Raw genomic sequence first — 58731 nt, 5'->3', positions numbered from 1 at the left:
ACCACAGTAGCACCACCCAGTTTTCCTATAATCTGTAAACATTTATACAACCCATAGTGTCCGAGCCTCAGTCTGATGAATTTAACGTGATTACATCCCTTTGAGTCTGAGCAAAACAATAGCTTTGGAGTTTCACCTTTTTCTTCTTTGTCTTTGTCAGTTTTTTTTTTATTCTAAGTTAAAATGAGTAATGCTGTTATGCCTGCACTTCAAATACAAGGGGTACAAAAAGTGGTCAAATAGAAGCAATAGAGGCCAAGATATCCTGACTTTTAGTCTCTAGTATGGGTCAAATTTAAAAAAAACACTAGATCCTACATTTCACATGTTTCATTAGACCCCCGCCTCCTCATACTCCTTATGACAAATAATCAGAACTTGAGTGTTCCTTTAACATCCATGGTTCAACTTTTTTGTGTTACAGCAAATAAATACAATATAGAACATCTGGTGCCTAAACTGAGGTGCAGGGACCATCGGCGGTCCCCAGAGAGCTTTCAGAGGGTCCACAGCAGCAGCAAAACAGAGTGACAATCACAGCTCCAACATTGTAAATGACTTTTTCACACGAGGTTTCCCTCACCCCATAATACCATACAGGTATCTGATGTTTCACAATGGTGTTTGTTGAGCAGGATTCTCTTTAGGTGGCACTGCTGGTCAACAAATGGAATAGACTCCATCAGAACTGACCTGACTTGCTGTTGGCAAGAAAAAACAAAAAAAAACAAGAGGCAAGAGCAGGATGTAAACACTCCAATGACTTTCTGAAAGAAGGGAGAGCAGAAAGCCGGAGGGGTCTGCAGCTAACCCCATCCAGACTGCATTTAATAATTCATATTGTGTATGTATGTTTTGTATTTCTTGTGTCTATGTGTCTGTTAAAGTGTGGCAGTAAAATGAAGGGATTGTGTTACATATTTGCATTACTGTTACTGTACTTCATTCTGTTTCATGTCAAACTCAAATGCCCGCCCCCCCCCCCCCCCTCCTTAATGACCACCTGGTTTAATTAAGAATTCAATTACACGCCTTTACCTGCGCGTCACGTGACAAGAACACCTACGCGCCCGCTTCCGCAGCTGCAGCCTCCCGCTCTGAATGCCACGCGTTGTTTTTAACGTGCTATTTATTGTTGTTTTAAGCGGTTGACGTGTCGGACCGGTCCGGCGGGTTTGTGCGGTCAGGGCAGGTGAGGCAGCGGGGGAAGAGAAGGGCGGGGAACAGCCGCCGCCGCCGCCGCCGCCGCCGGGGCTCTCAACAAGCAGGAAGAAGAGGAAAAAAAACATGGTGCGGTGACAAAACGTCCGGGACACCGACCGAGAGCAGGATTCACCCTTTTCATATCACTCCGCGAAGGCTAACGAAGTAAGTCCAGTTAAATACATAAATGTCTGCGTGGTGTTTTGCTGTGAAATGTTTCTTTTTTTTATAGGTTCAATAGTGTTAAAAGCACACCGAGAGCAGACGGGTGTTAACACCTGGGCGGCTGCTGCTCCGCTCACCTTTCCTCTCGAAAGAGACTTCACTGTTTCTTCGGGGCGCTAAAACTATGCGCTCGAAACGTTCACTCTACACATAGTCTTGTAGTTGTAGTTGGTATTTTTACCCTCCTTTGTGTCCGGCCTCTGGTTCTGTTTTGGACTTTTGAACTATTTGACTGTTCCCTGTTGTCAAAAATGTCCTGACGGATTTTCAGGTGTTCAAATTCAACCCTATCGGATCCCTTAAAACGTCAAAAATTCCTATGAGCTTCTGTGACACCTATTAAAAGGTTGCTATAAAGTAACCGTTGAGGGTTATATACACCCTAGGAGGAGTATTGGAAGCATGTCAGGGAAGATAATCACGTACAATGAAACCACTGTACAAACCGTGTGCTTTATTGGCTTTGTGTTTGGATTGGAAAAGCGCTGTTTTTTGTAATAGTTCCTTGTGTTTTGTCCATCCCCAGTGAGGGTAGGGTAAATGTTCGAAACACCTCTCAGTCAACGCAGTTCAACAGCAGCAAAAACTACTGTGATCATACAGTTGGATCAACACCTCTCTACCTCCCACCTCTCTTCAGTTTCAACAAAAAAAGAAAAAGGATATTATAACCTTCATAAAGGGAGGATTTATTGCAGGGCTTATGTATGAGACCGCTGTAGTTTTAGCGAGGTGCACCCAATCAACTGTAAACAGTGGGCGTGCGTACGCAAAGGAATGCATTGAAGATAGTAGTGATGTACAGTAATGAAGCAACTTGTGACTCATGATTTTCTCCTCACTATTTCTCAACGTGGCTGGCCCAAATCCTCATGAAAGTTGCCTTCCCAGAATACTTACATTTAAAAACCTAAACAAAAAAACGATGGGGAAACATATCCTCATGTTCAATAATTATGAAGGCATGTAGGAGTGTCGCCCAGTTTTTTCCTGTCAGTCAGAATCTCCACGATGGGCCAGATTATAGAACAGTTACTGGATAATTTAAGCTCTTCAGGAGATTATCCAGATTTAATAAGGCAAAACGAATATCTTTGGTTAAACTGGTAACAACTACTAGACATTTACACTGTGCATCTGGTTTGCGAGTAGACATTGCTTTGTTTTGAGGGGTCACAAAGCCGAAACCATTTGGAACCACTGCCATGAGCTACAGTGGCGACATTTTTTTTTTCTTCTCCCATCTGAAATGCATTTTCCCCCATGTCCCTTCGGGGGCTCCACATGTACATGATATGTACTATGTACTGTGTACTGTGAAAACAGAAGCCTGTAAGACGTCCAGGTAGGTAGTGAAACACACCTCAGTTGCAGCTGGTGTTGAGTCTGAACACAGCGACGGCTCCTGGATGCGCTTGTCCAACCAGCCTGGATGTTTTTCCATAAACAAGCAACGAAGCTCTTCTGCAGACTAAGCAAGTTTGAGTCCTTTTTGGTTAGGGAAATGTTTGTCTCCTTATGGAAATGGTTGGTCTTGAAACCAGTGACTGAGAATTTGAATTGTGACTTGAAAGGCAAATGGATTGAAGGTTTAGCTGAGGTGAAGACGTCATGGCAGCTGTTTTTAAATTGTCTGTATATTTTCCATACAGACGGCCTGACGGGTTCAAGTCTCAAAGTTTCTTTACATGCTGTTAAAGGATCTCGGTTTCTGTTGATGATCTGTTCTTCAATCGGTCCTGAAGAGCAGATCTGTGCCAACATCCAGATCAAGACTTATGTGCCAAGTGTTAACCAAAAACGGTTTACCCCGTGGAGCCGTGGTTCTTGGCACATCACCACCACCAACTATGGAATGGCTCGTCTACCCAATATTTGACGTCCCCGCTCACGGAGGCACGAAAACGAGCAATTACCGACAGCATTGCAGATGTCTTTGCTGTGAACTGCAGAAGTTAATGGTTAATGGTTAAGGACCCCGCCTCTTTTTATTGTGTTCGCACTGCAAGAACTGGGGGCCACCGTAGTTCTTAGAACACAGAAACTCCGAAAACGCCTAATGAGAGAGGTGGTTATAGAGCAAATTTTGTTTTAAGGGGGTTTGGTTTTCACCTTTTCTAATCAATTGACAAATTAAGGAATCTCTGGCTAGATTAAGGTGTTTGGTATAGTTTCAGGGAAAAAGTAAGGGTTGATTATGATATTTGAAGAAGTTTGTGTTTCTCTGCGAGTAGAGCGCGAGATACAAAAAGAAACCCAATTATCAAAACACTGATCCGTGGTGAAACCAGTGGTTTAAAAATAAAACAAAAACATAACCCACAGGCACCTTTTTTTTAATCCAGCCAAAATCACTTTTGTCAACCGTTTGTCACCTGACGCTTGAGCTCTGCGGAAGTTTCAGTCATCAGGCCATGTACTGCAAGTACAACATATAAGTATAACAAGTGTGTGTGTGTGTATATATATATATATATATATATATATATATATATACTGTATACAAATACAATTTGACTCCATATGGAATGATGTTAGAGTGTGTGTGTGTGTGTGTGTGTGAGACTTAATGACTGTGGCTTTAGACTGACATGAGAAAAGTAGTAGTACTACTAGTAGTAGTAGTAGTAGTGACATCCTCATCATCCAAAGGGGAGTTGAACCTCTACTTCTGGCTGTATTCGTGCCTTGCTCTGGGGCTCTGGCAGACCGGGGTCACATGTTGCAGCAGCAGCCGGTGTCCCTGTGGACCGACTGACTGACTGCTTATGGATTCATTGTCTGGACTCCAGCTGTGAGTAAAATACTGAAGAATCTCAGCGAAGACTCGACTCATTAACCTTCATCAAGCTGTGAAGATGCTTTTATATGTATTAGTTCTGAAACCATTAGTGGAGTAATTGATTAGTTTCCAGTCATCTGGTGTTATTGTTAATCCAGAATCTGTTAATATTCAGAATAACTGAGTTCCATCATTGGTGTTGATTTTTGTATTTTTGTCTGCCGTCTCCCATACAGTGATTTTTAAAACTTTAAACACTTCTAATATAACTTTCATTAGTGCCAAAGGCGATGGTGATGATAAAATGTATAGTTTCAAATAATGCAGGTCCACTGTATGTGTTAAGTATTAACACAAGTATTATTCATTTGTTTAGACAGGGTGACTTTGTACTAACACAGTGACATATGAGAATTATGTCACCGTTCAGTCATATGGATACATGGCTATAAATGATGATATTTAATAGGAATAATGCTTTTAGGCCAAACTGAGACTGAAAACCATTCCTTAAAATACTCCAGGGGCCGTGTTGTTTGTTTGTTTGTTTGTGTGTGTGTGTGTGTGTGTGTGTGTGTGTGGGTGTGGGTGTTGTTTCAGTTACAGGTGAGAAGATGAAATGCAATCCAGTTTGAGTAACAGATCTAGAGTCAGTTTCAAGTAAACACCGCACAGCAGTTCAATACTACGAGACAGGATTTTGCTGGTAGTGATAAAACTACAGAGCATTGTCACCTGATTCTGCAGCTCCCCTCGGCTTTAAGGAGCTGTATAGTGAGTTTCGGCTCGTTGTTTGCATTATCACTGTTTTGGTTCACTCTCACCGCTCCCATAGAGTCGTTTTCAGCCACAGCAGGCGGCGGTTTTCAGTGAAAAAGCTCTAAAAACCCACTGTACGCTACCTGCTCTGCAGCAAACAGCAGACAGCAGACAGACACAGTTAGCGACTAGCTGGTGAACACAGCGGAGCGTTCAGCAGCTAAAGGTCCAGATGCCAGATGATACCTTTTAGGAGTCAGTTGAGGAAGTCGATGGGTTTTCTGAACGGGTTTTAGGTTAGATGCCTGAAATAAGGTCTGTGGTGAACACAAGCGGAAGAGATTTCAACGTTTTGTTCTACGGCATAAAATACGGCAGTAGATACCCCCACTCGGGAACTTTGAAGCTTTTTTTTTTTTAGCGGTTGCTAACAAGTGGTTAAATGAGACCACAGAGGATGTCGCGGACATTAAACGTCGTCATGCCGAAAATCCTAAAAGTGGTGTTCATTAGTGAAGATTATCTTGCTGAACAAAACATGTATCATAAACCTTTGTTTGCCACAGAGATTATTTTCTGCAATAATCCAAAGTCCCATGGAAGAATCCCACTGGCTTTTTGTCGAGGGGAACCAGGGCGACGCTAACTTCCGGGCTGGCCTACAAAAATACGTCGGCCCTGCAGCGCTCTATTGGACTTGCATTCATTAGGTGGACACAAACACTACTCCAAATGAATGATAATGTTGCTCCGTAACTGCTGGTTGTAAAAAAACAAGCGAACACGTTTAGCGTATCAATTTATAAGGCGATGATACGTCAACATTGTGTTGACAGCTGTTATCGCTGCCCCCAGGTAGCCAAAACAGTTTTATCTGTATTATGATAATATATTATGTTATGTATATGTGAGCCAGGTTCAACTTCTTTACCTGGACAACCTGTTTGTTTGGTCGGGAGCATGGGGCCACAGTGGTCTCATTGAAATGAATGAGAAAGCTGCCTCTTTTTTTTTTGTTTGTTTGTTTGTTTGCAAAGGTCTTTCATCAAATCGAACACTGATGCTTTTACACTTATTTACGCTTACTTAAATGTTGAAGATGATCACTTAAGTGAACTGTTCAGAGAGACTTCGGAGAAGGTGACGTAGGTAAAACGAGGAGTGTGGGGGCGATAGTTTGTTGTTTGTGCCGCTCTACATGCAAAGTCATTGTATTACTGTACGTGGCAATCCAACAGAAAACAGGCCCCCAGGTGCTGCAGAAACCCGACTCTGACTGATAGTATCTGTTCTCACCCCGGCTGGGACGCTCAGTCACAGACACAAATACTTGACATTCCCCTCATTTGTAGCCCAGACCTGTCACATCCTGAAAAATATATTTCATTTTTTTTTTTTTTTCATTTTTCTGAAACTCCCCATACATGATCACTTCCGGATGGCCAATACATTTGTTGCGGCTGCTGAGGAGTTTTGGTTTCTGTTTCATTACTCTGTTTGTTAGGAGGAGATCTCAAGAACGGTCTTCAGATTCAGATTCAATGAAATTTAACCACAGATGAAGAAACAGGCGGTTCAGTGGATCAGAGGCCAATAGGGCTACCATGTCAAAATGTTTCTGGATTAGCTGGTTCAACACAAATCTGTCCATGTAGGTTGATTATTACTTTCACTCCTCCTTCAAATGTCGTCTCATCTAGTGATGCAGCGGTGAGGAAATTTTCCCACCAGTAAATAAACTCGTGACAACACCGGTGTTACCGATTACATCACATTTTACAAGAAAAGATATTCGTCAATAGCGCAAGACGTGTCTCGGTCCTGAACGTGCCGGACTGGCACTCCTGCCCCTACTGTGACGGAGAAACAGCGGAGCTTCAGGAGGATGATGATGGCGGTGGCTGGGCTAAATGTGTGACTTTCCCTGTTGAAGAAGCCCTGGATCTCTCGGCTTGGAGGCAGGGTCCTCGGACTCTGCTTGCTCCATTGCCGGCTCCCCTCCTGGTTCTGCCCTCTTCCCAGGGGAAGATTTGAGTCTGACGGCGAGGAGGAGGCTCTGCCAACACGGTTGTGACTCTCTCCCGGTACCTTCCGGACATCATTAATAGAGTGGCCGCTCACAAGAGCATTCCCATCAGACATCTACCGCCCTGAGCAGGAAACCAGGTGTCACAGGCGCTTTTGCTTTTGACACCAAATTCTCCACCATCGTCTTGTCTGTCGACCCTCCTTACTCTCGTCATGTGGTAAGCATGGTTGGAAATTAACTTTTTTTTTCCACCTGCCACTGTGGCTGGGAGTGGGGGGGGGGGTGGATATTCTGAGACCAGCAGTATTCATTTCAGCACTTCTACATGTAAGATGTGATGGTTGGTCTTTGTCCCACCCCTCCTCCACTGTGATTGGACGGCTGAATAAAAAGTGACAGGAATCAGCGCAGCTTTTTTAAATTTTTTTAAATTTTTTTAGTCCAACATGATTCAGTTCTTGGCGACAAGAAAAACAATTGCAAGAGACGCTCAGCGAATCATCACGTGACGCCACATTGTTTTTCTGTGTCACAAGCAGACTTGCGACCACGGCTGGTTGGTTGAGCAAATTCACAAATTTCCATCCATCCAGTGATAAGTGTAATCTGACTCCTGCTACTCTGCTGCTGCTCCTGCTACTTATTTGATAAATGTGGGCACTGATATGCGAAAATGAACTAAATGGGTTTTATTTCTTTAAAAAAAAAAAAAAAAGCAAAACGACTGGTGGGCAAGTAATGTAATCGGTAACACAGACTACTGCAGCAAACCTAATCTGATAATCCTTAAGATTTCCTTCATATGACTCCAAAGTTTCAATACTTGCAATAGCCATTCATTGTTTGTTTTTTTTGTGTAATGCAATTACCGCTCTATATAGTAGTTTTCATTGTTACTGGTGGAGTCCGCCATTCCCGCATAGGATTTACCCTGCATACCCAGGCACAAGAGAGTCACAGGAAATGATGCGTGCACTCACTCCAGCTTTACTGTTACATAATCTGATTGATAGAGGGGGTGGCACAAAAATATGACTAACTTTGATACTCAGTGACCATGCGTTTTGGTCATTGAACCACCCCCTCCCCACCCCCAGATTAGTTCCATTATCAAGTAAATTTGCACATAAAAGGATGGCTGCCCTCATAGATCACAGGATATGCAGAGAGTTGGAGCTGGGAACTATGGCAGTCATTAACGGAGGAATGAATATCTACAGATCCACACTGTTGTGGTCACCAGAGGAGAAACAAGGTCTCTCCTTACGTTTTGTTGATTTTTCCTGAAGCCTCCTCCTCGCCTCAGCTGTCTGAGCGAGAGCCGAACCTCCTCCCTCCTCTCAGGTTTCACTGTCGTCGCTCAGGTATGCTCTCCTCTGTCCCACTCCGTGAATCCCTCCCCCCTACTCCCTCCCTGCTCTTTGTTGTTGCCATAGCGACGCCCTGGGACAGACACCAAAACCTGTTTTTCCGAGATGGGCGATCCTCGCAGCCCTGCTGTTGCCGCTGAACCTCCGATTGGTCGTCTCAGGGGGAAAACAGATGAAATTCTTTTTTTTTTTTAATGAGCTTCGGTAGATGACTCGGGCGGAGTTTCAAAATAACTACTTAATTTAAAATACCAAAGTAAAAGTCCCATTTATTTTCCCATAGACAATGTAATGTGACTCACAGCTGGAGCACTTCTGTGGGTCTTGGATCTGCATTACACTCTCTTGGTTGAATCATCAATAAAAAAAGATGGACAATTGTGACAGAAAGAATCTACGGCTTAAATACAGGTAAAGTTGAAGGTACAAGCCTGCGTACCTAAAAACTTCGGGATAGACATTAACTGCTACTCCCAAGTTGCTTTTCTGCAAAAACCAGCTAATCACCAAGCGTAATTCTCTGACATGCACAGATAACAGCGGGTGGAAGCTAAAGATTATGTTGCCTGGTAACTTGCGTGTCGTACAGATTAAACATGCGAGACATACACACACATTTTCATTAATGAGCTCTGGAGGTGCTGCTGGGTGGATTTTGTTGCCTTTCGGACAGAGCCAGGCTAGCTCCTTCCTCCCGTTTCCAGTGTTTGTGCTAAGCTAACTGGCTGCTGGCTGTAGCTTCATTCATCACAGACATGAGATTTGAATTTAGAAACTATGGCGGCAACTCCAACGGCCAGTGTTTTTAAATGTGCTACCCTTCTTATTCATGCCTATGACAGACTACTTCTAGCCCATCGCAACGGCAGCCGAGGCTAATGGGTATTGTACCCGTTTAGACCCGTCCGCCATGCCAAAGGCCATGTCATGTGTTTCTGTGTGAAGTAACATTGAGGATATTGCGTAACGGGAAAGCAGAATTGGGGGGGAAAAACACTTCCTGAACCAGCGGCGCCTCACACTTTGCGACTCAATCAGGAAAAACTAGAAACAAACAAGCCAAGCTTGAATTCAATAATCTTAACGATGTTTTGAATATGAACCACGACTTTTCTTTTCACACTTATTTCTCATGCTGCGTCAGTGATGGACTCCTTCATATTTTGGATTTGACTGAAAGGTTTGCTCGATAAACTTTTCAATTTCTCTTTTCTTCCTTGTCAAAAGTCTCCAACTTTACATTTCAGTGTGCTGTCTTGCAAAACTGAATCTTGACTGCCTGCCAGCGTCAGAGCACTGTTCCCACACGAATCAGATTTCACCTTCTCCCCCCTGGTCATGTACAAACCCCCCCCCCGGTTCTACGTCCTCCAGGCAGGGTGGGGTGATCCTATAGGTCCCCTATAGTTTCTGCTAGTTTACTGCTAGTGGTTGCTAGTCTCCCTTATTACATGCAAATAACACAGGACAAGAAGATAAAGAAGAAAGAATTGCTATGCTCAAATCAACGGTCTGACTTAGAATATAACCCAGAAAAAAAACACATCAGATATTTATTTCAAGCTAATCTGAACATGATAAAAAAAAAAAATTGGTCTACAACTAGATTTTTTTTTTTTATCAAACAACAAACAAATTTGAAGTTGGTGCTTAACCGTGACTTGACTTGGCACTTCCTGCCACGGCTTCACAATAAAATCCTCCCCAGTGGGTTACAGGCGGACAGCTTTCGATATGAATCGGCTGAAAGATGTGTTTTGGTGTGTGTTGTCAGTAGACGAACACGGCCATGGACTGATGGAGACTGCAGTTCTGTTGGCACAGCCCAAGAGAGCAAATATTGACATCAACTACATCTTGTGCCCATCGGATCCGTGAGTCGACTCATTACACCTCAGTGATTTTGAGATATTAACATGTGGTGTAAAAAAAAACAACGCAGTCTCTCATTTAGTCCACGTATTAAGGGATGTCTGATGTTTACACTCCAAACCACTCCACTGCAATGAAAAAGACATTTGTCTCTGTTTCGCAATCAAGAAAACCTTTTATTTTCAATAGCGTGCATGCCTTCAGTGATGCAGGTGTGTGTGCGCGGATGAATGCAAGCGTGACGCAGGGCTTTAGTTGGGGTTGTGTATTCCTTTGGCGTGGCATGTTGTTGGACTAGATGTTGACGACAGTAAAAATATACTTTGAAGTAACATTCATCTTCAGATGCAGACGTCAGATGTGGATGTGTTTCCTTTAGTCCATCTTGACTCAAACTGGGACAGACACACTGATGCTGGGGAAACCGACATCATCTTGAAGTTCCTCCTCTGGGAAGGAAGTAATTTCTTTTTTTGAGAAAACACATTTAAAATGCCTGCTGAGAGTTTAGCTGTCAACTTATTCACTCACCACTCCAGGTTTCCCTCCTCCTCTCACTCTTTCCCTCCCTTCATAGTCTTTAATAGTCTTTGTTTTCCTCCCCCTCCTCACTCAGTTTGCATGTGCAGACTTGTGTGACCAGAGCTCATTCAGTCAAACTGCAGTTTCTCTGTAGGAACAGTTTGAGAACAGTTTTTTTTGATGAAGAGTTACATTCGTTCAGTGCTCACGTTGATTTGGGCTTTAGGAAACTCTTGACTGTCGTGCTCAGTTGGAGCAGAGGTGGCTGGTTCCCGACCTCTGGTTTCTGAAATGACATTTCTGAAGTCGGGAGTCGGGAGTAAGTAAGAGTAAGTTAATTGTTAAATAGAAAGAAAAAGATTTTGTAAACAAACCTCTCTTTATTCCTCACCGTGAGGCATTGAAAATGTTGTTTTTGTGTTGGTACACAAACCTGTCGCATTGTATTGCACTGGTACCTACGGACATCTTTCCTATTGAAGGAACCGCTTCTGTTCCCACTGTTCTCCACCAAATCTCTGTGCTGGTGTGCTGCTTTTAATTAGCGGCAAAGGTGGCGACACCCACTTAAATGTAGTGTGGTGGCATTAAATCTCCATCAGCTGATGACTTTGACTTTTTTAAGAAAATCGCTTTAAAGTTTGTGTAGAGAAATTATAGCACCTCTTCCCTTTTTAAATTCCGCCACGCCAAGCCGTGTGATACATGTGTTAATTAGTCTGTATTCTTTTATGAGGATGTTGGTATACTGTACGACGTTATACAGAGAGGAGTTTCTCTTATTCAGCCTATCCTATCCTATCACCCATCGATGTAAATGGGGTGGACAAAATAATAGTACCAACTGACACCTGTGGCAACTTAATGTGCAATAAACTTTTATTATGGACCAAATGGACAGTTCTAGAGGGAAAAACGATTCTATTATTATAGACCGCAGGCATAGAAATATGTGTCTGGACTATGAACCACCTCTTCTTTACATTTTAACAGATTTGAGTCCTGCCGTAGTTCCCGTCTGGCCCTGTTGAGCGCTTTTTAGCTGTGTTTGTTCTTGGAAACCAGACTAATGAACCTTATCAGCTGGGCTAATGGACTCCTCCACATCATTAAACTTTAAGGTGACTGGAAGTGCCAACCCAAAGTTGGCACCTACTTAACGAGAAGCTGTTAGACAAACGTAACAAATCTGCCGGCTCACTGGGAATCCCTGCAACATCCGCCTGTCAGGACGGAGACGGGATCAAAAGGGTTCCCTCGCCTGGAAGTCAGTAGGTTTTCTGAACGGGTTTTAGGGTTAGATGCCTGAAATAAGGTCTGTGGTGAACACAAGCTGAAGAGATTTTCATGTTTTCTTCTACGGCATAAAATACGGCAGTAAAAACCCCCACTCGTGAATTTTAAAGGTTTTATATGTCTTGAAAAAGGCGGTTGCTAACAAGTGGCTAAATGAGACTACAGAGGTTGTCGCGGACGGCCTCGTTGTGTTTATATACTCTATATCTATCTGTCTGTATATCTGTGTGTTCATTAGTGAAGATTATCTTGCTGAACAAAACGTGTGAGTATCATGAACTTTTGTTTTCCACAGAGTTTATTTTCTGCAATAATTGGCTTGTTGTTGAGGTCACCGAGGCGACGCTAACTTGGAGGTTGGCCTAAAAAAACTACGTCATCCCTACAGCACTCTATACACACACAAGACTTGTTAAAAGGATACATTAATTGTTGGTTGTGGTCTTTTCACAGGATTTGTTGTTGTTTATGTGTCTGTCATAGGCCAGGACTTCTCCTTTTTAAATCAACTTTTAAAAAGTCAGGATCTGTACAATCTGCGCTCTGTGGCAGATTGTGTCACGAATGATGACCAGTCAAACCATCCCAGAATCAAAAAACGTTGGGAAACCTGACCAAAGGTTGTAGCAGTGTTAACTGAGTTTCTCTCAGTCCTTTTAATGTGAAACGGGACACCAGGTTTCCGGTTCACACTGACACGTCTGTCAGGTTTCTGCCAAAAATAGACGGTGAACCAGCTGAATAAAGCTCATGTACACACACTGAACTGTAATGATCCCTCAGTTGAAAGGGACTATGATCAGTAGGGCGTGGTCACATTCCTCATATGTATACATATTCATCGACTACATCACACTTTTAACACGCAAACGCACTGCAACGTCATCACACACCGCCTGTCAAATCAGATGGTAAACCTCAACCGCAGCTCTTTATTTCCGTGTCTGGTCACTGAGTTCTTTAAAAGTGCAAAGTCATGGTGCGCCATTTCTAACGCGTTGGACTGGATGTCAGTGTTGTTGCAGCCATGTCTGACCGTCTCTTATCCTTTCATCTGCATTCCTTTACTTCTTCCTCCTGTGAGCATCTGGCGCGATGTTGATTCATTTGTTTAATCATTGTCCAGACTTCCATCCAAACTGTCCATGTTTTTTTTTCTTCCCTTTTTTTTTTTTTCCCAGCATGCTACTGTAATCAATGGATGCGGGAAGTAGGGATCCTGAGGGGGCTGCAGCACATCCTAAAATCAGGCATAATAAAAACCCTCAAGTAATAAAGTTATGTTCTCCCCCTCTTTTACTAGGATATATAGGTGTAGTACACTGGTATTTGTGAGTAGCTTTTTTTTTTTTCCCTGTTAAGTATCAATATGTGTAGTCTTAATATATTTCATAAATCTAGCCTGATGTACCTCAGTTTAACAGTGTATGAACTACACTGCAGACTGGGGTCTCTGCTAACGGTGACAAAGAGAGACACGGCTGTCTCATAAGAACAGGTCCGACGCTGGCCCCGCTCCCTCATCACCCGTCAGCTTTCATGCTTGACCTCAGTGGTCTTGACTGTGTAGCTGCTGTGGCTGCTTTGAGGCACATATTGGTGGTCAAGTTGTGATGTTTGGATACTGGACAGCTCAAACTCTTCCTCTTCCCCAGAGATACCTGAGGTGCTAAGATGAGTCGGCGGCGCGTAGACTCCCAGAGTTCCCTGGGGCCCGACGATGAGGTCATGCCGTACAGTGACGATGAGACGGATGACGAATTGGGCGCCAGCTCTGAAGGGGAACCAGAAGAGCCGCGAGAAGAGCCGCCAGGAGCGCCGCACCTCCCGGTGGAAGCTAGACCCAGCGGTGAGTCACTAAAGATATACTAATAATGACTTTCTTTTAATTCTATTTTGAATTAACTTTAATTTTGGAAATCCCTTTTTTAGTTCATCATCTTTCCCAGAGTCAGATGAGATATCGGTTTCATTTTTGGGCATCAACTGCAGAGATGGGTCGAAGATATGTTTGGCCTAGCTTAGAACAAAGAGAGTGGAAGCAGGTGGAAACTAGCTTCAAGAGACAAAATATACCTTACAATGCCTCCAGAAGTTCTCTGATTTACGTGATGTATTTGACAGAACTTGTAAAGGAGTTGGAAAAGCATAATTTTTTTTTTTTTTTTCCCAGAGGTAGGATGGAAGGTGAAAGCCAATGATCGACCCTATCACCACCTGCCGGAGTTCCAGAAGAAAGTCTTCCTGTGCATCAAGAAGAGCAGATACTCTGTAAGTTCAGCTGTTTACATAAAACTGCTATTTAATGGTCTTTACGCTCCTTCCTTGTTTGTCGTGGTAGAAGCTAAGCCTGAGTATATAGAGCTGCGCATGGCTGACACACCCTGGACAAAGAGCAGGACAAGTGAGTGTTTTGCATGTTAGATGAGCTATTCAGCATGAGGACTATTTTTCAAATCCTCCGACAGTCATTACGTTGATTTTCTGCCTTCAAGGCTGCCATCGGTTTCAGTTCATTTCTATAACAATCAACCTGCCGAGAATAGAGATGACTGATCACGGTCGACATTTCCTGGTAGTTTTTGTCCATGTTGCTTTCTCATTGTGTGCAACGCTGTGGCGTTTAAGGCAACCCTGAAGTCTGATATTCAAAGACTGGAGAAGAGCACTGCATCCACAAGACATACTGCTAGGAATTCAAACCTGCAAGACAAACACTAAGTAAATACTTAAGTTTCTGTTTGACAGTCTTTCCAACAAGCACTCGAATGTGTCAATAAGGAAGCGTTTGAAAAACAGCCTGTACTTTCAACTACATTAGCACATGATGATAATGCAGCTTTGATTTTAAAGAGGTGTCCTGTCTCTGACTCTTTACGCAACAATACAGCCCAAACCTGACCCAAATTCTGATACTTTGTAGGAACCTGTACCGGACCAAGTAGGGCTGTACCAGGGCAAACCCCTTCTGTGTACTGAATCAGGCATTTATTTAATTTAACTTTTCATTTGTAAGTTACATAGCCTCACTATAAATCTTATGAATGGCACAGCTGGCTGGCTAGAAACTGGTAGTTTTGAATGTTAGCAAGACATTTACGTATACCAAAAGTGGTGTTGGTTAACAGAAATGTCGAATTTACTGAACACAGTGTACAGCATGAGGTCAGTTAATGCTTACTGATGCCCTTCTCACTGGTCTGTGGGGGGAGTTTAGCCAGGTCCAGCACAATGTTTGATAGAATTCCAAAAGAAAGGTGAGTATAAAACATTAATCCCAGGTTCATGCACGAACGTGATGTACAGCACCAGCGAGGAAACCCGCTGTGATAGTTTTGATGTCATCTCTGTTTCTGCTGAGTCATTTCTGACTGTATCAGGGCCCCCTGAGCTGCTGAAAGGTCATGTTTTAGATGTGTTGTGTCTCAAGCTTTGTGGAGGACTCTCCACTGAGAGAGCAGTTTAACAGCTCAGGGCAAAATAGTTACCGACCCTGTGCTCACCGTTGTCTGCTATGCGTTTGTCCTCTGCAGGGAAACGCCATCAAGACATACAAGTACAACGTCCTTACCTTCATCCCCCTGAACCTGTACGAGCAGTTTAAGAGAGTCGCCAACCTCTATTTCCTGGCTCTGCTCATCCTACAGGTGCGTCAAAGAGAAATACTAACCACTGGTTTTATAGTGTTACCAAAAAAACAAAACAAGCACCAATAAGTGCCATCAAATGTTTGTTTGTTTCTTAGATCATTCCAGAAATTACCACTCTGCCCTGGTACACCACACTGATTCCTCTGGTCGTGGTGCTGGGAGTTACTGCCATCAAAGACCTGGTGGATGATCTGGTAAGACTTCTAACACACACACACACACACACACACACACACACACACACACACACACACACACACACACACACAAGCACACAGAGCTAAATCGACCCCAGGTTTTATCTTTTATCTGTATCTATGAGACGTGGTTGAAAGTGGACCTCGAATTGGGATTTTCTACTCAGGTTTTAGCTTCGGCATACGTGTTTCCAGTAATCATTCATTCGTAGAACTAATGAGAGAACTTGAGAGATGCACATGGATGTACCTTTTTGGAGTCTGACCAGTACTTGATATTTGAGTGATAAAACATCTTTTTATCTTTTTAGTTTGAAAGCTTTTTAAGGGTTGATGAAAAGAAGTAAGAGAAAACAAAACATTTCAAACATTCGTAAATTAGTTGACTGCTGTGATTTATATACTAAGTATGTTATTACCTGGTTTCCTCTTACCTCCTTAATTTTGTATTCCTCCAGGCCCGGCACAGAATGGACAAAGAGATCAACAACAGGAAGTGCGAGGTCCTGCTGGATGGCAGGTCAGAACAAAGATCATTTTCTATTAGCTTTGATTTAGAAAACAAGATATCCGCAATCTATAAGAACTGACAAAATGTTTGAGAAATAGTGTATGTGAGGTATGTTCTGGTACAATATATGCCAGCGCTAGTAAACCCGTATAAAAACTGATCGCTCCTCTCTGCTCCAGGTTTCAAGAGTCAAAGTGGAGGAACATGCAGGTTGGAGATGTGGTTCGTCTGAAGAAGAACGACTTTATTCCGGTGCGATGATTTAGCCTGCATAATCGTGTGACAGTTACTTGACTGACTGATTCATGTACACAGATTGTTTAAATGGGCATACATTACCTCCTGTCATTTCAAGCTGACCCAATGGGGCGCCTTTAAACCACCAGAAAAGTCTCTCCAGCGTTCACTGAACACAAAGCCGACGCAAATAGCTTTGAGAAAAATTCTTGCTGGCAAAAAGTGAGGAGGGGGGCTCCTCCTCGAGATTGACCTGATCAAGAAAGGGGCGCCAGGGCTTGTGATATTGAGCTGTCGACCCACGCCTCCCAATCTTTTCTCATTTAATAACCGCGTGTGGGACGGCGGACGTGTCTTTTTTCCAATCAGGAAGGATCCTGTGCCTCGCAATTAGTGTAATGAATGCCACCAGGTCAGAGAAAAGACCGAACAGGGAGACCATGGGGTTAGGGTTCCAGGGTGGGCCATTACGAATGTAAGGCAGGGCAGGACCAGAACTTTACGGATGAGGGTAACGGCGTCAATCTCAGGCGCTGTTGATCATTTTGAGCTGTGCGACTGAGCGCTCGGTGTGCTGGATCTTGGTGTGGTATACGAGCAAAAGAAATCTAGCCACAAATACGGGGGAACTATTGCAGAGCACAGCTACCCGCATCCGTCTTCAAACCGGAACCGCTTACTATTAGTATTTAACGGTAAAGTGATGAGTAAAAAAATCAAGGTACATTTTGATGCATTTCTCAGCAGAAGAAAGGTGCATCAAAATGTAGCAGGTTACATATGACTCCCAAGATTGTGCATGTAGTGAATAAATGTGACAAATACCCACATTTTTAATGAACTGAGCTAAAAAGGTTTGTTGTGTTGGAGATAAAAGATCCATTTTAAAAGGTTGAACCTGAGCCAGTAAAGTGAAGACACAGTGACATTGAACCACTCCAGTAAATGATGTAATCGAGTGGGGTTAAATAAACCGACTACCCCATCTGTTGGCAGGAAAAGATCAACTGTGTGTGTTCTAAGAGCCGTTTCTTTACTGTATCTTTTAGATTTATAAACTCCGATATATAATTGTGTTGTCATTAAGTTATGATATCAGCTGATGTGCAACAATGGTCTTTATGGTTTGATACAGGGATGGTCATTTAGTAATGAGGTCGTTTTTGAGAAGCTGTGCAACAACAACAACAACAACAACGGCATACTTAAAACAGGACAGACGTACACCAGAAGCAGATGTGTGGTCAGATTTGAGATATGTACATCTTTTTCTGTCTTCAGGCGGACATCCTGCTCTTATCCAGCTCCAACCCAAACAGTCTGTGCTACGTAGAGACAGCCGAGCTCGACGGGTAAGACTCAAATTTCATATTAACATTCTGCCACCAACAAAACAAATGCCCACTTAGTTTTTAACGAGTATATCTATATTGATTGCTATATTCACATTGAATAATGAACTACTTTTTGTACAGAGTGACTGCTGGAGCGGCGCTCTTGACTCTTTTTGTTTGATCTGATGTTTTCTCAAGCGCTCAGTCAACAAATTACTCGCTGATAAGAGGGGAGTAAATGTGTTAAGAGCTTTTGCCCAGAGCCTCTGCCAAGCTCGGCCAGTCCGTGTGAGCGCATGCTCTGCGATTAAGTGAGAAACGCCTTGAAATCAAACAAACGGGCGTCTCTAATGGAACTGTTTTTATTGTTAATGGAAACTAAACTGAAACATACATCACTACCACCTTTCTTTGTGTTTTCCAGAGCTTTGCGGCATACATCAGAATTAATTTTGAACTCATTTGTTCAAAAAAAAAAAAAAAAAAAAAAAATCCTTTTCCCAAACTGTGATGCTGCTTTCCTCTGGGCTTGGCTTTCAGTTTTGTCTTGTTTTTCCCGTCTGCATGCAGAGAGACCAACCTGAAGTTTAAGATGGGACTCAAAGTGACTGATGAGAGACTGCAGGAGGAACGTCAGCTGGCCGAGTTTAATGGTAAGCATGGTTCACAACTGCAAGCCACGTTTACATGCACAAACCTAAATCGTTTTGAATCACTCAAGCAGAGACCGACCCGAGAACAAAAGCTAATTTTTCTTTTTTAAAATGAAAATATAACAATATAACATAGCTAATCATTTTTAAAATGACTCCCTGTGATTGAATAATAATCACTCACACACTCTGATAACGGCAGTAGTCGCAGATAAGACTTAAGATGAAGTGTGTTTGTGTTATGCAATGTGTTCATGCAAGAGATTCTAAAGAATGTTGGTGTGTTTGTAACTTTATATTTCAGTTTTCAGGCAAGCTCTGGTAGTTTTTATTTTCTACTTTTGAAACAAAAATGCAGTTTTTTTTGTAGTAGTAGTTTTTGTGTTCATTACAAATGTGTAGAACAGGTCATTTTCAATCAATTCTCAGTTAATGTTCAATTAAACAAATGGGGAAAAACCTGAAAATGAGACTCAAGTTTTCAGGGACAAGCCACTTTAGCTGAAGGGAATTTAAGGCACTGTGGCCGAGGGTGGTCAGGAGAGGTCAGATTTGTAAGGTTAACTTACTACTGACAGACTTCCATGAAAATGGCCTGGCCGGTCCATGCCGCCCAGAGATGATTTGACCAGTTTTTACTTTTTTGACTTGAATCAACGGCCTCCTTGTGCCTGCACGTCTCTCCCAAAGCTCTGATCGAGTGCGAGGAGCCCAACAACCGCCTGGACAAGTTCATGGGGACGATGCTGTGGCAGAGGGAGCGCTACCCTCTGGACCTGGACAACATACTGCTCCGAGGCTGCAAGATCCGAAACACTGAGGAGTGTCACGGGGTGGTAATCTTCGCAGGTGGGGAACCTTCGACTGCATCACTGCGGAACTCAACATTACATCACGAATGAAATCGTCTTTGTTGAGCTGATGAACAGCTCTTAGTTTAGTTGATTGCAACGTAATCAGTATTTATTTCACGTAACTAATCATTTTCAAACCTTATTTAAAGCTGGTCTTTGCTAGCTTGGAAACCAGCCAAATCTGTGAGCTCATGTTTTATTTGCTCTGGCAGGTCGGGCCAATCAGAACTCTGAATCTGAAGATGCCTCCGTTTGGACATTTCTCATTATTTTCTGACCATATTATTGATGCGTGACGACTAGCAACGATAGCGATGGCTAGCATTCACCGTTTTTGATACATGTTGCCGTAGGAGCCGACACCAAAATCATGAGGAACGGGGGGAAGACGAGGTTCAAGAGGACCAAAATTGACGAGCTGATGAACTACATGGTTTACACAGTAAGTCTGAGTTGGATGCGAAGTTCATCAACATCAGCATTCGTTTTCATTTTTTAATTGTATCTCCTTTCATCGCCTCTCGCCATTTAGCTGTATCAGCTGCATGTTCTTGGTGTAGTCTTTTAAAAAGGTTTCTTATGAAACCCACATTTATTTCTGACCCAGCATGCAGGGCCCTCCCTGCTGGGCTTTAAACTCACTTTTTCTAAATAACGGGTCACATGAATACATGTTTTTTGTTTGTTTTATTAGTATTATTGTGTCTTTTCATTAGTCACTCAGTGGACAACTGTGTTAATGTTGCCCTCTCGCTGCAGATCTTTGTGCTGCTGATCCTGGTGGCGGCAGGGCTGGCCATCGGTCACACCTTCTGGTACGAGGAGATCGGCTACAAGGCCTGGTATCTGTATGACGCCAAAAACCAGGACGCCTCCCACAGAGGCTTCCTCAGCTTCTGGGGATACATCATCGTCCTCAACACCATGGTGCCCATTTCGCTTTATGTCAGGTCAGTAGAGTCTTGTCCACGTATTCAGTCTGGGAGAAAGTGGGAGGTCTAGGATACTGGGTTTAAGTATTGATGTTGGGTTCCTGTATCTTGGAGGTAGGCCTTTTCATAGGCACTGTCAACTATCTAACTATGCTCCATGGAAAAGATGACTTATACTACAGACTTATACTTGGACTACACAAAGACATGGGTGAAATAGAAACGTTACAACTCTCAAGAAACGTAGTAGTTAATAGTTAGATAGATATAGTTTGATCTTCTACTTTATCGTTCACTTGTTTGTCCGGTTGATGACTTCCATCTCCTTCTGTTCTTGTTGTGTATCTCATGTTCATTTAAAATGTTAAAAGAAATAACTGCTGAGAGCTGGCAAATGTTAAATCTTCGAGAATTTAACTTTCTTCTGGCATTTTGGAAAAGTGCAGGATTTTGCATAGTGCAGCTTTAAATCTTCCGTCAAACGGCTCTGCCTCCATGAAATACTTGTCAAAATAAATCCAAATCTCTTGTTTGTCTGCTTTGTGCTCAGTGTGGAGGTGATTCGTCTGGGCCAGAGTAAGTTCATCAACTGGGACCTGCAGATGTATTTCTCAGAGAAAGACACGCCAGCGAAGGTACGCTACCACTGCTGTTGTGATTATCCTCAGCTTCCTGATCTTATTTCATATGTAACACACATCACATCCTGTGCACAGAGGATTTATTGCTTTTTCCCAGGAAAGGGAAAGAACCAAAGAATCCTGATTATGTTTCAGTCCTCAGTCCTCAAAACACAGTACATCTTTACTGCAACACCTGCAGGCTAAGGTGGACACATCAGAGTACAGTACAGCTTTATTTTAGCCAATATGATCCTTTTAAAATATGCCTGGATTGTACCACACACACACACACACACACACACACAGAGCAGACAGGCAGCTGCGAGGAAAAGTTAAATATATAAAACTAATCTTTCAGCCTCTCGTTATTCTTTGACCAAGGTTCAGTGATCTCTTTTCCCTCTGCATCGCTTTGCCCTTTTCATGAAATCACTTCTCGCGTCTGTGCAGGCTCGAACCACCACCCTGAACGAGCAGCTCGGTCAGATCGAGTACATCTTCTCCGACAAGACGGGAACTCTGACACAGAACGTCATGCAGTTCAAGAAGTGCAACATCGCGGGACGCAGCTACGGTACTGATCTGCTTTCAGTTACAGGAAGCAACCAGTAAGAAGTGTTTGTGGAGAGAGAGAGAGAGAAAAGAGAACGCAAGAGAGTCACCTGCTGCCTTTTTATTGCAATGACAACTTGTCATTGTCTCAGTGTCTCGTTTGGGGGGGAAAAAAAAAAACCCATCAACAGTGCACCTGTATATACAGGATTCTACACAAAATGTTCTACACACACAACCCGGAAGTAAAGGGTTTGTATTTGCTCTCCGCCTCTACCCCTTGACAGCATTGTGTTATCGGAAAAACTGGCCTTTAATGAGCCCTTTGGGGAAACTGGGTTCACTGCTGCAGGAAGAAGTGGACTTTAGATAAGAGCAGAAATACAGATTGTTGATTGTTTAACAGCTACAAAAGATAATAAAAAGATTACAGTTTTCAAGTGGCTTTATTGTGTTACAGCCCGTCAGAGTGTAACACAGGCAGACAGTAACAAAGTGCTTCACAAAAGGAAAGAAAACAAATCAAATGCAGAAGCCGCTGATGCACGATGTCTGTTCTTTATTGATTTCTACAGCTATAACTTGGGCACCCTGTCCCGTAGATCTGCAGTTTTGTCATTCCAAGTGTTTGCTCTCTTTACCACAGGTGACCCAACCACCGCTGAGGGAGTGTCGCTGGACAGAGGAAGGGTAATATATCAAATACAGTTACTTAAGAAGAAGAGTTTAGGTCCAATGTAAGAGGATTCACATGTAAAACGGGACAAAATGTTAGTTTAAGGTCCATTGAATGTTTCATTTGTAGGAGGAAATACAAAGTTATATTTAATTCAAGACATATGGGAAGTGACACGTACTCTTTTATACGAGTTAAAATTGCTCAATGAAGCAGTTTTTGAAAATGGTAACTGCACAATTCTGACGGATGATGAATGATAATCTGCATGTGCAGTCTAAAATATCGGCCACGTTTACTGAATTTTACTTTATTTGGGGCACACAACATGTACAGTAGATATTGTTATATTTATTGTCTACATGTTTACTTTATTTAACCAGGAAAGGGACTCAGGTTAGAGAACAGAGACTTACTAAGGATCAACAAAGTATGTTGATTAGAGGGATAATACAACTACATTGATAGGATAACAGTATACCATTAGAGGTAATATGAAAACACACGCAATAGATAAATAAATAAATGAAAAGGATAAATGAAATGACAAAACGGATAGCACTGATGATCACATTCATCATTCATTTCTGTCCCTTCTCCTGTAAATGATTTTTGACTGCTAAGCTGAAGAAGACAAAAAGTGAAATTATTCACATCAGAAGGGATATTGATTTTGATCAGTTAATTACTAGTCAACAGAATAATTTGTACTGTAGTTTTCAAAACCATTTTCCTGTTTACCCGTTAGCCGGTGGACTGGAGCTGGAACCAGTACGCTGACAAAAAGTTCCCGTTCATGGATCACTCCCTGGTCGCCTGCATCCGATCCAGGAAGGACAAAGACGCCACAGAGTTCTTCAAACTGCTCTCCCTCTGCCACACCGTCATGGTGGAGCACAAAGACGGTAATCCTGAAATCCTGGTTTGGGCAAAAGGGAAGAGGGCTTAGGTAAACGGCAACCACCATGGCTGACTGTGATAGGCTGCTGGCACCTGCCAGTCAACCCTAGCACACCCTAAAGAGGACTGAAAACCGCATTGGACGTGACCTATTCATGTATGGGTTCATATCTTTCTCTCAGGTGATCTGGTGTACCAGGCGGCGTCCCCTGATGAGGGCGCCCTGGTGACGGCAGCCAGGAACTTCGGCTACGTGTTTCTGTCTCGCACGCAGGACACCATCACCATCAAGGAGATGGAGCAGGAGGCAACCTACGAAATGTTGGCGCTGCTCGACTTCAACTCCGACCGCAAGCGCATGTCCATCATCTGTACGAGTGACACACACACACACACACACACACACACACACACACACACACACACTATATCACATGCAACACACACAGAATGTCTGGTTATGTTGTTGTACAAGCTGTAACATATCTACAACAAGGGGGCTGCAGTCACTTCACACGGGAACTCGCAGTCAAAACGTTTCATAAAAGCTAAATATAAAAACATACTCGAAAATGGATAAAGGATAAGTCTGGCAATACTCTTAATACTTATAAAAAATACCAGTAGATTGATCCTGACAGATCTTATTCCTCTGTGCCACAGAGCTCCAACTATTAAAAGCACATCAGTAAGCCACACAGAGTCGTTCATTAAAGTAAAGCAATTAAAAGTACAATTATTTTACATAGTCTTTAGCTTCGAGTCACAGTTTGGCTGACCTAAGACTGGACGGGACTTTTAACTCTAATGAATCCAACAGCAGCCAATCGCGTTGCCTGGAGGGAAAGGTGCATTTGGCAGCACCACTAGCAGACAAACAAATAATGACTTGTGGAGAGCTTGAAACACAAAGTTTAGGACTGGCCTTGACTTGGGACTTGACTCAGGAATTCACGGCCAAGGCTAAAGACTTTGTGACTTTGTCCCACCTCTGATCCTCGGTCCTGCTGTCTCCTCTGTCTCTTTCCAGTGAAGTTTCCCGATGGCCGCATTCGTCTCTACTGTAAAGGAGCCGACACTGTCATCTACGAGCGACTTTCCCCCAACTCCAGACACAAAGAAACTACCCAGACAGCTCTGGATGTGAGTTCACACGGCTTTATTCTCATTTGCACTGTTGTATTGCATATGTACGCAGTCCGTCTTGGCGCGGCACGCGCGTAGAAACGGTGGCATGGAACGACAAGGAACATGGTCCGTGTTTTGTGCTTCAGGTCTTCGCCAACGAGACCTTGCGGACGCTGTGCTTGTGTTACAAAGACATCAGCGCAGACGAGTACAATGCCTGGTCCAGGAAACACAGAGAAGCCCAGGTGACCATGGTCGACAGAGAGGGCGCCCTCGACAGCGTGTATGAGCAGATCGAGAGCAACCTGATGGTGAGCTGACAAACGCTGAACTTTACAGTGACAAGTTTCCATTGGAGAAACTGGGGCGTCGCAACACTGACACACATACAGGATTCAGTAGGAAAACAGGAAAGAGAAGAGCTTCAACTTTCTATCCTCAACAGCAGAGAAGCCAGTAAAATGTCTTTTGGCAGCAGTCACAACTTGTTAAAAAAATCCCACTGAGAAACCTTTACTCTTTCCTGAAAGTCAGGGCTTTTTTTTTTTTTGATGAAAATCGGTGAAAGTAAAAAAACAAAAAAAAAAAACACTGAGCCTCAGCCCTATCTAACCAGCTGTATCCCTCTGTCCAGCTGATCGGGGCAACAGCCATCGAGGACAAATTGCAGGACGGCGTGCCAGAGACCATCGCCACACTGGCCAAGGCTGACATCAAGATCTGGGTCCTGACAGGAGATAAGAAAGGTACCATCACCTACAGAGACTGCAGAGTGTCGTACTGTTGGTGGACCTGTAGGAATGTAGGAATGAGCCAATAAGAACCAATATAGCTACATGTCTCATGTCTCAATCAACTTGCCCCTCTTTAAAATAATATATAAAACTGGACCAACTATCTGAAATTAAATAATTGCTTGTTGGTGATGGAATTAGAGTCAGAACAGCTGCTTCTTCCTTAGTTTGGTACATAGGAAGTGAACGCTGGAAATACTATTTTAAAACAACTCATATCTTTCTGCAGTGACTAGAAGTTTCCCTTTCAGTTTCACATTTAATCAGCAGAATCATCTGATCCGAACATTGTCCCGTCGCTGTAGCGGCTACAATCGATCATTTGAAAGATTTGTGCCATGTTTTCTCCTCTTACATTTAATGTGTCGTATCGAATTCTCAGAAACGGCAGAGAACATCGGATATTCTTGTTCACTTTTGACAGACGACATGCAGATCCACTACGGAGAAGACGTCAAGTGAGTTGATTATAAAATGTCCCTGGCTATGAATGAAGAAAGAAACCAAAAGTTAAATGAATCAGTATTAAATGATATTAGCATATCTACATGTGTTCTGATGTTGTCATGTTGTGCTGCTATGATGCTAAATATCCCTCCTGGGATCAGTAATGTTTGATTGTATCTTCTCTTATATGGCAAGTATTACTGAACCTTTACTGATTAATCACCAACTCAGTACATTCAGGGCTTTTGCTACTTGGTCTCGTTCGACCAGTTGCTAATGCAAGCTAATGCTAGCTAACTTTAGCTAGATATTGTAGTGTAACTATAGACTGCATATAAAGATGGACGACATGACAGCTCCCCAAAAGTGAAGCCAAAACATCTCACTCACCCCCCGGTGGCTGGCTGCAGTGTAGGTCATGAGCCCCCCCGCCCCCTCCATGTTAGCGGATGGGACATGGGCCAAACTAAAAAAAATCAAAGTACACGTCAAATACATTTTTCTATGCTATAAAAACGGGGCGAAACATCGTGATTGACAGCTGAGATTGACTCTGGTGTGCTCGCGATCTCGTCACTCGCAAGATGGCAGCCCCCGTATCCGGGATGTTTTGGCTTCATTTTTGCACAGTGGGAGGAAGTGGAGACGCGTCGTCCATCTTTATATAACTCGACTTATTCATATTCCTCACTGCTCAAATCAACCTGCCACTCTCTCCCTATTTTGTGTCTGACCAAAACGTCTTGGGTTCGACAGCACACGAGGATCTACGTCTGTCACATTGTGTTGTGTAAGAGTTTGTGTGTTGTTTCCCGTGTTTCCAGTGAGAAGCTGAGGATCCGTCAGGGCAACAGGAGGAACGAGCCCCAAACGGTCCGTCGAGGCAAAAAGAAACCTGCGGAGCCTTTCTTCCCCGAGACGGGCAAAAACGCTCTCATCATCACCGGAGGATGGCTGGTGAGTTCCATTCAAGATGAACAATTATGAATTGACTTTTAGAAATGCAGCCACAGGCAACAATGTTATCCTAAATTCTCATCTTCCCACCAGCCCACATGGTGGATTGTGCTGATTTATTGGGTTTTCATTTTCTCAGAACGAGATTCTTTACGAAAAGAAGAAGAAACGCCGCCGTCTGCGCCTTCGCCGTCTGGGAAAGCGACCGCCTCCCAGCAGCCCCCAGGACGGACAGCCCATGGACGACTGGGAGAAGGAGATGAGACAGGTACAACGCAACATATGAAACGCTTAAGATTAGGATAAAAGTGAGATATGACCGCATGGGCAGTGCATCGCGTGATGGTTTACGTGATAGAAAACCCGGTGAAATGTCTCTGCAGATTGACTTCGTGGACATGGCCTGTGAGTGCGAGGCGGTCATCTGCTGTCGTGTGACACCCAAGCAGAAAGCTAACGTGGTGAGTTTGGTGAAGAAGTACAAGAAAGCTGTGACGCTGTCCATCGGAGACGGAGCCAATGACGTCAACATGATCAAGAGTAAGGACATGAATGATCTCCGCGCACGTTAAAGGACAAATTGCCTTTTTGCATGTAGCACGTTACACTGATTCTACTATAATCTCCCTCCCCATCCTCTGTCCTCCTAGCTGCAGACATCGGTGTTGGCATCAGTGGTCAAGAGGGGATGCAGGCCGTCATGTCCAGCGACTACGCCTTTGCTCAGTTCCGTTACCTAGAGCGCCTCCTGCTGGTGCACGGACGCTGGTCCTACATCCGAATGTGCAAGTTCCTGCGTTTCTTCTTCTTCAAGAACTTCGCCTTCACACTGGTCCACCTCTGGTACTCCTTCTTCAGCGGATACTCCTCCCAGGTCAGCACCGCGCCTGTCTGGTCAGGCCACCATCGGGCCGCCTCATCACCACCAGACACTGAATAATTGTTTTCCTGTCTGCAGGTCGCCTATGAAGACTGGTTCATCACTCTCTACAATCTGTGTTACAGCAGCTTACCTGTTCTACTAGTCGGACTTCTTGACCAGGTAAAAAAAACGGCTTTGTCATAGATACAGAGAATGGCACAGAAAAAAGTATCATCTCAGGTACATTATTGTGCAGGTTTGGAAGTCCGTTCTGCTCAATAAGAGAAAAACAAAACTCATCAAGAACTGCTGACTGATCCCTCCCCCTCCTCCCTCTGCAGGACGTTAACGACAAACTGAGCCTGAAGTTCCCCAAGCTCTACCTGCCCGGCCAGCAGGGGACATTGTTCAACTACAGGAACTTCTTCATCAGCTTGTTCCACGGCATCTTCGTCTCGCTCACCATCTTCTTCATCCCCTACGGAGCCTTCCTGCAGACCATGGGGCAGGACGGCGAAGCCCCATCCGACTACCAGTCCTTGGCCGTTGTCACCGCCTCGTCGCTCGTTTTTACAGTCAACCTGCAGGTTAGTCGTTTAGTTAGTGTTTTGTTTTGGGGGGGGGGTTTGGGTTGGGTTGTAGCAGCCCTCTCAGGCATGTTAAAACTATTTCAACAACAATTTATTCTCCGATTCATTAAGGTTTGATATCTTTCCGTGGTCATGAATGGAAGTGCGTTAGCTTTAAGTAACTAAATAAAAAAAAGAAATGTCTATACATGTTCTGTATTTCTCACTTGAAGCACCGAACCAGTCGTACTGCCATCGTGGATTAAGATGAATATTTTCAACCCTACCGCTACTCGTGGAGAAATATAAGAGGAAAACTAGAGCTGCCGTTGTTTTATGTGAATGACCTGCTGAGCTTTGTTATCTCCGCCACTTCTTATTTGTTAGATCTCTCTGGATACCTCCTACTGGACCTTCGTCAACTGCTTTGCTGTTTTGGGGAGCATAGCCATCTACTTTGGCATCATGTTTGACATCCACAGCGCTGGGATCCACGTCATCTTCCCCTCAGCGTTCACCTTCACCGGTCAGTTACCAACCATTCAGTGTGACACATTGTTCATTTCACGTTCATCCAAGAGTTAAAATGCTAAACGGTACCGGTAAATGCTAAATGGTGAATTGCTGCTTTTATATAGGGCTTTACAAGGTTTTTGCTGCTCATTCACACACACACACACACACACACCGATGTCAGTGAGCTACCACATATGGTGCTGGCCAACCATCAGGAGCGGCTGTGGTTCTATCCCCAGCCGCCCCCCACAGCTAACAACGTCTCTGTGGAAAAAGTCTGTCTTTGTGCAAGCGGAGCGTTAACCGCCACATCAAACCCCGCCCCCAAACCCCTCTCTTAACGCGTGTATTTTGTGTTTGTAGGTGCAGCGTCGAACGCTCTGCGTCAGCCCTATCTGTGGTTAACCATCATCCTGACTGTGGGCATCAGCCTGCTGCCCATCATCTGCATCCAGTTCCTCCATAAAACCATCTGGCCCTCTGTAGGAGACAAGGTGAGACCTCCACTAGGCACCCTACCAACCTGCTGCTGGGACTTACTCTAGAAGCCACAGCAGTTGCTGGTGAAAACACATTTATTTATTGCAGAAGTTGGAGAAAGCAGTGTATTGTTTTGTGCAAGATAATCATACTAAGAAGATTTATGGAAGCCAATTTCCACTACTACGCTTTTTTTTTTTTTTTAATCATAAGGGTTTTTTCCCCCCTCATAATTATGCCTTAATATATCATAATGATTAATTGAATTTGGCCTTGTTAAAAAAAAATTACCTGAACTTGTAACGTCTCTGCTTGTGCATATATTTTATAAGCTGTATATTTTGTGGAAGTATCAGAATGATTAAATCAAATTGGTTTGAAAATGGTTTCATCCAACTGCAGTTAAATTACTACTAAATAACTAAATGTGAGTAGCTGAAATAGAAGTACCTCTCTTTTCCCATAAGATGAAAAAACGACACAGCTGTGTTTCTCTAATGTTACCTGTTTATTTCGCATCATCCCCCAGGTCCAGAGAAACAGGAAGAGGTACGAGCTGGAGATGGAAAAGGAAGAGAAGAAAAAGCCGTCCGCCTTCCAGCGCGGCCGGCGCTCCCGCCGCTCCGCCTACGCCTTCTCTCACTCCCGCGGCTACGCCGACCTCATCTCGTCTGGGCGGAGCATTCGGCGGCGCCCGACGGGCCGTGGCGGACCCCAGGACAGCATCAGGGAGGTTCCCCAGAGAGAGGCCGAAAACATCTGAAGGGGGCTGAGCGGGATACAGAGCAAAACTGTAGCCGCAGGGGTTGTAAATATTTGGTAAAGTGCAAGGAGCGCTTTGTTTGTCTCCATTGTTATCTGTGGAGTCGCTGCTGAAACGGTCAACATCGGAATCTCTGCACAGAAACGCGACAGCCGGGTTGGAGTTTAAGTGGACGTCTTCCTTTGGAGTATTCAAGTACCTTCAGAAGGGGATAAAATAAGTGCGCCTGAAGTTGCTCAACTTTTAGAAATGAAATGAGGGGCTTGGGTTACCACCACACTCTCGTTCGTAAAATGCAAATGCAAAAAAGCTCACCAAAGAGACGGCCGCCATCACTGGGGTCTGAGGTCATGCGGCAACTGCGTGACCGACAATGTTGTTTAACTCAGGATTTTTTAAATAAAAGTCTTATTTTTAGTAATTTTCTTCCTGGTCAACACTACTGTGGCTGGATGTGGAGCCGTAACGTTGTTTAAGATGCTACTTTTTGACATTCACAGTTTTAGCCCAATGTCTGTGGAGCACTTGATATGTTAGTGTTTTATTAATATTAAAAAAATATATATATTCCAGTTAATTTGTCCGTTAGCTACATGAAATCAGACCGCAACATCTGCTAGTTAAGTTTTATTTCCGTCCGTTGAGATGCAAATCCAAACATTCACGTTAAAACAATGGGCTAAAGCTAAACATGTGGAGGTATCCTCTTTTTAATGTTTTATTATAGATGATGGTGGGATGTTACTATGCCAGGCTATGCAAGGTGGTTGGATGTTATAAAGTGTCTTAATTTAAAAATAAGTTGGGAAAAGTGATCTTTTCTCCTCTGCTGTATCAAATGAGTGCCCTTAGAGAGAGTGTTGTAGTACTCCGTTTCAGCCTTAAAATCTATCTGACCTCGCCTTTTTGTTCTTTTTTTTTTTTTTTTTTTTTACCTAAAGTGCTTTAAACACACTTTGTAGGGAACCTGCAAGGAGCTCTACTTTTTGTTTGTTTTTTACAATTAGCAGAGTGTAAATTCAAGTGCTCCTTACGTCTCTTTCTTACGTTATCTCTCTCATTTGATTATGTCTTTGCTTCTGTTTGTTTTTTTTTTTTTTTACTTTTTGGAATTTAAATCGCATGTTCCTTAAGTCATAAAAAAATAATGAGGATTTTCTGTGTGTGTATGCGTCACTGGTTGTTTACAACGAACCCAGTCCTATAATCAGATTTAGGATCTCCACTAAACAGCCCAAGGCCAAAACGGACACGTCCCTGTTCTGACTGTTACTGTATCCCCTTCATGCTAGTGTTACTTTATGCAGATGATGTCTTTTTATTACTGAATGAATGGAGGCAGCGGATGAGGACTGCTGCTGAATGGACCAGCAACAGTTTGATCTCTGTCATATGATGGTATTTTATCATGTGGTTGTTAATAAAAGCCGAGGGCACATTTAGCAATCTGAAATGAGTGTTTTATTTTATTGTGGTGACTTGTGCCTCTCGTTTTGTGTATGATTGTGTTGATTCTAATTTTACTTGGTTATGTCAGGGTAATATTAAAAGAAAGTATAAATATAAAACTGTGTCAGTGGTTCATGTTTTATGAACCCAAATGGCCAAACAGTATCTTTTGTAAATACATTTCAGATATAGTTAGTTATCCGCAGTTATTTCTTTAGTTAAAAGTAGTTCCTATGAAAACTGAACTGTGCCCTGTGCATTATCCAAGGTAAAAGGACATTTTCTGGAAAGCTTGCTGTTAAATTCACTGGTGTCATTTATTAAATCGTTCAATGGGTTTCGAAACCGCTACTCGTCCTCTGAGACCACTACAAGACAGCCTTCTTTTGACAGGGCTTTTGCTGATTGGAGGCTTGCGTTCTTTATTTAGCAGATTTCTTTATCTATTAGGGAACTACGTTTGATGTATTGATCTTCTGATGGTGTGGTCACTTTTGGTCTGAAGCTGGAAAAAAAAGCCCCTCAGAAACACAATTTGATTTCGGACACTCTCACTTAGTTCTGATGTTTCCCACCATCACAATGCTACTTAGTAAGCAATGGTCTGCTGGAAACTTGAGGCACAGCCACATGTGTAACAGGTGAACACTGGCTGCCAGCTGAGTTCATTTAACGAGCCTCTGATGAGCAGATCAAATCCACCCGAGTGCCATCTGAACGCCCGCACAGGTGAAAAAAAAGTTGTGTTCTGATAAATGTCCTCAGGTGATGTCACTTGCGTCGGTTGGGGCTGTAGACCACCAGACTGAAAATGCAAAAGAAATCTGGGGGTGTGGAGTTCGAAAAAAAAAAAAAATCTTTATTTCACAAATATAAACTGCTTTGTGTCATAGCAATGTCAAGCAGTGACTTTGACAATACATAGAGAACACGATGCACCATCAATATATTGCTTATCTGTATATGCATTGTGTTTCTTTAGTTGCTTTTTTTTGTGTGTGTAATAAGAAAACTGTTAATTTTAACATATTAAACAATATATTTGAAAGAAATATTTTTGATTGTATAATCACCCATACAATATTATAAAAGTATATCATTTTGCTATTACAGCTGTCAAAAATTGTGACCCTCCATGGGGTAAACTGTTTTTCTGTGAGGCCATCCAAATCTGTGAGATCTTTAGGGAGATTTAAAACTTAATTTATGTACAGTGGGTCCCGAAAGTGTGAGAGAGACCACACTGAAAGCCTCAACTATTTTCACGTAAACCTGGAAATAATCACAAAGTTTGAGGATTCGGTAACCTGTTATACACGTGTGGCCGTGCTTCAAGTTTCCAGCAGACCATTGCTTACTAAGTAGCATTGTGATGGTGGGACACATGGCAAGGTTCAACTTTTTCACAACGTTAAGCTGATATTATCATTTGTGCATTCGAAACAAAGGCAAAATAGAAGTATCTTGACTAGTGGTCTCAGACTTTTGGACCCCGCTGAATGTATTTGCTGAACAATACAATCAAATGAATTATTTGTAACAACAAAAGTAAACAACCATGTCTCTTTAATCCTAAATATTGTATGTCCTAATTCAAGCAAAGATATAGCTCGAAGTGATACACCCCCTTGCTCAATCTGACATGAACTAGAATTTCAACCTTTTATTAGGGTGTACATTCATCAATACTAATGTTGATTTCCATGATTTCATATTTTCACATTTACATTTTTCTTGTGTCATACTATCAGGGACATACAAGCACAAGTCTCTCTTCAGAAATGATCATGATTATAATGCATGAATTTTGCCATTGTGTCTTCATCTGACTGTAACACAGGCCTCACTGATGATGTATTAAGATGGCACTGTCAGTGTGTTATAGCGAACTGCAGCAGGCCCCCCCTGTGTATTTGTGTAAAGCAGTACTGCTTGGAGTCTCTGGGTGTCACTGCAGGACTGTGTCTGATCCGTTTCTGACTCCGGTGGAACGAGGGTGGCAGCTCACACCCGGCGCCGCAACACCTCCTGAACATCGTTTCCTCATGTATTCCTGCACCTTCATCTGACTGTGCAGTTTACGGCCTGCACTTTGTGGAGATGGAGATTTTTTTTTTTTTGTCTTTCCCCCAAAGCAGACATAGTCCTGCGTCCGTCAATGAAGAATCAGATTTATATTTATTTATTTCACCATGTTTTGTTTTTTTGACATTTTTTGTTTTTGTGCCCGACGAGCATGTGCAGCTGGGCAAAGCCATACTGGACAAATGACAGGATTCTTAATATATGTGCGTTTGATTCATACTTTTACTTTTTTATCTTACCGATCAATCTCTTAAGATGGCCTTATTTATAGAGCTTCTTCATTCTGCACAAGCTCTGACATTTTCAATCGTATCACACACATACGGGATAGAAAAATGCATTGCTTTTCTTTCAGCGCTTTCTCCAATCAGCATCCTTTCTCCTCTGGCAGTTCGTACAGTATTATCCAATATAAAGCTTCCACACTCGCAGCCACAGCTTGTTCAGGTGACGTAAGATGACATGTACACCACACTAAAAGCTGCATCCATAGATACGTCGCTGAAAGTTCAGAGGGAGGTTTAGTTTTTGTTTATGCTGAATTTCTGTCAAATTGAGCTCAGTTTTGCATTCTGCTAGTAAAAGCCACACAAACAAGGCGGGTGAAATGATACAAACAATATGTGACAAATCCTAAAAAGTTCAAATGATTTGAAAAAAAATGTAATAAATAATGATTTGAAGAATATAAGCCAGACACAACAAGAACAGGTGGAGGCGACAAATAAATAAAGATCATTTGTCCACCCAAAATACTTTTCTAATCTTAACGATTTCTTGATATAACATAAACTAGTCATGACTAAATCATTTTTATAGCTATTATTTATTCGACCTGCAACAATACATTTGTTTGGACACTTGGGGGCGGCGGAGGCTAGCTGTTGCTAGTTGCTACTTTGCTACAAAATGTAGCTTATTTACACATCCAGCAGTTTTGGAGCAACAGTATCGCTCATTTGCAGTCGAGTTCGTGTCCACCTGGCAAATGTCAGTCCAATATTCGCTCGTCTTCTCAGATGTTGCCAAACACTGATTGGTGCATGGCAGTTTGTGACGTCAGCTTTTTTCCCTCCTGAGCCCCGCCCACTCCAAACCAGTAAGAAGAGCGCTCGAGTACTGTTTCAGACACCGCCAGACTTTTTGAAGGCGGGATGAGGAGACGGACGCGAGGGAGAAGATGTAATGGTGGAGAGACTGATTCCAGATCAGACATTGAGACATTCGTAAGCAGCCAGGGGAGTCACTAACTCGCTTTAACAATGTGTTGTATTTCACGAGCTTATTCTGTTTTTCCTTTAACTGTAGCTGTCAAATAAATCTAGTGGAGAATCTTGAAATGCAGTGGAGCAGAAGTGTAAAGTAGCATGAAATGGAAATACCCAAGTAAAGTACAAGTACCTCAAAATTGTACTTAAGTGCAGCTCTTGAGTAAATGTACTCTGTTACTTTCCACACTCTGATCCAAGTGTAAATAACGGAGCAGAGAGGCTGCCCGAACACACTTTAAATGAAGTTGCTGATGACTGGAAGAGCAGACGGAGGAGCGGCGGCGACATTTACGGCTTCGCTTTGGCCTTGAAAAAATGTCCACGTTCATTTTATACCTTTTCAAAAAATGTTCATCTTAACGTCGGATGGTTTCTGTCCCTACATGAATGACATCAGACTCCATCGGGGGGGGGGTTGGGGTTTAAAAGTTGAAATTTGATTTCATTCATCCCTACAACCAATAAAATTACTGCTGTAACACTGCTAACAGCATGTTAAATCACCTTTTTTTTTTTTGGCTGCTATCTCTCATTCTCTCTGTCAAATCTGCATCAGTTCCACATCGGAGGCCTCCAGGCGGACTTAGATAATGCTCTCCATATTTACAGTGGCAGGAGGATTGGGAGGTTTTTGACTAGATCCCATTTGTGTGAACCTATTAGTGCTGAGCGCTCTGAGCTCCCTCTGATACGCCTCTGAGATTAGGCAATGGTATTACTGTAAGAGGATCGACTCGCCTCGAGGTGAGGGCCGAATATACGGAGGGAGAGAGAGAGAGGTGTGGGGGGGGGGGGACACACACAAAGACGGGAACATGCTCACACAGATAGGACCACACACTCCCCAGAAAAGAAAAAAAAATATATCAGGACTTGGCAGTGAGAGCGAGGAAGAGATAGAGGGAGGAACACACACACACACACTGGCACACACACACACACACACACACTTGAAAATGAAGAACTGAAACCAAGGACCTGCAATGATAACGATGGTAATGAGTGAGGAAATGTGTGTGTGTGTGTGTGTGAGTGTGTGTGTGTGTGTGAGAGAGAGAGACATGGAACATGGATGAATGCTGTTTAACCCCCTGTTAAGAAGAGATGCCTTAACAGGACCAAAAACCCACCGAACAGCAACGTGCATGAATGGACTTTAAAAGAAAAGATCCAAAACAGACCTGAGGACAGTCAGGCTCATTTGTAATGAGACCCGGCGGTTATTTAGACCCAAAACGCGGTCCACCAATGGATGTCCCGAGAGATCTGAATGCTCAAAGACACCTCTCTGCTCATTTCCAACGCATTGTGCCCCCCCCCCTAAAAAAAATAAAATACACGTAATTCGTACAGTTCACACACACACACACACACCACTCTGACTCAAAGAAATATTCGTGGCCCAAAATATCACGGTAAACGGCATCATCCCCAATGATCATCAAGCTTTCTGTGAATACTACCATCAGTTCGAAGACACAGTAAAATGACTTCACGCCATGATCCCCGTGGATTTAATCAAACCTCACAAACTGAGCGGTGACACGTGCTGCAACTTCATTGGACTCAATCAAATACACTAAAAACACCATTAAGTGCCTTAAACCTGCATTCTGTCTAATGGCCAGCAGGGGGCGACTCCACTGGTTGCAAGAAGAAGTCCGATTGTATAGAAGTCTATGAGAAAATGACCCTACTTCTCACTTGATTTATTACCTCAGTAAACATTTTCCTCATGAGTTTGTGGTCTCTGTCGCTAGTTTCAAGTCTCGATAAAGCAGGGTCTGCTTTAGGGCGTGGCTACCCTGTACATACCCAGGATAGCGGTGTCCGCTTGCACTAAAAGACACTATAAGGAGTCGGCTGTTAATTTCCTCCGGTAAGTGCGTTTGCAAGCTAACTTTGTTAGCAGCTACTTCACACGGCGTGGCCAGGAGCCAGGTGCAGTCTCGGGTACTTCGGGTACTCAGATCCCCAGCTCCACCCTCTCGTTCCAAATATGGTCACTTCTTGCTCCAAAAAGCCAAGATGGCGACGGTCAAAAGGCCAAACCCGAGGCTTCAAAACGGTAGTCTACAAACCAATGGGTGACGTCACGTTGGCCACGTCCACTCCTTTTATACCGTCTATGTGATCCCCTCATTACTGTTGCAATGAAAAATCAAATACTTAGGTAGTATCTGGATTTAGTATTTATTTTGTTAAAGTAATCAGAAATTTGTATGAAACTGCAATTTTTCTTCGAGTACAGTTCAGCGTCTTGAACACTTCGCTCCTTTCATTTTGCTACGTGTCAGTATGTGTGTGTGTGTGAGACAGTGAAACCTCGGTCAGGAAGAGGAAGGTTGTCAAAGAGGAAGTCACAGCCCCCCCCAGTAGAGGGAGAGAGCACCGTGTCATAATTATGCCTTAAAAAGCATGAATTTTTCAGCGCACAGTGGCAGCGATGGCACTTCATGTTTACGACAATCATTTCCTTAGTGAATGATTCATGTGGATGTGGCGCTTATGAATCTTTCAGGGAACAAACAGAAACACTGATGCTCAGAGCTTTATACGCCTCTCGCCGAGCCAGGCCGAGTGTCTGGGAATGGAACAAACTGTGAAGCCATCGTGGGAAAAATAAAACCCTACCTTATTTTCTCAACATTTCTAAGGGTCGAGGGAATATTAGTACAGTGTTCAATAAATTTGAGGTGAGGAGGGGGGGGGGTTCAGGTCAAGCTTGTGCCAAAATATCATTCCCGTGCTGTTACTCCTTTGTACACAGTGGCCTCCTCAGCTGCCACAGTCGCCACAGCTTTGCAGCGAGGCATTAAATGCACCATCGTCGGCAAAAGGCTTTTCTACACGTCGTGTGTCGCTGTCAGTCAATCTGCATGATTGTATTTTCATTTTTTTTTTTTTTTTTGGAGATTTGAAGCAGCTAGGATTGGCTAATATGGAACCCGGCTATTATTAGTTAATATAAAAACATTGGACGGGCCGCTGTCCCCCTGATATTCACTGTCGCTCCTCTGCTCAGTGGAAGCATGTCCTCCTTTAAAAATCGCATTTATCTGTTGCCTGGAAGCTGCAGTCGCCTGGTGGAAATCTTTCATCTTGCCTGTGTAGTGCCCTTCAGAGGGCCCTACCGGCTGTTTGGACTTTAGCCAAGGTTACTATAGAAACACACAGAGGGAGAAGTGCAGGAAAGCAGGAAAGGCTTGCTCATGCTAATGGAAAAAAAACAACAACAACAACAACAACGCTTACTGATTCCCATAAACAACACACACATTTCAAAATGTGAAACACAATGTAAACATCAAAAGGTTCAGTTTTTCGTTGTGGGGATCAAACAGTTTGAGGGCCCCCCTCCCCATGAATAATGACGGATTTAATCAACCTGAAAGTATCGGCCCCAAGCGGATGGACGCGCTGATTGATCGTTTGATTGATTGTCCGTATGTTGGATTGATTCATTCACGAAAAAGGCATCAGAAGATCAGCTCGTGACACAAAGGCTCTCTCATCCACAGACGATCCGAGTTCACACCAAAGCCTTTAAAGGACACACACACACACACACACACACACACACACACACATTATCTTTGTGTGCAGTTTAAAAATTCAGATGAATGATACATTATCCATTTGTGAACAACGGAAACAACATTAAAAAGTAAAAAAAGTATTTATATTTATATATTGATCAAATTAGTGTGACTCCATCCGATCACAAGCTGACACTGGGAGTTTTGTGTGTGTGTGTGTGTGTGTGTGTGACCTCAGAGGGGTGTTATTCTCTTTGAGGTGACTTTGATAGCCATACCAGACACCTGCACAGATCACAGCTGAACACGTGAAATCGTGTCGACGGGGGGGGGGGGGGGGGGGGGGGGGGGCGGGTACGGACCCAGCGATCGGACCGACGAACAGATGAATTCATTAAACTGCTGATCAAACGTGTTCATTTAAAATGTACGTTTGACTGAAGTCAACCGCAGCGAATGCACTCGACGCGCATGCTGCGGAAAAACTTTGAGTAATCGTTATAAATCATTTGAACAAATGCACACATGAGCGAGAGAGAGAGAGAAAGGTTGTGTGTGGACGTCGAATAAATGATGTTTAGAAATGTGTTGATCGATCAGCATCCAAATGCAAATGTTGCAAGACAGATTGACCGACGCGACCTGGGAATGTTGTGCAGAATTCAAAGTGCGCACAGGACTCGTGGCCGCTGCGTTATGGCCGTTCAAATGCGGCAATGTCGCTGCGACTGCCCCCTATCGATGAAATGCCTTCAAGTCTTTCATGGGCAGGTGTCACACCCATATTTGGTATATCGTGTTTTTTTTTTGTGGCAAATAGGCCACACCTACAAGACTCTGACACATGGAATGTCATGAAAAGAAATGAACACATCTGACACATCATATACCACATTTCATGAGGACATTCGTAGAGGTGAAAGAAATATAGAATTCTATTCAATGGCGAATTTGTTGAAATGGAGAGGGAGAGGGAGGGAGGAACACGTAGGAGCCCGACGTCCCTTGTTTGTACAGAGTCGCTGTGATTGGCTAGTTACGTGCAAGCTAGCCCTGATTGGTTGTTTGATTCAGACCAGTTTACGAACCATTTTTTTTTTTTTAAACGGGAACCCGTCAGTTAGATATTGTTAAGAGACATGCAATGGAACGATTCGTTATTTCAACCAACAGACATGTTCTACCTGTGCGGTGTGTGTGCCCAGCGTGCACAGCATGCATAATGAATACAGTTGATTTTTGAGTGTGCTGTTGATGTACACTCTCCTCACTATCCACAATGCAGTGCACAAAGGAAATGGAGGAGCCGCTCACACACCTGGAAGAAAAAAAAATAAATGAAAAAGAACAAATTGTGGGTGGCGGTGAGACAGCTCCAGAGAGATCTTGGGAAAACGAAGAAAAACGCATTCTCGTGTTCACGTAATCCTCAGCAAGACGTTTTGCACTTTGTATCATGTTAGTATAAAATGGTGTGAAGTATGTTTTTTTGCATACCAACTCCTAAAAATATCTACGATTGTCTATGCCATCTATGTGTGTGTGTGTCTGTCTGTATTTTCAAATGCATCAGATGTTGAGGGAATTCACGGTGAAGTAAACCCGCCCTGATGCACGTAGTGTGATTTCCGAATAATCACGCAGCGTTTTGGTTTGTAGAGACTTCTGGAGCAGCAGTGTAGGAAAAATCAAAAGTAAGAGAAAGTCATTTCTCTGACCTTTCTATCCAGATGGTTATTTACATTAAGAACATTTGAATATGCACCCATAGCTCTTAGGACATTTGGGGATTTTGCCCAATTCTGTATGCTAATCTATGTCTGTGCGTGTTGGTGGATTCAAATAAAGCATTTAAAATGTGAGTGTGTGCAGCTGTGAGGAACCCCCCCCCCCTCCCCCCGCCCTTTAAACTGTAAGTACATGCTGTGAAATTCTATAAATATTCACGTGTAAAGGGGTAATCTTCAATCCAGGCATTCCTCAATGGTCATCCAGCCAATCACGGCTGCATCTTACCTTCAGATTGAAAGGGAACAGTCTGACATGAAGAAAAAGAAATCCTCTTGTTCGCGGCCTTCCCCAGAGTCAGTTTCGTCTCTGTGTGTCCAGCACATGTTTAGCCTAGTTTAGCACAAAGACTGGAAGCAGGGGGAAAGTGCTAGCCTAGCTTGGTCAAAAAGACAAATACACCTTCCAACAACTCTAAAGCTGTCTGATTTACATGAAGTATCTTGTTGGCAAGCAAAGTAGTCATGAATACATTGAAATATTTCATGTTTCACAGTAAATGTATCGATACATTTCATATTAGCATTTCTGTATTTGCCTGTGATTTAGCATGTTGCAGTGCTAGGGGTTCTCTCACCCGCTGTGCTAACATTTCTTATCATATTATGATAAAAAGTTTCTTTTGAGTCACTCCCACGCTGCCCTCCTGCTGTAAATACTGTGGAGCACCAAATGTGTATCAGTCCACGGCTGAAAATAGTCCCCAACAAATGCACCATTTCCTCAGGTTTTGAGTAACGATTGCTTAAAACTACAGTGCCCAGCTGTTTCAGGAAATTACTGAGCCTTTTTCAAAAATGGAACGACATATTTGTGAGGCGTTATTAAAGATTTACGTCTTCAGCAGGAACCAATTTACTTGTGGCTGTTACATTGTTGGTTTTGGTGATTTCATGGGATTTGATGAAAATATAAATCCTTGTCATAATTGAAATTTGTTTTTGAAATTAGTTTTTTCAAACAGTGAGCATTCGCACTGCATTATAGATGCAGTATAAATGCATCAAGTACTGTAAGACTTGCACTATGTATTACAGAATATGCTCTCTAAAGACGCCTGCTTCTTCATTAAAATGCTGTCTCCTTTATGTTTAACCTAATTCTTCACAACATTTCAACTCCCTCGGCGCGCTTCATCCCCCGAGGTTTCTCGTTTGACTCCGAATCTCTTCCTCTCATATTCACATACGACTACTTTATTATTATTATTAAGCACTTATAATATAACGTCCCATTTAGCTGGACAAAGTTAGCGCTCTTTTTATAGCACGCGTGGCCCCACAGGGAATCGAACTCTCACCCGGGCTTTGTTAGTGCCTTGCGCTGGCGATTAGGGACAGCGGATCAGTAAACTGCTTCACCCAGGGGATCAACACCCCCCCCCCCAAAAACAAAAAAAAAACAGGAGACGTGGATTTGACGTGGATAAATCAAACTGATACAGGATCATTATGTAAATTATAACCTTGGAGGGCAGTTTCACTTAGTACTAGTGTAGGTGTGTGTGTGTGTGTGTGTGTGTGTGTACAGAGGGAGGCAGTTCTGCATCTATCACACACACACACACACACACACACACACACAGATTAGACATTGTATTCTACCAGCTGAGACCCAAACAATAAAAAACAAATAATAAAACTCTATTCTGTCTCTCCTTCATCCCTCCAGCACCTCTTACTTTCTTTCTTTAACACTCCACACAGTAACCATACGAGGTTTGTTTTCTGTGACTTTATCTTTCTTGGCATGTGTCTGTCTGTCACTACCTCTCTGCCACTGTTCAGGTTTTTTTTTATTATTATGATTTTGTATTTAAAGCTGCGCTAATCAATATTTTTTTTTGTTGACAAAGGATCAAACTGCGTATTCTTCAGTAGTAGTAGTTCCATTTCCTTTTTTTCCAATTCTGTAGCCTACAATACAATATTGGGGAAAAAAACGACATAGCTCGTTGACGTCATAGCGAAAATGGCGAGGAACTGCAGCGCGCAGTGGTTGGATGACTCGCTCCCTCAGCCCTCACGGGATCGATCTCACGAAGTTCACTTGGGTTTTCCAGAGAAATGGAATAACACCTGTCATGGTGGCGGGGGGCAGGCCATCTTACATATCATATCAACAAGGGCGTGTTGAGAGACCAACGAAACGCAGTGTTTCCAGCAGCAGGAGACGAGCTCAGATAACACTCACCGTGCACTAGCGCCAAACTGCAGCCAGACACAGTTAGCGTCACACTGGCTGGTGACGAAAGTGGAACATCTGACAGAACAACGGTTACAGCTTTGAGACCTTTATTATCTTTGTTCATGTTGTGCTCACACGCTGCATATTCCTAAAAAGGAACTGTTTAATAGAAAAGAGAGCTAGTAGAAATCTTAGGTAATGACCATTTGGATGTTTGTTAATAAAATGTTAAAACTGTGAACGGTGTAAAATTGAACTGGATTAAGACGCCCTTTTAAAGGACAGAGGGGAATGCAAGGTGTGAACTTGAACTAAAAACACATTGATGAATGTATTACAAAGTATTATTTTTTCCAAAAGACCAAAACAAGTGAAACCTTTTGTTCCGAAAAAACTGATATTCACATACCTGCTAATAAGCATCTGTGATCAATCAATCAATCAATAATCTTTTAGATCGTAGCAGCTGAGGCCTATTTGACTGCTGTTGGGGGGAAAAAAAATGACTGTTGGTGAAATGTGGTTATATTGACATGTTTGGACTAATGTTCATATATTGTTCTTTTCTGTGTGACTTCTGCTTCATTAGATGCTTTTCAAGAGAGACAGAGACGGGGGGGGGGGGGGGGGGGCGGTATTGCCGTAAAACTAACCTAATAAAGGACAAATAATATGCAAAGATTTATGGTTCTCATAATCTCAATAATAACATTTCTGTCGAAAACTAGCAGAAAACATCAGACTGCAGAATAACACCAATACACATTCAGTTAGTTGCATCTGTTTTGTCTGTTTCCTCTCCTTCCTTCTCTGTGTGTGAATGTGCACACATGATAATATACTGCGGTTGAGGGCCTGGGATCATTGTTTTATTCCTTGAGGCCTTACCGCCACCTTTTAAAAGATTTCTTTCTTTTAATGTCTTAATGTTTTATCATTCGAGGGAGTTTTATATTGATTCTTACTCGCGCCCATGCACCACAGACTTCACCCTTGGCATGTAGTCCATCTCTAGTCTAACCTAACCTTGACCTAAACTTCGCCTAACCTTAAACCAAGGCTTCACCCTAAAATGTAATGATTTACATTATGGGGACTTGTGATTTGTCCCCAAAAAAGGGAGGCGAGTCCCCACAATGTGACTCTGTAAACAGATTTATGTCCCCACAACATGAGTAATACATGTCCACACACACACACACACACACACACACACACACACACACACACGCATGATCAGTGAAGGATGCAGAAACATAGAGCTCCTCTCTTTCCCCTCTTCGGCATGTCAGAAGCATTTTGCCGGGTGATTAATCGCCGCGGCGAGCGTTCGAGCCCCGCGGTCAGCCCGGGGGTGTCGCCACGATCCCTGCACCTGCCACTCTGATCCACTGCCCCCCCACCCCTCCACCCCCCCCATCTGCCCCCCTACGCGCACACAAACACACACATTCATACACAAACATAAAAACCACAGATACATGTGAAAATGAACAGGATATGCTTGTGCACAGAAGGAAAAAATACACACACAGAAGACAAAGCTGCATAATACAGAGTAAATCCACGAAAACATTATTATTATTATTTTTTACAATAACGTACCAAAAAAAATCATACAATTAATGGCTAAAACACTGACACACATTTCAACCCATTGTACCAGCCCAAAGACAAGAATAAGAAAGAAAACAAACACACCAGCTCCTGCGACAACACATCGAGACCGAGAGTAGCAAACCGACACATGCAGGGCTCGAGGTTCAACTCCCTGGAGCAAGGCATCAGTCCACCAATAAGCAGCGAATACACCAAACACACACACACATACGGGACAAATTCAGGTTAAGCCCAGAAAACGTAAGCGCAGCAGGAGCCACAACGCAGCGCCTTATGGACCAGCTCCAGTTCTCGGACCAGAGCCTTGCTCAAGGGCCATGGCAGGGGGGATTCTGACACTGGAGAAACCGGGGCACCTGGAGGAAAGATTATGGCAGCCTCATGATGTTGTCAGAATACGCCAAAGTACCACGTTTAGATCCACTTGTGCTCAGCAGGGATGTCTGGAATCTGTCCTGGTAGGAGCTTTTAGTTTCCCTCTGAAGATACAAAGTTCATAACAACTTGAGGAACAGACAGACATCCATGTGGCGGCTCGAGTAAATGCAGCAATTCAAAGTTTGTTGAAGTTTTGGGTTTAGTTGTGATCTACATTTGGGCTTTTCTTTCTTTCTGTCTTAAGAACTCAAAGAAATACATCCTACAAGTTGCCCGGCTTTTTATGTAAATGTTTTATTCTCTAAATCTTGCCAAAACAAACAAACAAAAAAAATGCCTCATCCAATATATGAACAAATCAGGATTCCTCAACAGTATTCCTTGAAATAGTCCTTCCTTTGGCCTTCAGCAATTATATTTACTTACTTACTTTTATTTCTTGTGCAGATATCGTCCTCCTGTTATTCCATCAGTAATGACAAACCCCCCCCCCCCCCCCCCCAAAAAAAAAACCCAGAAACTGAAGTGACGGGCGGTCTTCTGGATACTTGTTCACTCGGAGGATAAGTTCCTCTCGCTCTCCCTGTGACACCCTCTGCTCTCTCACCACCTGAGTTGGAGGAGGGCGAGCATGTGTCTCAGGCCCACACTACATCTGTTACACTCCGACGTGTGTGTGTCGCACCGCCGGTTAGCATGTGCGTGTCTGTGTTTGGATATACTCTTGGTAGTGGTGGTGTGTGTGTGTGTGTGTGTGTGTGTGTGTGTGTGTGTGGCAGCAGATGTCATTTGTTCTGAAATCAGCAGCTGGATCCTAAGTTCCCAGTGGGACCTTTTACAGTAATGTCTACAACACACACACACACACACACACACACACACGCACACACACGCACACTGCCAACCACCAGCCCTACCTGTGGACTATACACTCTCACACAAAGGCAGATGTCATGTGGGACAGTTTGTGTGTGTGTGTGTGTGTGTGTGTGTGTGTGTGTGTGTGTCAGAGACCAACAGGTTGTGTTCCCTGATGGTTGTGGAGGTGAAGCGGTGTGTGTGTGTGTGTGTGTGTGTGTGTTTCTGTGGATATTAGCAGAGCTGAACTGCTGACCGTTAACATATGGAGCAGATTACCTGCATAAATTAACCACAGGTAACACACACACACACACACACACACACACACACAGAGATTTTATTGTCTGTACAAGCCTTTGAAAGAAGTTTTCCAGAGTTCAGAGGGGAGAACAAACTTGTGTCTGCAGCAGAAACGGATGGAGACAGAAGCTGAATAAAAATCCCATTTTAAAACAAGGACAGGTGTTAAATAACAACTGCACTTATTAGAGCCAATTCCTCCGTTCCTATTAGTTACATTTTGTGCAGTTAAAAAAACGTTTCATGAAATCATTGAAAATAACTTTAACAATATTCATAAAACTACCAACATGAATAAACTTTAATGCTAATAAAGCATGTGTCTTATTATTAGCGCTGTCATTGTACACATATTATACTCATCCTCCTATCATACGTAACATTTTATTTTGAAATGTCGATTCTTTCACTTGTCTCGCTTTATCTCTTTATAAAATATCACTATTTCAATCAGGAGAGACTTCATATAAACAATAATAGAATGTATTGACAAAGTGCACAAATAAGAAAGTCGGGGCCTTTGGCGATTAGACCCCATCGTGATGTCATATTTTGAGGGGGTGGAGATGCCCCCCCCCCCGATAGAGCCCAGACACCGGTGGTGGTGAAGGGGGCGAAGAGCGATGGCTGAAGAAGAGATCTGGATGGAGGAGATGAGGAGAAATGACAGCTGACAGCAGCAGAGAGAGGACCAGTTATAAACTTTGACAGCGACGAGGTGATTGGCTCACAAGTGGTCGTGGCGAAATCTGATTGGCTGAAGAGGAAGAGTGAACTCAGGCTCAGCTTCTTTCGATATCATTTCAGTCTCTCAATCGCTCATGTCACAGTAAAGGTGCTCGGCAACACACAACTGATGCCTATCGTCTAATGCACCAAGACGAGGACTTGTGGAATATAGAAATGTTTTGGGCAGTAACGTATATGAACAGATAATGGCGAAATATGTTGGATAAGTGTGGGAGATATTTACTAAGCCTGTCACTCATTATTGCCAGTTGTGTCGCCACAGTTTTTCAATTTAGTTCACTTTACTAAGACGACAGATGTAAGCGAGCCCAGCCGCAGTTCATCTGATTTGCTGAAGTGCTGCTAAATAAGATCTGACGCGGGGGCCGCTTTGACACGTGTTGCACATGAAGTAGGACGTGTCTTCCGCTGCTACAACGTCAAAACAATCGGTTGAACAGAAGACATTTCTGGAAACGTCCGCAACAATGTTCAAGGTACGACTGAGCCGGACGTTAGCCTGGCGAGTCTGAGATGTCCTCAAAAGGCCACCATACAGAGGACAAACCGGACAAGTCGTCTCCTTATTTTTCAGCATTTCGTCCAAATTTGCTTTCTGGGATGTAATGAGCATTCATATATGTATAATTTCCTTTCTGCAGTGCGGCCATTTCACAAACACTCACCTTAAAACGCCCGGGGAGTTCAGCCCTGTAGCCAGGCACCATATGGCTGTCTCATACAGGATCTACCCTCGTTCCTGACAATTAGGACCGCAGCCTAAAACCCTGCTGGATCTGGACCACAGCCAGATGAGAGGAGGACAGAGAGAAACAGAGAGCAGATCCAACATAAAGACCCAGTGAAAAAAACAGTACAAAGATGGAGAAAAAGATGGAGAGTGACGATACATAGGATTCATCTGAGCGACGGAGAGACAGGGCGAGGCGAGGAGGAGGAGGAGGAGGAGGAGGATGCAGTAATAACGGCAATAATAATACAAATAAAAAGAATAAAAGTACAGGAGGAAAAACTGACTAAGTGGGCTAAACAATGTTTAGCCAATTAAGCGTTGCAGAGGAATCCATGTGCACAATGAGCCACCCATGACTGAACGCAGAGGCAGAGGCAGAGCTGCTTAATTACAGCCTGAAGAGATGAGAGTCTTCATCAGAGCGGAAACACAGGGAGGGAGGAAGGAAGGAAGGCAGGGAGGAAGTCATTTTTAGTCTTAGGAAGGAGGGAAGGAGTGACGCGAGGAGTGAAGGGAAGGAAATAAGGACTCTACCAGCCGGTCTGATGTTGAGACAGGGGGGTAGCTTGTTTAAAAAAAACGGGTCACTTTCATTCGTAACTATTTATTAGATGTTCCCTCTGATGAAGAGACACAAACACTCGCACGCATGCAGCCACAAATACCTGTGAAAAACCATAGAGAGTGAAGTTCATGGTGAACACGGTGTTCAGCAGAATAAGATGCAACCGGTAAACAAGCCTGCGGTGAATTAACCATCGCGATCCAACATATGGGGATTTATGTCCAGTGCCGACGTTCAGTGCCAGTGCAGGAAGTAGCTTCATGTAGCGAGGCTGAAAGTACGGGTGTGTAGTTCCAAAAAGTTTTTTTTTGCAAACTTCGTCATCCATTTGCAGAATCATCCACTATCGCTGTTCGGTTTGGCGACAGGGTCGAAACAAAAGCAACCCTTTACGTTTCTTACACTTTATTTGCCCCGTCAGCGTCTGTCAGAGGTTCCTCTGCTCTCTCGTGTTGCTTTGCGACTGCCGCCTTAACTCCTTTCAGTGGCTGCTCTTTCAGTGCCACTTCAACTCCTTCCAGTGTTTACTTTGCAACTTCTTTGCATTCCTACACTTCAATTTTTGCTATTTTGACGCCTTCATTTTTCAACACTTCATCTTCCACTTCATCAATCTTTCAATTGCTACCCTTCAACTGCCACTTCAACTCCTTCCGCTGGTTACTTTTCAACTTCTTTACATTTCTACAACTTCAACTGCTTTACGTCCTCACGTTTCCAACCACCACTTCCACTCTTTTCAGTTTTTGAAATACTTGTTTTGATTTTGTTTCATTTGTTGTTTTTTTTAAAGCGAATGGGAGACCAAACTGATTTCCCTTTAGGGATTAATAAAGTTCTATGTCTCTTAAGTGAATACATGTTATAACAGATAATATAAACTGAATAAAGGTGTAATAAAAAGAGTGTAATAGTGAGTCTAATACTGAATTCATACCGACCGGGACTGAAATACTGGTGGATAAACAGTTAAAAAACAGACAGAACAAACTGTAAATCCACACAGTAGACCCATTACACAACTGGAACAAGACTCTTCGAGAAACACTTCATATATGGAACAACCGAGAATAAATAGTTCATCTTCAACCAGTTAAAAGCAGTTTGAACCTGGTTTAATGTTATACATTAAATGCAGAACACAGTATGTTCATGTCTGCATACGCTGCTTAAAGAGGTAGAATTAATAATACTGAACATTTAAGTTGATGGTATGTATCCCTGTCCACCTGATGTATGAGGGTTATATTACAGTCCACTGGAGGGGAGGGGGGGGGGCTTCTTCATTTATTTTCTGCTGTGCTGCCTGGCACACATGTTTAGCCCGGGGTGACGGCGAGCAGGAAGTATTTCTAAAAACAGGGCAATTCTGGGAAAATCACTGGCAGCGAAACCGCCCCCCCTAGATGTCTTTGGCTGGGTCATTGCATAATTTAGTAATCAACTAAATTAAGGTACGGAGAGATGAACTTGCAGCTCGTGAGCATTTGTGTCAAGTTCAGCGGCTTCAGCGGGAAAATGGCGTCCAGGCAGCCACTGCGCTTTAATGAATCTCAAACTGCCTCCGATTTTCATCTGCAGTGACGAGGGAGGGAATTAGCCGGGGCCCCTGTGCGTGTGCACACACACACACACACACACACACACACACACACACACAGGAAACAGGCACCATTTGGTGTTTATGTAAATGTGCAAAAACAAAATGGCTGACTGCCAAATCCTGTCAGTAAACAAAGCTTGTTTGAGTGCCAGGCAGAGTGTTGTTAAGGTGGACCGCTCAGGATGGAGTCTGAGCAGTAGGTGGCCCGGTGAGGCTGAAACACCTTAAACGAGGGTGGCGGTGACCATGTAAAACAGCCATTAGCTTGTGATCGGATGCAGGAGCGCTGGTCTGCATCTCTAAAACAGGAACATTGTTCCCGGGCCTCTCAGTTTTGGGGGGGGTGGGGGTGGTGGTTGGTTGTCATGGCAGCCGAACAGCCAATAATCATTCAGTGCAGAACAGTGGATCTGAGGTTGATCCGACCTACATCGGCTTTTAGGTTCTGACTGAAGGTCCATTCAAATCGAAAACATTTGCTGTAATCAGATGTGTGACGACTGCAGAGTCCTCTTAAGTCCGAGCGATCACTTCGTGTTCACAGAATGGCCACTTCAGAGGAAGTGGAGGGATGTTTTCTCCCATAATCCACTGCAGTTGGGGCCTGTAAGATCAAACGTAATACTCACAGCCATTGTAGTCGGCTCATTCTTACACCCACTGCTTCTCCCAGTGTATGTCAGGGAGGTCGGACAAAATATTAAAAGCACTTTTCAATATTATGTAGAAAAATTCAACTACAGAGTTAAGTCAAGGATCTCCTGACCAACCTTAGCGGGCTATTGGCTGACATGGGAGGGTCGTCAGCTGATTACGCTCACCTGGGCCCCACGAGTTCACTCCTGCCTCTCCCCCCCTACAGCACCTTCACCTTCTTTCGCCCCCGCAGCTCCACAGCACACATGCATCGCTTGCATTGTTGACTGATTTCCACACCTCGTTGTTCATTTGTGTTAACTTTAGTTTTAATCAATTCGAACTGGTTTTAAGTAAATCTCTTGCGTGGACTCCCTCTTTGTCAAATTCCCTGAGCCAGTGTGTGACAACCGCGACTTCGACCACTTGATGCCTTTACACATCAACTACTTTTAGAGCTTCCTTTTTAACAGCCTCTTTTCGTCCTTACGCTAAACTGCCACTTCAACTCCTTTACCTTCCTACACTTTAACTACCAATCCAACTCCATAATATTTACTCTTCAACCTCCGCTTCAACTCCTTTCATGTCAAGAGCATCTTTTGTATTGTGAACTATAGTGGTTAGTATCAACGGTACATTGGCTTGTAAAGTGTCCTTTACATTCTTACACTGTAACTACTTTTAGTGCTTACTCTTATACTTCAACTGCCACTTTGACCCCCTTTAAATTTCATTTGCCACTTCTACTCCTTTACATTCTTACACATTAACCACCACTACAACTCCTTTAATGCTTCCACTGTAATCTCCGCTTCAGCTTCCGTCTTAAGAGTTTACAGTAAACTACAGTGGTTAGTGTTAGTTGGGAGCTAAAGATGACTTTGTTTTTCCCAGGTGGCAAATCTGACATACTATTTCTTCTTTTTGTAATTCCAGTTTTTTATTTTTTTTACGTAATGCAACACAAGACAACCTATTACATAAAATGAAAAACAGGTAAAAACAAAAAACAGACATAAAGAGGGGCACAAAATATAAATAAAATACTCTTATATGTTAAGCAAAAATTCTTCTCTAATCTAATAACATATGTTTTGATGACATGTGTTTCTCTGACATCACTGCGTCTAAATCAACAGGACATTCTGAGTTACACGGTTACAGGTGTGAAAACGAATTGATAAAACAAACCCGTGCGCGTCCCTGAAGGCCTCGGCAGGTACCAACCACTTCAGAAAGGTGCGTTTGGAGGCTTAAAGGATCACACTGACCTTGTGTTTTTGGTACTTGAGGGAAGAAAATATAATATATATATATATATATATATATATATATTAGCTGCATGTGTGTGATGAATTGGTGTCATCGAGAGTGTTGTATTTAGGCCACTTCCTGGTACCTCAGAGGCAGCAAACAGCCAAATACACCAAAGAACCAAATGGAACGAGGGAGGTCTTATTTGTGATCATTTCTTGGTCCAATAAAATATGCAGTTATAACATCTAATATTTAAACAACATATGCACATTTTCGTTCGCTGAAACATCAAAAGTTAAAATGTATTTCCTTCCTTCCTTCTGTCTTCCCTCTATCTTTGAAATGACTGTCTTTAAAATAGCTCTTAAAATTGAAATGTACACTCTTAATCTTTCTCTTCACTCACTGGATATATTTCACCTTGTATCTAATCTTTCCTGTTTCCTTTTTCTTCTTCTTGACATGAACATTACGTTGCCTCCGTGCACTTCCTCCCTCCAGCCTACGCTTTTGCATCACCTTCCATCCATCAGACCTGGGATAACCCCCCCCCCCTTTTTTAAACTTTTCCTCATTCACATTTGTCATTCCTTAACATCAGCGCTGTCTTTAATGTGACTCTCTCACTCGGTCCAACTCTTTGCCTCTTCTTGTTCTTTCACATTGTTGATGATGACAAAGAAGATGTTTTCATTATAGTGTCACGCATGTTACTACCTCACACCTTCCCTTCGTCCCGTCCATCCACCCTGCTTTCCTCTGATTCCTGTTTCCCTTTTATTCTGTTGCTTTTTGATATAGGAGAGAAGGAAAAGGAAGGATCGTTCCCTTCTATCTGCCCCTGGCTCTCAGTTTGTGTAACTGCACAGCAGAACTGATAATAATTAGCAAACTGGGACTGGATTCATTTGGGGGAAGCGGTGGCGGCGGACGACCCCCACCCCCCCCCCCCCCCCCCCCCCCCCGCGCGCGCAGGGCGACGCTGTATGCTCAGCTTGTGGACGGACGAGGGGAAAAGAAAAAAAAAAACACTGGCTAATTATTTCCGATAATGCAATTAAGATATGCATATTTAGCATAAACTCCACAATGGAAACGTAGACGTCAGCAGGTACGGTGTGTGTGTGTGTGTGTGTGTGTGTGTGTGTGTGTTTCCTATGCATGGTGGGAATGTGCAGTGGTCTCTGGTGGCGGGTAGCAACATTAATCTCTCCCTGCTTTGGATCTCTTAACTACACCGAGGTTAGAGTCGGCATCTGAACATGCGCACGCGTGTGTGTGTGTGTGTGTGTGCGTGTGTGTGTGTGTTCGCCTCGACTAAAAATAAGCACATTTCAAAAAAAAAAAAGTTTATTTATCTCTGTCATCCTCAGCTCTGCATACTCATTCTTACAGACACACACACACACACAGACACACACACACACACACACACACACACTGTATGCAATAGGCCAGGTGCGGCAGTATGTCTGTCCGTAATGTGTTTGTTTGTGAGCATATAGTGGTGTGTGTGTGTGTGTGTGTGTGTGTCTACCTGCTACACTAATGATCTGCAGCTGTCAGCAACACACACACACACACACACACACGCAACCACATGGAGAGTGGAGAGAAGGAGGGGTGGAGAGAAATGGATGGAAGAGAGAAAAGGAAAGAAGGAAAGGAAACAAGAAGAGAGAGTGTGAAGGGAAGGAAACAGGTAGGGAAATAGAAAGGAAAAGTGGGAAAGAAAGGGAAAAATAAAGATACAGAAAAGAGAGGAAAACAACACAAGTGGAAAAGGAGGAGAGATTAAGGGTGGAAAAAATGTCAGGAACTGGAAGGACTTTAGGAAATAACACAAGGAGATAGGGGGAGGATAGGAGAGACAAAATCATTGGACAAGAATGGAGGAAAGAAGAGAGAAGGAAAGCAAAGGAAAAGAGGGAGAGTGCAACAGGAAAAAAAATAGGAAAGGAGAGGAAGAAACAGGAAAGGAGAGGAGAGAGGATGGGATGAGTGGAGGGAAGGAAGGGTAACGGAAAAACAGGAGACACAAAGGAGAGGAGGAAGGAGAAGGCAAAGACGGGAGAGAGAACTGCTGGCGTCCGTCCAAATAACAGCCTCTTCCTCTTCCTCCGTTCTGGTTTGAATACCGCCGCATGTCATTAGAGCTGCCAATCAACAGCTGCCAACGCTCGGCTGCAGCGTGCAGCTCCATGCAGGCTGACAGCTGCAGCCGACGCGCAAACCCCCCCCCCGAACGCTGTGTGCTTCTGCTTTTCAGATGGGTTTCACCCGCGGGACTCCCGGACTTTTTTACGGTAACCTCCTCAGGCCTCCTTTGGCGTGATGTTACATTTACAGGTCTTTTTTTTTTTTTTTTAGTGTTTTACTCGTTGTTTTTGCTTTTGAACATCTTCTCCGGATCGAACATCCAGTCTGTGTAGAGAGCAGGAGAGTCGCAGCTCACATGCAACGTGCGAGCGTGCTTTATTTTCTTCTTATTATTACTCTTAATCTCATGTCCAGCTGCAACAAATGCGGCAACAACAACAATGCAACACTTATAAATATACTTGTATGAAAGTGCACTAAGCCAGTGGTTCTCAAACTGGGACTTCGAACTACAGACCTGAAAGCTCGCTGTGTGAGAGCTAACGTAGCCACGGTAGCTAGCCTGGGAACCAGACGAACCTGCGACCTCACGTTCTGCCACCCTCCCACCCAGTTCGGACAGTTTTCCGTCCCTCCTGATTCACGTCCCATCGGGCCAATCGCAACCGTTTCTCATCTCTTGTGGGGCAGCTTTAACCAAGATGGCTGCTGCTGACGCAGGACTTTCTTATCCCGCTATCGATCATCAGTGTTTGACGAACTGGACGGCATCTCACGTTGCGTACAAAGTGTCTTTATCATATCAGGCCAAACATCTGTGTGTCACGGTCGACGGACTTTAAATGGACTTATATAGCGCTTTTCGACCTTTGCTCAGTTGGGATCACTGGGTTCAAATCTTGTCTGGATCTTCGAAAACAAAATGTGTCTCTCGTAGAGAAATGACGACAGCTTTTGCATAACCACTGAAAGAAATATAAGCCTTTTTCTACGGCTCCAAAACAAAGGAAATGGCTATTATTGTACGTGATGCGCTGGGAACTTCACGATGGCGCCAGTCGTGGCTGGAAAGAATCTGCGTTTTCGCCTGCACAGCCTCCGCACGATGGACAGCGGGGCACCTTTTGAATTCGATATTTCTCTTGTGTTTTTCTTTGGAAAGGAAACACTTTGCTCGTCTCCACTCGTGCACCTTTCCAAACCGTCCTGCCACTTTTCTGCCTACAGAAAGAGCAGCGAGAGAGAGAGAGAGGAGACTACTTACCAACCCGTTTCCCTTCTGTGCTATTACCATCTCGTTCCATTCAGTTTCCGTCAGTGCTGCTGTTGTGCGCTAGCATGTGATTAAAGTTTGATTGTGTAGCGCGGTTCGGAATCCGATTGCCTGCATGGTAACCATCATTTATTTAAAAAAAAAAAAAAAAAAGTGTTTGACAGTTTAATCATTTTCACAACTGGGTCACATCTAGCTATGGATTTTCTTGAATATCATATGAAATGTCATTACTCCTTTATGAAACCCAGACAATATCTGGGAATTATCCGAACGCCTCACGGAAACGCGAGACAGTGAACTTCCCATGAACGAGTTTTAGTGGTACAAACAAGTCCGTTTTTTTAAGCCATTTCGACAACCATATGAGGCCACAGTCTTTAAGATGCTATATCGTTCTCCTTCTTACCGTCAGAGAAGCATGCGTTGAATTCATCCTCAAGGTGATGGCCAATGGCTCGGCAGCGACCAAAACTAGCAACGGTAAAAGTGGAGTCAAATAGGAGAGTCTTTATGAGATGGAATTGATTTTTTTGGTTTCCCTTTTGTTCTGCAGTGACCAGTTGTCCCCCCCCCCGTCCTGACTGCTCGCGTGGTCAGGGAGCCTCAGTTTGTGCTTCTCATGTATTAAAGTCACAGAGGTAAGCGTCTCGTGGAAAAACAGACCCGTATCTCCTGAATTCTTAAAGACTCTTTTAAACATCTAGGAGGAATATATTCGGTCTGCTGCGTGACAATCAAATGTTTTCAAGCCGCTTCTCAAGTCTCGCGTGTCGTTTTTTCGGCGGCCATCTTTGTCGAGACTTGGGGAAAGGGTTTGAAAGTCATCTTTATCGTGTAAACAGAACATATTTACCATATATCAGATGGTTTAGAAAACTGTTATAATGTTAAACAACCTTTTTCACAGATAGGCAGGTTAAAGGGGGCTTTCCTCTGTGTCCCAGTTGGACAGGATATTTTGAAGGATAAATAATATAAATTGTATAAAAACACGAGGCAAGAGGCAAGAGGACTATGTTGTTTCATACACCTGCTTCAGACAGGAGGGGGAAAAAAATTGGAAATGAAAAAGAAAAGAGAAAGACAAAAACGTGCTGTCATGAATGGTCAGACTTAAATCTGATACCCTCATTCATCACGGCAAAGTTTTCCAGACGAGGGGGAAACCCAAACGTCAAAAGAATGGGACGGGAAGAATGTCCGTTGTCGTGGCAACTGAGTAAATATTTAAGGATGTGGGGAGTCTGTTCAACTGGCGAAGCGATGGCTGAGGGCTCTGTCTCACCCTCCTGACCTCTGTCTGTCCGCCTTTGGTTTCATCTGTCTGTCTGTCTGTCTGTCTGTCTGCCCTCAAGTCTGGTTGACTCTCTGTATCACTTTCTTTCCCCTCCACCCATCTGTACGTCTTCCTCTCCGCTCAGTGAGCTCGAGAGCTGTGACGAAGCAGAAAACTCAACGAAATGAAAGTGAAACTTCAGTGAGTTACTGTTTTGGACGTCTCCTCTCATGCCAAAAAAAAAAAAAAAAAAAAATCATTAAACTGTTATCAGACTAATTAAATCTGAAAACGCCCCGGCTGGGAGAGCGCTTTGGAGGCGCAGTGTTTTTGCAGCGGAGACGCTTTGGTTGCTATGACTGTCGTTTTATGTGTCGCAAGTAGATGACCTAATTTCGCAGCGACAGAAATGTCGGCACCAGGTGGAGTACTTGCTCTGGACGAAGGGAAGGCTGAAGCACGTAGGGAGAGGGGACAGACCTGCCGGTATGTCTGGTTTCCCGTGACTTTGTGGGGGTTTTACAGCCCAACTTCACAGTTTTGGGCCCCTCTCACCGCTCTCATCAGGGTAGTTTCCAAACCCAGAAAGTAACCGAAGAAAAACCTCCGAAAACCCCGCTGCACACCACCCGCCCAGCACCGAACAGCAGGCAGACGCAGCTAGCGGCCAAAGCAGAGATAAAAGGATAAAGTGAATATTGGACTTTGATTCATCCGTTGGACACAAACACACAGTGTCTCTACGTCCCCCCAGTGGCCAAAAATCACGCAATGCAGGTTTAATTTTATTCTGCTAATTGTTCCAATATGGTAACAAACTAACGCTAAACATGCCTCGTGCTAAAATTGCATTTCACGTGAATCTGCCAGCTAATTAATGTGTTATTGATCTAATTGGCTTTTCTCTAAATGTTGTTCTAGATACCTCGAATACACACAGAGGGCGTCGCATGCTGATACGTACAGATCGTGATTTGTGATATTGGGCTATAGAAATAAAATTGACAAGACTTGTCAGGCAATGGTGGAAAGAAAGTTTAACTTGGGAAGAAATAGTTCCCACAATGGAGGAAGATGACCAGCACTCTCTCTCTCTCTCTCTCTAAGCTACATCTATATGTCTCTCTCTCACTCTCGGTCCACAGCAGCTGCTTCAACTCACCACTCCAGTGTGTGTGTGTGTGTGTGTGTGTGTGTGTGTGTGTGGGATCGGATAGCAGGGCATATTTTCTCACCAGCTGACTGTATGCGAAATGGATTATCCTAAAACCTGCAGGTTTACATTTCATTACATTTCCGCCTTAAAGCCACAACTCACAGCGTATCACGATATCAGACAGTTCACTCTGAAGTGCTGAAGGCAGTTGCTGATTGTTCACGACATGTAGGTAATCATTAAAAAGAAGAAAGGCCGGGAGCCGCGGGCGAATACAGGCACTCGATGGCAAGTAGTTGAAATTCTCATTTAATTCTCATTTTTGATGCGGAATTAGACTTTTTTCCACAAAAAGCTTACAGACACACAGTCTGACATGTTACGTTATAAAGTCTGGCTTCACTGTGAGCACGCTCCCACCTCCGGCAGACACAGAGGGACATTATCAGCCCATTGGAGTCGTGCTTGTGTCCACCTGATGAATGTCAGCCTCTCTCCAGCAACTATAAAAAAAAAAAAAAAAAAAAAAAAAAAAAAAGCCGCGAGGTGCTCCACTTTCTCCACCAGCTAGTCCCAAACTCGTCCGGCTGCAGTTTGGCGCTCGGCAGGTGGCGTACAGCGGGCTTTTAGAGCTCGTTTGCTGAAAACAGCTGCCTGCTGCTGCCGGGAACGAGGTCGACGAGAGAGAGCTGAGACTGAGCCGTGCAGTGAGATGCGTCGCGGAGCTGAAACAATGAGCTAAAGCAGGCTAAAACACTCGGAGTCGCTTTGGTTTTGTCAGTGTTACGTCTGTCGTACTGCACACAGTCCTTTGACGAGCTGGCGATATAGAAATATTGGCTAGTGGAGCAAACGACACTGAATTGTGGCCAAAAGGCTTCTGCAGAATGAACCATAGTCACGGTTCTTTAGTAAAAAAAGGAGAGTCCGGTTAAATTGACTGTATCTAACATATCTAACGGGTGACGATGGCAGCTGGAAGTCAGAGGTCAGGGAGGATGTAAACACACACACCACCCCCACCTTTGTCAGACTGCAGGTGCAGCTGTTCCGCTTGCTGCTGTGGAGGAAAGTGTGTGTGAGGGGAGTGCTGCTACTGGGGAAGGAAGACGAAGGTGAGGGGGAGCATGAGAAGAATAATGGCAGGCAGACGGACGGATAGAGGGTTCGCGTTATAGTTACGCTGTGAATTGCGAGAACGAGAAATGAAATGAATGTCAAGTGGAGAAAAAAGGGGAGGGTGGACGGATGAGTGAGGGAGGGGGGCGGTGAACATCTGGCCCTGTGGCTATGAAAGGACTCCCCGCCACACACACACACACACACACACACACGCTCCTCGTCTGTCTAAATCTGTCTGGCCAGGTGAGGTTCAAGCAACATACGGACTAAAATTATAATCTGAGTCGGGAGTTTAACAAAACAAACACAACATGAAACTGAGCCTTGTCTCTCTGGAAATGTGTTCTTTTTTTTTTGTCAATAATTATTTTCTTTCTGTTCAGGGGCAATTAGGTGGCAGTGACCCCCGATTCACCCGGCCACTCCGGAGCAGTCAGACCTGAGGCCACCTGGCAGTCGCAAGGCCACCTCTCTGACCTTCAGGCCACCACTGGCTTCAGGACAGCGAAGTTAGGCCGAGTGTATAATCTGGCATATAACAACCCTAACACTAACCCCATAACCATGTTTACTTTCCTGCACAGGGACCGACACTACGATAAATCATTTCCACAAAGAACGCTGTCATTTACCACCTTGATTGGTGTCAAATTCTCCTTTTAGGAGAATGTGAACTAAACACGGACATACTGTAGATCGAATGGTTTCCTTAACCGGAAAAAACGTACCGATGAGGTAGAGGTACACTGTGGCTCAACTGCAGTTTATTTGAACGGCAAACAGAGAGGAGGGGGGCAAACGCACAACAACAACAACAACAACAACAACAACAAAAAGGATTTTGAAAAGTGAGGGGGGCGTTTCCTTCAATCGCCAGTGGAAATAACACCCTTGAATTCAACTTTTAAAGCAAAATAAATAAAAAAAAACAACCCAAAAAAACATGCTTATAACTTGTAACTAGTAACTAATAAATACTAAATGCTGTTATTATTAACCCTCATCTCTCTGCCTCTCTCACTGTTATAAAATACACAACACGTGTCATATATATATATACATGAAGACAGACTGCAACTGTGC

The 58731-nt window shown here is 43.5% G+C and overlaps 1 protein-coding gene across 2 annotated transcripts; it reads left to right on the top strand.

Moving 5' to 3' along the window:
• The first annotated feature begins 1249 nt into the window (after positions 1-1249).
• On the top strand, positions 1250-31146 carry atp8b1 (ATPase phospholipid transporting 8B1). 2 transcript variants are annotated; one of them, XM_070925139.1, is made up of 30 exons: positions 1250-1368; positions 13714-13904; positions 14232-14329; positions 15592-15705; positions 15804-15902; positions 16364-16425; positions 16596-16668; positions 17935-18005; positions 18558-18640; positions 19331-19489; positions 19848-19936; positions 20254-20444; positions 20977-21061; positions 21500-21623; positions 22248-22291; positions 23026-23182; positions 23360-23548; positions 24208-24320; positions 24452-24616; positions 24940-25051; positions 25482-25557; positions 26371-26503; positions 26643-26771; positions 26887-27043; positions 27154-27377; positions 27462-27545; positions 27707-27952; positions 28322-28460; positions 28814-28944; positions 29460-31146. In XM_070925139.1, exons 2-30 carry the CDS (start codon positions 13733-13735, stop codon positions 29691-29693), a joined length of 3753 nt encoding a protein of 1250 aa, XP_070781240.1. In that variant the 5' UTR covers positions 1250-1368; positions 13714-13732; the 3' UTR covers positions 29694-31146. The 2 variants fall into 2 exon arrangements, with proteins under 2 accessions (XP_070781240.1, XP_070781239.1); XM_070925138.1 differs by having other exon boundaries at positions 13714-13907.
• The last annotated feature ends 27585 nt before the right edge of the window (positions 31147-58731 follow it).

This window comes from Enoplosus armatus, chromosome 18 (genome assembly GCF_043641665.1).
Source record: "Enoplosus armatus isolate fEnoArm2 chromosome 18, fEnoArm2.hap1, whole genome shotgun sequence".
In the NCBI taxonomy this organism is placed as follows: domain Eukaryota; kingdom Metazoa; phylum Chordata; class Actinopteri; order Centrarchiformes; family Enoplosidae; genus Enoplosus; species Enoplosus armatus.
Note: the sequence above shows the minus strand (reverse complement) of the source record. Positions and strands in the feature narration are given on the sequence as shown.

Bases quoted from the DNA above. Each gene is read 5' to 3' on its own strand.
- atp8b1 (XM_070925138.1), top strand. From the start codon at position 13,733: ATGAGTCGGCGGCGCGTAGACTCCCAGAGTTCCCTGGGGCCCGACGAT. The intron at 19,490-19,847 runs GTGGGGAACCTT...ATGTTGCCGTAG, and splicing joins CGGGGTGGTAATCTTCGCAG to GAGCCGACACCAAAATCATG. The intron at 27,378-27,461 runs GTCAGCACCGCG...TCCTGTCTGCAG, and splicing joins TCAGCGGATACTCCTCCCAG to GTCGCCTATGAAGACTGGTT.